The 72089-nt window shown below is 40.2% G+C and overlaps 1 protein-coding gene across 4 annotated transcripts; it reads left to right on the plus strand.

The window, feature by feature from the left end:
• The first annotated feature begins 6919 nt into the window (after positions 1-6919).
• trak1a (trafficking protein, kinesin binding 1a) lies at positions 6920-49034 on the plus strand. 4 transcript variants are annotated; one of them, XM_078253490.1, is made up of 16 exons: positions 6920-7142; positions 16919-17113; positions 29130-29206; positions 30759-30875; positions 31058-31158; positions 31560-31668; positions 32514-32592; positions 32738-32868; positions 33029-33103; positions 33684-33821; positions 33920-33996; positions 36446-36685; positions 37026-37354; positions 39767-40264; positions 42599-42701; positions 45261-49034. In XM_078253490.1, exons 3-16 carry the CDS (start codon positions 29156-29158, stop codon positions 46321-46323), a joined length of 3111 nt encoding a protein of 1036 aa, XP_078109616.1. In that variant the 5' UTR covers positions 6920-7142; positions 16919-17113; positions 29130-29155; the 3' UTR covers positions 46324-49034. The 4 variants fall into 4 exon arrangements, with proteins under 4 accessions (XP_078109616.1, XP_078109613.1, XP_078109614.1 ...); XM_078253487.1 differs by lacking the exon at positions 6920-7142 and adding an exon at positions 12000-12261; XM_078253488.1 differs by lacking the exons at positions 6920-7142; positions 16919-17113 and adding an exon at positions 19491-20411.
• Positions 49035-72089: the final 23055 nt, after the last annotated feature.

The raw sequence follows: 72089 nt of genomic DNA on the forward strand, positions 1-72089 counted from the left end.
TGTTCTTTCCTGGAGGCCAGGCCTGTATGTGATGATGAAATTAGGTGATGCATGAATTTATATGAATGACATCTTTTATTTAACTACTTCAGTCACAGTAGTATATTGAGCACTGACCAACCCTGGTGTAAACATTCATATGAAAGTCAGAAACAAATCACACAACTTAAAGTGCAGATTGCAGAAATATAAAAACAAAAATGTGGCTTTACCACACTTAGTAGTATTTACATTTAATTATCATTTACTGTAATAAACATATGTAAACATGCGGATTGCACTTTTTAAACACTGTCTTTGAACTTTACTAAACAGTTAAATAAGTAAAAATATAGTATATACAGTATATAAAATGGTGTATTTTTTTATTTATTTTTTTTCAGCGCACACAGAGGAGCTGCCTCCAGCCTCTCTCTCCCCTCATGAAGTTGCGTGCCGTGTGCATGACAGCGTCAACATTGCACTCACATTCAGAGACCGAGAGGCTATCGTTACGTTAGCAGTAGCATGCTGCTGGTGTTCTTGCCGTGGGATTAACTGTACTAATAAAACCGTCAGAGTCTGGTTGTTACCCCTCCCTGTGGCAGTCTCCTCCACTCCATATCTTTATAACGGAGCTAGCTAACTGGAGCTAACCGCTAATCAGAGCTAATCGTTGCTAACCGAGCCTTCAGTTCTGCATGCCTGTATCCATTAACTGCATGTATGGACTCGAGCCCGAATAAAACCCTTCATTTTATTAAAATGGCTGTAAAAGTTTTAAACTACAACTCAGAGTTGTTTGAATGACAGAAATCTGCTCAAGGTATGGTGTAGCGTTGGCGTGCTAAGTAGATGCTTTCTCTGCGGGTGCAGACTGATTTGCTCTTGCGAGTCATGCGACCAAATCGCAGCCTTTGCGATTAGGAAATCGCGTCTTAACATATTGCGATATTATCGCATATGCAATTAATCGTTCAGCCCTAATCGAGCCTAATGATTACCTTCCTTATGATTTGATCTACAATTGTTTTTATGAATATTTTGTTCTTGGGCTTGAACCCAGGTCCTGTGGTTTCAAGTGGCTTATCCTAGTCATGCATGACCTATCCCAGTTTAGAAATAAATTACATAGCCACACACATGTGCCTGTAAGGGCTGGACAAATGCCATTGCATGTAAAACACTGAAAACATGAACATTCACTGAACCAACACTGGGAAAACCGCAACTCTGAATTTCAAGAAGATAAATGGAAGGAGGAAAACCACACCTTGCCCCCAAGAGAGAAATTGAGGTTACTGTTGTTCTCAAGCGCCGGCTCCATCAGCCCATTGAAATCTTCCACTTCCTCTAAACTCAACCCAACCCTGTCTTTGTGAGTCCTGCTGCAGGACTGTACAGGTTGGGAATGCTGTGGCCATAACACATTAGATACTGGTACTGTTAATCATGTTACTGCTGAACTTTAACTTGGAAATACAGTATTGTTTGGTCAGCATTGTTGGAATTATAATGGTGTCATTCATTCAGGGCACTGGCTTTGAAGTGGTTCTGTTTTAACAAGCTGCAAAGACTTTTGTTCTGTTTTAGTTGCCTCCTGTGATTCTGAATAGGGTTTGGGGTGTTACATTTGCAGTCCGATTAGATTTTCAAATATATAAAGTATAAAAAAAATTATACTTGTTTCTAACTTTTCCAGCCCAGTACCCACTTTAGGACTTTTGTTTCAGTAATCAGACAGACTAATGCCCTATATGTTATTACAGCCTGTCATATATGTTCTGCAGTCAGTGACAGTATGGTTTGTTGTCATTAGCAACAGTGTTTGGATGTCCTTCACTCCTAAATAATGGAAACTGTGTGACCTAAATTCTACTTCCCACTAGCCACACAGATGTGACTCAATATGTCGAAGAGAAGGCTGGGTGGAAAAAAGAAAGATGGGTGTAGATAGGAACAGGAGAAAGAAAGATGGTACATAGAAAGTAGCAGAGAGAATACAGAAAAAACACAGCTGTGTTTTTTAATGATGATAGAGAGTTAGTACAGGTATATCAAGCAGCTTGTCTTGAGGGTTGTATGTGTGTGTTTTGAAGAGTTGACTATTAATAGAAACATATTCAAATTCCTCTTCAATGTTGGGCTGGCAGCCTGCTGAGTGATATGATCGTGTTGTACTCTTTCCTTTTATACTGTCGCTCACTGAATTTGCTTATTGTTTGTTCTTTTCATCGATAGCGAAGTCTCACTTATATATAGTGTTGTTAATATAGTGTCCTGCCATATAATCATCCAGCAAAACCATCTACTCTAAACTAGAGATGTTCCGATACCAGTATCGGTATCGGTTCCGATACTGCCTAAAACGCTGGTATCCGGAAGTACTGGAGTTTACGTACCGATCCGATACCACGTAATAAAGCCCTAAAGAAAAAATACGTTAAAGTAGTTTATTTATGTTCTTTTTCCGTTATAACTGTCAAACTGCATAATAAAAGAACGTTCTGTGGCATTCATGTTTCACAAAGAGTTTAACCTGAGCCAGATCGACAATAAAGATAGAAATAATATCACATCCATACAGGGATAGTAGTATACAGTTCTTAAAACATAATAAAATGTATGACACACTGGTATCGTATCGGTACTCGGTATCGGCCGATACGCAAGTTCAGGTATCGGAATCGGTATCGGGAAGCAAAAAATGGTATCGGACCATCTCTACCCTAAACACAACTCTCAATTACACCAGTATTCTACTGTAACATGATTCTCTTTACAGTCTACAATCTACTGCATCCATTTGATGCTCATGTGCTAGGTGACTATTCACTGGCTTCTTATTGCATCCTCTCTGTGCTATTCCCTCAGATTTAAAAATGCATTAAGTTAAGAGTTAATGAGGGGCACCTGTACAATATAATAAGTCATATTTGGGAAGCTTATATGTCTTTTGTTTGTCAATGTGTCAGAGTGGTGTTCTGTGGTAATTTGGAGTTAGTGGTGTTGCAGTTCTTTTGAGAGGTTTTGGAGCTGAAATGGTTGTAATAATCATTATTAATTGTTTCAATCATTTTTCCAGCAAAAATAGTGAAGAAATGCCAAACATTCTCTAGTTCCAGACTAGTTGCTGCCTTCTTTTGTCATACATCATTGTAAACTCAATCTTCAAATTTTAGTTGTTAAACAAATAAATTAAGACATTTTAAGATGTCACATTAGACTCCATTTTTGACATTTTATAGACTGATTAATCTAAGATGACGGTCGACTCGGTGTGTCTGTGCGCGTTGTTTTGTTTTGTGTTTTAACTTTGTTTTTTGCGATGGTACCCGGATCTCTTTCTCCAGAGAAGAGCTCTTGAACATCAGGGGAAGAACGCCAGAGGATTTATTTCCTACTTTTCTTCTCCCTACACTGGAAATTTTGGACATTCTAGTCAAAGGTGCGCTCACCTTTGCTCAGCAGGCGAAATGTCGGCGGAGAGGGAAACGGCCTGGTGCGTCTCCGCCAGCGAGGATTATGCACACCATTACCGGGCATATTTCTCTCCAACGTGCGTTCACTGCCCAACAAACTGGAAGAATTACAACTGCTGTTGGGGGGAAACGGGGACTTTTCTTCATCTACTGTTTTGTGCTTCACGGAGACGTGGATCTGTGGATTAATACCGGACTCTGCGCTGCAGCAGGCAGGCTTCCAACTCTACAGAGCGGACAGAGACACGGACCTCTCTGGCAAAACTAAAGGTGGAGGAATCTGTTTCACATCAACAGTGGTTGGTGCAATGATGTGACAGTGATCCAGCAGCATTGTTCTCCTGACCTGGAATCTTTCATCATAAACTGTAAGCCTTTTTATTCACCCCGTGAGTTCCATTCATTCATTCTGGTCGGTGTTTACATCCCGCCGCATGCTCGCCGACCAGATACTGTGTGTGGAGCAGACCAACCCGGACTCCCTAGTTATTGTCCTTGGAGACTTTAACAAAGGAAACCTCACTCATATACTACCTAAATATAGACAGCATATTAAATGCCCGACCAGAGAGAACATTCTGGATCACTGTTACACCACAGTCAGGGATGCTTATCACGCCGTCCCCCGTGCTGCATTGGGACTATCTGACCACGTCATGGTCCACCTGATCCCCGCCTACAGGCAGAAACTTAAGCTCTGCAAACCTGTAGTGAGGACATCAAGGAAGTGGACCAGTGTAGCTGTGGAGCATCTCCAGACGTGTTTGGACTCTACTGGCTGGGATGTGTTCAGGACTGCTACCAACCGTCTGGATGAGTACACAGAGGCTGTGATGTCATACATCTTCTGTGAGGACTGCTGTGTTCCATCATGCACCAGGGTGAGTTTCAACAATGACAAACCCTGGTTCACAGAAGGTTAAGGTTGGATAAGGCAGATGCGTTCAGGAGTGGGGACAAAGACAGACTTAAAGAAGCAAAGTACAAGTTTAGCAAGGCGGTGAAAGAGGCTAAACAACAGTACTCTGAGAAACTCCAAAACCAGTTCTCAGCGAACGACTCTGCTTCTGTCTGGAGAGGGCTCAAACCTGCTTCAAGCCCAAAGTCTCCCACTCCACCAATGGCCGACGCCTAGCCAACGACCTTAACGAGTTCTACTGTCGCTTTGATGGACAATGGGTCAGTCCTGTAACCATCCCCCTCAACACCTCCCAACAAAGGGTCTTCCCTGATACCATCCACCGTGACACCTCCTAACAGCTCCAGCTACAGTGTATCACCTCCACCTCCCCCACCTTAAAGGTCCCTGCTTCAAGTCCTCAACAATCACCCCTGTTCCCAAGAAACCAAGGACCACAGGACTTAATGACTTCAGACCCGTCGCCCTGACCTCTGTGGTTATGAAGTCCTTTTGAGCGCCTTGTGCTTTCTCACCTCAAAGCCAGCACTGACCCCCTCCTGGACCCCCTGCAGTTTGCCTACAGAGCCAATAGGTCTGTAGACGATGCAGTCAACCTGGCCCTACACTACATCCTCCGGCACCTGGACTCGGCAGGAACCTACGCCAGGATCCTGTTTGTGGACTTCAGCTCTGCCTTTAACACCATCATCCCGGCTCTGCTTCAGGAGAAACTCTCCCAGCTTGGTGTGCCTGACTCCACCTGCAGGTGGATCACTGACTTCCTATCTGACAGGAAGCAGCATGTGAAGCTGTGGAAAGACATCGCCGACTCACAGACCATCAGCACCGGATCCCCTCAGGGCTGTGTTCTTTCTCCTCTGCTCTTCTCCCTGTACACCAACAGCTGCACTTCCAGTCACCAGTCTGTCAAGTTTTCTGAAGTTTGCGGACGACACCTCCCTCATCGGACTCCTCTCTGATGGTGACGAGTCTGCCTACAGGTGGGAGGCTGACCACCTGGTGAAGTGGTGCAAGCAAAACAATCTAGAGCTCAATGCTCTAAAGACAGTGGAGATGGTTGTGGACTTCAGGAAGAATTCAGCCCCACCTGCCCCCATCACCCTCTGTGTCTTTCCGCTTCCTGGAAACTATCATCTCCCAGGACCTCAAGTGGGAGCTGAACATCAGCTCCCTCGTCAAGAAAGCACAACCGAGGATGTACTTCCTGCGGCAGCTGAAGAAATTTAACCTGCCAAAGACAATGATCTCCCAGGACCTCAAGTGGGAGCTGAACATCAGCTCCCTTGTCAAGAAAGCACAACCGAGGATGTACTTCCTGCGGCAGCTGAAGAAATTTAACCTGCCAAAGACAATGATGGTGCACTTCTACACAGCCATTATTGAGTCCATCCTCACATCCTCCATCACCATCTGGTACGCTGCTAGCACAGCCAAGGACAAGGGCAGACTGCAGGGTGTCATCCGGTCAGCTGAGAAGGTGATTGGCTGCAATCTGCCGCCGCTCCAGGACCTTTACGCCACCAGGACTCTGAAGCGTGCTGAAAAGATTGTGGCTGACCCCTCCAACCCCGGCAACAAACTCTTTGAGACACTCCCCTCTGGCAAGAGGCTGAGGTCCATCAGGACAAAAACCTTTTTTTTTTTTATTTATATATATATATATATATATATATATATATATATATATATATATATATATATATATATATTTTTATTATATTAATTAAAAAAATCGGCATATTAATCGATAATGAAAATAAATCGTTAGTTCCAGCCCTAATTGACAGAAACAGCGCTCAGTCTAATGCAAACTAATCCAATACCACAACTAACTACCATTAGGCCTTAATGCCCCAAAAAGTAAGTCAACTTCATATCCCTCTGACACATTGTCAACAAACAGAACATTATAGGTTACTCAAAGATATGATTTATTACAGGACTGTTGTACTGGATTGTATTAGATTATTCATCTAATAACCCGATAACATGAAGTCATGTCCATAATTATTGCTGTACTACTACTGCGAGTACTACTACTACTACTACTACTACTACTACTACTACTACTACTAGTAGTACTACTACTGTTTCTGTTCTGTTATTGGATAGGCTATACATAGGAACATGTTTGAACATGATAAACTAATGAAAGAGCATAAACCCAAGCTTATGATACACTGCTTATTTTTTATACTTTTATTAAGAATCCTGCTGTATTTTTTTTTTTTTTTTGTATCTTTAAGCATCTAACTTGACATAAAAAAAAGAATGCACATTAAGTCTTTTCCTGTCTTTTGCTGTCTCTCCCCTTTCTCTTTCAGGTATGCAGTGAATAACCTGTGTACATCAAAGTGTGTCGTTCTGGTTCTCAGACTCTTGACGCCGTCTGTCCTTTGCTCGAGACATCCTGACCAGTTTTGTCCGCTCCAGTCCAACAATTCACACAAGACAAATGTAATTTGGTTTTGTCCCATTCCTGTTTTGGCAAGTCCAAGTTTTGTCCATGGCTGGTCATGTTTTAAATCGGTAACCACTCAGCGCCAAGCTGGACCCGAAGACGTCACCTCCCCATACCTGTTCCTGCTCCTCTGCCCTGCCCCCTAAACAGTCTTTCCAACACAAAGCGCGGCTCCACGACTCAGGGCTCCGGTTGGCCAGCGAAGAGGAGGAAGAGGAGGAGTATGTCAGTGAAGCAAGTCTGCCGGCTGCCCTCCAGGAGTCCACGGCCAGCTACCGAGATGCAGAGACCATTACTGGTAATGTTGCATGCATACATTATAACCATAGGTAGACAAAACTTACTGGAATCCATTTGGCAGTGTTGAAGCGGCACTAGATGCATAAATATATAATTCAGCTGTCAAAAATAATCCCCTTTTAAACATCCACCTGGTTGCATTGTCTGAGTCAATAAAATAGGGTTATATATTAAAGAGGTTCTACATCACAATTTAACCCAATTAAGAGTATACAGCAATAACGGCTCACAAATCTCTAATGGTTTTGGAATGAGCTGGGAGGAACATTGTAGGCTGATGGTGTGATGGTGAGAGTGAGGCATGTGGAGCTGTGAGAAACTGTCCCTCTCTGTGACCCTTTTTTCTAATGTCACATCCTGTCAGTAAAGCAGCTCCAGGGGACCTCAGCTCTGGGTTTAAGCCAGCATTTGAGAGGAGCAGTGGACTGTCTCTGTCAACCCCTTCACTCATCGCCCCTTCTCTTTTTCTCTCACCACTGATCCTTCTCTCCAAGGGAGCAGAGGGACACTAATGTCTCCAGTGGTCACAGTTTAGCCGTGCTGTGGCCCATCTCCTTTCTCTCTGCAGCCTGAGTGAGCCTGTCTGGACCAAGTATCTGGCACATGGTTTAACAACTGAAGTGATAAAAGATTAATGGCTATTGGTTCGAATTTTTGTTTTTCTTGCAGCCCTAATCATGCAACAGTCTAGATTTCCCCAGGCTGTAGTACTACAATGTATGGCCATTGCACTACGTGATAAGTCCAGCACACAATGTTGTCTCTTAAGATGAAACTTCTAAAAACGACTGTCAAGTGCAGCAGTGCTAAGCCTCTATTTAATGGAGTTTAGGACCCGGAGAAACAGTAAGGAATGGGGCCCAGAGGAACGGAAAGGGAGATTGATACAACCTGGCCAAAAGTCAATTCAACAAGGCCATAAAGGTTGGCAAGCACTTGTACAGCACCAGACTAATGATTCAGTTGATTAGTGATGGAGACTTTGGCAGTTTCTTACACACAAACAACAGGAAAAGGCCCATACTGTAGTTTCCTGTAGCACACACCCTCCCACCCTTCACCATGACCTCAGTTCCTTATATCATTTCAACACCAAAGTCCCTTCATCCTCTACCCCGCAACAGCCACACAGCAAGGCATTAAGAAATCTGGAGCTTCTGATGGAGTTTCTCACATTGAAGACTCAGAAACTTGGCTCTACTGTTTATAAGTCCATCTATTCAGTTTCCAAACCAGCGTATCTTTTCAAATGGCCCTACAGGGCTGAAGCCTACCCTAGTATATATTGGGCAAGAGCCAGGATACACTCTGGATCTGGAAAGGTCATCAGTCTATCACAGGGCTAACACATACAGATAGATAACCAGTCACAAGTATAGGCAATTGTCAGTTCAACTATTTGAGGATAGCCAGAGCACCTGGATTTCCTGTCTCGTTTTCGTCAAGTTTAGCATAACCATAGTGATGCGTGTGGACAAGTACAGTGGTTGTGTCAAGTGTCAGAGAAATTTAGCAGGGAATGTATTAGCTTGTTTATTGTGTTGCATATAGGTGTAAGCTGTTATTTGTCAGTGTTGACGAATATTTAGCTACTGTATGTTTAAACCTGTGAGAAGAATATCTTTACATTACAGTCACTGCCTCCTTTTTCTATTTCTCTGGTGCTGAAACTTTAGGTTACACGTTACTTGAAGGTATCTACATAAGACTGACATGACACTGTCATGAACGTGTCATAAACATTATAAACAAGTCGTAAGTGTTTATGACATAACGCTTCTTTTAGTAAGTGTCATTCGGTTGTTGTCATGACAAGTTATGGTTAGGGTTAGAGTTAGGGTTCATGTGTCATGACAGTGTCATGTCACTCTTATGTAGATACCTTCAAGTAAAGTGTTAGCAAACTTTATTGAGATTCCAGGTTAACATTGTTTGTCTTTAATCTATGTTTTCAACGTAGTATTCTATGGAAATGTTCTGATCTGTAAAGATTTGGTAGTATCAAAGAAACCGAAAATTCACTTCTTGATTTCATCCTTGTGTTATCAGTAGGACGAACTAAACAGAAACAGATTGGTAACATGTTAGTGTAACAATCAACAGTGTAACACTTGTATTTTGCAAAATCAAATGACGAAATGGCATGCTGTAATATCAGCTGTAGTCATGTGTCCTTAACAGTAAGTCAGTCAAGGGCAGGACAGTCGTGCAGGTTGGGTCAGTGCTGCCATCTGCTGGTATCATAGGAGTATTTCCATTATAATCTGTTGAATTTTAAGTTCTTTCTTGTTCATTTCTTTCTTTCTGTCTCTTATCTTTTCTCTGTCTGTCACTTCTCCCTGCTGAACTCACTAGATGAATACTTCCTTGCTGAGAAAGGAAGTTGGTGGGAGTGTGTATGAGGGTATAATTTATAAGTCTAGAGGATGAATGAATACAAAGAGCTGAATAGAGCAGCTCATTGGCATGGGGCAGATCCTGGATGGGAAGTTAAATTCTCCATGGTAACCAGCCAGCAGTGATGTAAAGAGTTGAGTAACTGTGAAATTATGGGATGCTTGGCGAGGAGAGGGAAATCAGGAGCAACCAGGCAGACAGAGGACAGAGAACTTGAGTGAGACAGAGGCAAAGTTACGTAAGTGGTGAAATGGAGTAGAATCCAAATTGCTGACTCTGATCAAATCACAGCATGCGAAAAAAATCCATTGTGCTGTAATGTGTTGAGCAGGGCTTGGTTCTTGTACACTTTACGCACACACACACACACGCACGCACACAGTAGAGACAGAGCCAGGTAACATGAGATTGAAATGGTGTTAACCCAGTGGTGTGTAGAGAAATTAGCTTTTGTGAGCTTTTGCACACTTTTTGCTGTCTGTAAGTGTTGTTGACTTTATTGGAGAAGTGTAGTCATTTTTAATGAACTTGGGGCCTGTCAGATGTCACATACAGTGTTGTCATAGATACATTGTTTTTGTACATGAATGCAGAACTGACAGTAAGGAGACTGCTGGCTCCATACTTACAGAACAGGCTGAACTGCAATAGTTTGCATCTTGCACTTTCGCATCCTAATATGAAGTATTGAAAACATTGGCTTTTTGACAGGGTTTGTAATAAAATGCAGCCTGACGGATTTCACCTTAAAACAAAATGGACAAAGAAATGCACAATTGTTGCTTGTATTCTCACTTTGTGAAAGCGGTGTTGGCATGTGACGTTGCATGTTTACATATCTGATACGGCCACATGCGCTGTCATGTCCATGCCTCCTTACTTAGCGGTCTTATTTTACACAACAGGAGCTTGTTATTGCAACAAGAATAAAGCATGACTTTTACTACTTGTTAGCCAGTTTTACAAAAATATATTATAAGTTACTTTTACTTAATGGTAAGCTCAAATCATTGGATGACAGTGAATTAAAAATGTCTCGACTAAAACTGCACCTCTCTCTGATATTCCATTAGTTTGTAGTTATAATGATTTCTCCACACGTTATGTCCATCTTACATATTGTTTAACAACCCTGCAAAATGTCCAACAACCAGATCAAAGGTCAAATGGTTAGCGTTGCTCAAAAACCATGTCCCTCTTTACTCTTGATTGACAAAACCAACACATGACCATATCTTGTGCAAATTGTAATGGCTCGCTCGCAGCATGTGTCAATAGACTCTAGAGGCAGGCAGGCCAGACCACTGACCAAAGACACATTTCAATCTGCAACTGGACTTGTGCCACTGCACTTCCACTAGGATTATTAGTTAGGGTTATTACACTGAACGACTTGAAGACCCTTAATCATTGCACAAACAACCCATTATGCTGCTACCTGACCACCATTACCGTTTTTAAGGTAATCTTGCCTCACTTGTTCAATTTTGCATATATTTAGCTTTTATTTATGTTTATCATATTTGTTATGTTTGTCATATTATTCATATTTAGTTTTCATTAGTCTTTGTACTATTTATTCAGCTCTTCTATTAATTTAACTTTTATGAACACTACTGAAGAGAACAGATTTTCATTGTACTATTTTTATACAAGTTAACAAGTATTGAAGAACGACACACACACACACACGTACTGAACTCAGAGATTTACAGGGTTAGTGACATTTCAACACCTTGGTATAGCCTCCCACACAGATCTTGCAGACTGCCAGTGATATTTGACCATGTTGACGTACTCTCCTGTATTTCACGTGCTTACCCTCTGTGACCAGCAGCAGCTTTCAACTGTAGCCCAGTCTAATTCTGGACAGGGTCGTGCTGCAGCTCCATGAAAACAGCATTGAAGTATTTGGTTGAATGTCTCCAATGGGGAAAATTGTTCCACCGAATCGCGATCTCGATTCACCCCTGTTCACGATTTAATTTTTAAATGACTTTGATTTATTTTTTAATTAGTTTCTCCTTCAGTTAATTTATTGAAAGCATTTGACATTGACATGTTTAATTATGTAAAGACATGTTCAAGGAGTACAGATAGAGCCTGTATCAGGACCATATTTAGTTCAATGGGTTTCATATTCAGGCTGTGAAACAGGTTGTTGTTAAAATAATGTATAATAGTTTTTCTTGATTTGCTAAATTCTATAATGGCTAAGGAACTCTTTTGATGACTTTTGTAGGTCTGTGTCTCCATGTAAAAGTTTAATATAGAGCAACTTTCTGCTGGAGCAGCTAGATAGAAAAACAGTACAAACAACTCCAGGCCTGCTGTTACTTACGAGAGAGAGAGAGAGAGAGAGAGAGAGAGACCAGCTGGGTTTGTTTGCTGACAGAGTGAGGAAGAGAGAGGGGGAGAGGCGGTCCATGTGAATATCGTCATTGGCATGTCAGGCATGACGAACCCGTTTGGCTCGGGTCTCCTCTTCACTCCTCCCCCCCTCTTTTTCCCTGTCTTTCTCTGTGTCTTTTACACCCAGTGCCGTCCTCTAAAACTTTTAGCACCCTCTCTCTTCTTCTTCCTGTCTCTCAAACTCCCAACCCTCTCTCTCTCTCGCTCCTCTCCGTGGTATTTCTTGCGACCTTGCCTTCTCCTGGTCCATCGGAAAATGTGATTGGAGGGCAGCAGAGTTGGTGGTTGTCGGGCATCAGGCACCATGAGTGAGTACACTGTGCACAGCATGGACAGCAAGTCTGACCAATAACTGATAGATAGATAGATAGATAGAGCGAGCTTCTCTCGCAGTTCCTACTTCTCTATCTTCCCTTTTGTTTGTTTAGCTCTCTCCGTCTGTCTTCCTGTCCATCTGTGAATCAGCTGTTTGGACTTGTATAGTTCAGGGAGCTTCAGGGATTTGCCTTTAAAAGTTAACGGTCTGTTTAAAGGTATGAAGAAAATAACACTTTAAACCTTATATTGTAAGTTCAATGAATTGTTTTTAAAGGTTAAAAGTTTGAAATAAATGTATTGTAGAAAGGTCAACTTAGCCATCTCTTGGCCACAAGTAGCACTGCTGTACTGTAACAGTTTATAGGAGGCAGCCATGTTGGACATAAGAGGCGTTGCATTAGGATTTAACTTGTCCTGTACTAGCCCATGTACTTGTGTACCCTTCTTCTCTCTGGTGACCTTATTTTGGGTCTGAGTCCATGATACTACACTTGCTTATACGATATGTTCAGTGTTGGTCCATTTGTGGGCCAACGCTTAGTAGGCAATGAACAAGTTACAATTTAACACTGGTATTTCAGCTTGATCTTCATTTTTTACGTTATTGCTTTGTGGTAGTTTGATCGAATTCTGCATGTTTTTGAATGTTTTTTTTCCCTTCTTTTTTAAACCAATGATTACCTAAATATTTTCTGTTTTATGCGGTACCGCCGACGGCGACTACATCGTATCGGTTTCCAGCAAAAATCCATGTTATGTTCTTCTTTATAAATGAAATAAATGTCAGACTGAGTGACTGACATGTGATGTGCATACTTTTTAGAAAGTCAGTTTTTAGAAATGTCTCATGATATATTGTCTCTAGAAGTGTGTTATTTTGTAAAAGAAGGAAAAGAAAATCACAATACTCAATACTATTAAATCGCAATACTTCTCATACCGTTGCGACCCTACTTTCTACTGTATAGCCTACAGGATGACCTGATCTTGATTTTGACACTTGTTTGTGTCCTCTGCACATGTTAGTTTGTTTATTGCTCAGTTTGACAGTGGCCTATTCTTACACTTGAACTGTCTTGCTCTGGTAGCTTCTAGTTGCTGCTAATGTTGGCGTGACCCTGCAGGTTGTGTTCTTTATGCAAGCGGTCTATATTTACATGTGCATATTGGGATTAAACTTGAACTTCTCTTGGTCATGTATCAACTTTGTTCAATGATCCTAAATCTAAAATGAAAAGTTTAGAAAAGGTAAAATTTTAATTGCTTTCTACAATGAGTTCCTTTTTTAATATATTAATTCAGTATTAAGAATGAAAAATATGGCTCATTCCATGTGGTCTGTGAAAGATATTGTGTGATACAGTTAATTGTCTCAAAGGAGAACACAAGTCAGCAGCACTTACCACAGTCTGTTTACTTTGTACTTTGGACAGTTCTTGTTTACTTATTATTTAGCAACAGAGTTTTCATTCAATAACTGTGAAAATAATCTCCAACTAAATGAAAACTAGATAAGTGAAAAAATTCATACAAGGTGCCTCGATAGATTTGACAAAAAGAGAAACGCACACCTACACACACTTTTTGCTGTCTCCATTGACCTTTTGTCAGCACACACAGCACGGGTTTGTGCTATAATTATCCTCATCCACGTCCTATCAGTACTCATTTTAGGAGCTGAAGTGCATTGGTCATATTTCATATCTGTGCAAAAAAGAAATTTTAAGATTCTGACCAGCAACATCGTCATCAGGATCCGGTTTGGGCAAATAGTATTTGGGTCCATTTGGGTTGCGGTCAGTACATTTTAATATGTTTAAATCCAGAGAGTTTAAGTTTAATGTAAAGTGGCCATATTATGCTCATTTTCAGGTTCATAATTGTATTTTGAGGTTGTACCAGAATAGGTTTACATGGTTTAATTTTCAAAAAACACCATATTTGCACATTGCTGCAGCTCTTCTTTTCACCCTGTGTTCAGGTCTCTGTTTTAGCTACAGAGTGAGACCTCTCACTGCTGGAACATCTTTGTTGGCAGTCGCACATGCGCAGTAGCTAGGTAAGATCACATCATCTAGCTAGCCGTTTGTTTCTGCAACTTCAGTAGTACAAGGCAGGATTAGCCGGGAGACTTCTTCTAAACGAGGGCACACTTCCAACTTTGCGCGGAATACCTGCAGAATAGGGACATGTAAGTAGTTCTTTTGTAGATTATGGTGAACTAGTGTGTGTTGTAGCAGTGTTTTGCCATTCAGAACGAGCTAGCATGCTAGCGTTAGCCACCTCGTTTCGGCTAGTGACGTAAAAAGGCCTGCCGATTTTGAACAGCACACCCGGAGACTGAAGGCAGGTTACATTCAGAAAGTTTGTATGCGTGTGGAAACACCAGATATATAGACTCAAAATAACACCCCAAATCCAAGAAAAAGTGTTTTTTTTTTTTCATAATATGGGCACTTTAATGTGGCTCCTGGCTTCACAGTAGCCTGGTCCTACCAGACTCTCGTACATTTCATTTGTACAGAGTCTAGTCTCTCTCCATTGACAAGTGTTAACTTCCTTGAAGGAGGGTACTCTGTTGAAGTTTAAAACTATTGGATCTGCCATAACCAATCGCTAACGTTTGGTCGTGACGTATGTCATGCGCATGTGCAACAAGAGGGGAGACAGACAACAACTATTGGCTTATATTTAGCATTAGCATCGCTAGCGTTAGCCTTAGCCAACTCCTTCACCACTAACGGAGCGAGCTGGAAAATCAAACTTTTACCGAACCCCGTGGGGAGGAGGGCCACAACATCATGGCCACCAACACAACTCAGCAAAGATTGTTCTTGCTCGGGCTTTAACTTCTGGATATTCGGCAGCGTTGCTGCCACAACGGGCTCGCATCTTTCTAGTGCACGTCCTCAACTTCATCGTTCTCAGCCACTCCCTCTGTTCGCTGATTGGACCTACAAATATTTGACCGGAGAAAACCTAAGAATATACCGCAAACCCAGACGGAGTACTGACATGGATGTATTAAGAGAACTTGAGCGGAAGTAAGTAGGAGTGCGGGGCCAGGCTAGCTTCACAGGGGCACTTATTTGGAATAGAGATCTGGCTTATTATCTTCATAATGGTATTGATTTAGTTTCATGGGGTAAAGGTTTTGGATTTAACACTTTGGTAGTGATATCTAAAAGACACCACTGAATTCATGCATTGTTATACAGTTGATGAATAAAGATCAAATACATGACGATGAAACGCAAATAAAAGGTGGCTTTGTCGGCCTGCTGCGGTACTGTATATTTTCTAGTGAAAGAGTGATCATGTAAAAAGAAGATCTAAACCAAATGTACGATTAGCCAAAGACAATAAGAATGTTTTTCTAACAATCATCACACTATTCTGGAACAAATTTGCAAAAACTTTGATGTTTAAAATGTCCCTTTTTTAGTTGCATTGGTAGGAATTGCAATGCAATATTTCTGTGTTAAAACCTCATTGGCTGTGTTTGCTGAATGATTCCCCTGCTGGTGGGGGGGTGTGTGTGTGTGTCCCCTTTTTCAGCACAGTCAGTCATTCAGTCTGGATTAGCAAACTGTGAGATACAGCATTGTTAGAGAGATATAGACAGACAGACAGAGGGAGAGACAGACCACAGAGGAGAGCGACAGAAATGGAGGGAGACGGGGAAACAAAGGACATTACTTTTACTGTATGTTAATTCTCATTCAATGTCTATGCTAATTTCTATCTATCCAGGCACTTCTCAATTCCACATTTCTGCAAAAAACACAACCAAAACCTTCATTTTCTGTGTGAAAAGAGAGAATGTGTACTCTAATAGTCTTAAATGGATGTCCCTTTTAATAGCACACTAAACGGATGTGTGAACAGAGAGGCACATAGCTGAACGCTTAGGTAAGATTAGTTTTCCACAGCAGCACACAAATGTGGCTTTATGATTGACTCAGTGGTTTTCAGTAAAAGGCTGCTGTTGACTTTGTTAAGGAGAAGTAGAGTTTTTGTAGACCGGTTTAGCTGCCATGTCAAAGATGACTTTTTGTGAGGTATAAATGATTGCAAGTCTATTATTATATTACCCAATAGGGAGTAAAATAAAGTAACAAAAGCTGTTTATTTGATTACTGGAAATTGTACATTTACTTTGTAGTTTAGTACTTATCTGAGAATATTTGATTTTGAGTAATAATGGGTCTAAATAATATGCCTGAACACAGGATTCTATTTTGATTTGTTGCAATCTAACACAACCAAAGGGGATGAACTGTACAGCCCCAATCCAAGTAAGCATTTGATTAATTTAACTAAGGATGCAAATTGACACAAATGAACCTGACCTTCAGTTGGTCTCCATTTTTGAGTGCTGCACAGTAGAGGCAAGGAGTAGTGGGTTAGTTTCTCACTTTACCACTGGAGGGCATCCTATACTTTCAGCTCTAATGGACCGCTGAAATGTCTTGTTGGGATGGATTATAAATGAGGAGAGAAATTGTTACAAATACCCAGAGATGACATTTTGACATTCTGCTGAAGACAATATTACCTTTTTGTTTATCAAGATTTGAGGGTGTATTGTCAAAAACGTATTGTCAAAGAAAAGAGCAAATACAGTGTCTTTCTTTCTCTGTGCAGATGTGTGTAACAGTACGGATTTGCCGGAGCTTGAGATTATCAGTTTATTGGAGGAACAGCTGCCAGTCTACAAGCTGAGGGCCGACACCATCTTCGGCTACGACCAAGATGATTGGCTGCACACGCCACTGGTGGACCCCAACTCTTCCCTCGACCTGACTACTGAACAGATAGAGGAGACCCTCAAATACTTCTGTAAGTTTATCATACACTGTTGTTTTTACATGGCATAGTGTAAAAATACAATGTACAACTTCCTTCTAAATATTATTATTATTATTATTATTATTATTATTATTATTCTCTCTGTTAAAGCAAAACCTCTCTGTCTAGACCCTCAAGCTGTGTTTTGTGATTCCACATCAGACAAATCGACTCGTCATGTTTAGTATTAATGCCCTCTTTGCAAATTATCATCAACATACCAGTGTTAATATTTCCTGAGATGTTCCTGAAATTGCCAAATTAATACTCTTAACACCAAATGTCTGTCAAACACTAAGGACAGATAAGTCGATTTCTAGGTTTAACATTCAGGAATCTGTTATTGTAGAGAGTGACCGTGAGGATTTAAGATTGAGAGGTGAGATATTTAAGATTTATTCTGACATTGTGCGAGTAGGAATCAGAGCGAGAGAAAGAGAGGAATGGCCTTCTGCCCACCAGTGTTGGCGCGACAGCTGACCATGGTTGCCACAACAAACATACTTGACGCATCTCTCTCTCGCTCTCTGTTGGTTAATGTTTTGCTTGCTCTTGCACTCCGCCCTCTGTTGTGTGTTCATGGACATGTCTGCACTCGTCTTATCAAACTAAGAGCCATGTGGTTGACGGCTACGCCAGCTGTAAACCACATACACTTGCACACAATTGAAAGCAAATAAACACAGACACAAGCTCACAAAGAACACGTGCACACATCAAAACCAAGGGAACGTAAAGTGTGTGTGTGTTTTTTTTTTTTTTACCATCAATAATTCAGTTCTAATTCACATCTACTTGAAAAGTGACTCGGGTTAAAAAAAATGTGTCTATAAATAGATCAAGCGCCTTTATAAATGGGCTTAACTGAGAACTGTAACTTCACCTACTGACAGGGTCATTTTGGCCTTGACGTTGACATCATAGCCAGCCAGGCTAAGAGACAATGACATGGTCATGTTACATAAGAAACGGTGTGAGACATTCTGCAAGGGGTGTTTTGCTAAATATTCAACATTGCGTTTTTGCTTCAGTATCAACTGTATTCTGCACATACTTCTTTCCCAGTTCATTCTTTCTTCATCCTGGAGGCATGTTGCTTCTCATCATTGCCTCAAACAGATGGCTGTGTATCGACACCCTAAGGGCCATGAATGAGGAGGGACAGGTCATATTGGTTTCATCCTGGAGCTGTGTTTCACTGGCGCTGTGTAGAGGTCTCTTGAGATAAAATACTACATCGTAACCATCTTAAAACAACCATATACATAGTATGATAGTATTTATGCATATATGTATGTAACTACTTGTCCTGTCTAACATTATCTTTACCTGGAGCTCCTTTTTGGTTAAATTGTGTAACCACATAATTAATTAACAGCATAATGTGCACACTGTTAGATCACTAAAGAGACATGTGGGTGACGGGTTGTCTCATTATCCCCTTCCACACAGCTTGTTCAAGGCCAGAATGTTGTGCCGTTCTTCTTCTGTATAAAAGGTAGGGGAATGGAAGGACAGAGTTGTTAAGCCGACAGCGGGGCTAGTAACTGAGCCGAATTGATGTCTGTGTAAAAGGGACAGCAGGACAACACACATGCACACACAGATGCTGACGCTGTTGTGCGACGTGTACGTCACGCCTGTTTTGCTTCTGGAATGCCGGCATGCTATCTAAAATGCATGCATGGGGCATGTTCCCTCTGTCACATTAGCATTAAACAGTGTGTAAGTCACTTTAGTAGCAGGAGTTGCATGTTTTACACATAAGTCACATTATTAAAGCAACTTGCTCCCAGTAAGCATCAGTTTGTGAGTCTGCCTTTAGCCTGATGGCTATTGGTTTTGGCTTTTAGCCTGTTAGCTTCATTCTGCAAGTATTGTTGTGTATTGAGCTATACTTAATCTTTCCGTAATATGCATCGTGGCGGTCTCTGTTGTCTTTGAAGCTGGTTAATATTGAATTCTGCTCATTTTGTCATTGAAATGGTTTGCATTTTGCTTTTGCCCTGATGGCACATGGTTGTTCTGTCTCCCATGCTCTGTGCATGTGCTTATTTCATCTCCCCAGCTAAAATGACAAATCCTTGAATGCCCATTGTGTTTATTAATTTTGGGTTAGCCACGCCACCTCTGCCAACACTGCACTGCTTTCCTGCTAAATGCTTTTACATGCTATGCTGCTCAGCGTCGGGCCTTGGAGTCTGAGCCTGTTGCTATAGCAACCTCACAGAAGGACAAAGTAGAGGAGAGGAGGGGGCGATACTTTAATACGAATGGAGGGCGGGAGCAAGCTAGTGAAACTGCTCTCACTGATTGGCTGTAGGCATCCTCTAACCCCACCCACCCCACTGTGTCATGACTATCATCATTTCTGCTGCAAAACCCGTGACTGCTGCTGCCGCTTGCTCGCTCTCACTCTCTGTATCTCTGTGTTTGAGTCATTGTTAGAGATGCGGTGGTGCATGTGTAGAGTTACTGCTGTCACTGAGCAAGGAATGTTTCAAAACAGAAGACAACGGTTCAGTTATGACCTCAGAAAGACTCAGCCAGAGGACAGAATGACAGGAGCATGGGACGATGAATTGACAGGAAGCTATAAATGGATGGAGACATGAGCGGATAGAATCTGGCTGGCTGGTTTGCTGAAGCTTTTAAGTGGCTGAGGAAAACTAATGGACAGAATAGAAAGAAGACCGACACCAAAGGACACAGAGGCAGCACAGACTGACAATGTCAGATTCCATTTGTCACATTTGCTGAAACGGTAAAGAATTAACAATGGATAAAAGGACAATAAAGTGACAATGTTTTGTTTTTTCTGCTGACAACTGATGACGCAAGTAACGGTTTTGTGGGATGACATGCAGAAATGGCACCAGCACAACAACAAATATGGAGCATAATACGCTGACCGTTTGCTGTTAATGAGTGTGGGAAAGAAAGGACATATGGTGAGAGTGGGCAGACTGTCACCAATAATGACTGTGTGCCAGCTGGCAACTGCTAAGCATGCTGGTATAGCAGATCTGGACACTGACTGACCGACTGAGTAACAGACAACAGACACAATCAGTTACTAGTAAGACCCCAGTGACAACTGGTTGTCTCAAAGCATGCTGGGACATCGGGTTTGCCAGAGATGGTACACCTGAGTATGCTGGGACACTGGAACCAATACAGCTTTCTGTCAGAGCAGTGAGGATGAACAGACGAGGCCAGACCAGAGGTCAGAGGTTTGTCAAGGCAGACTACTTCGAACTGGACTGGTACTATGAGGAGTGTACTGATGGTAAGATGACAGACTGCTACAGTTTTATGCAGTGACATATGGTTCTTAAAGAGTTGACTCAAACTACTAACATCACTGATGTTACTGCGTACACAAATGGACCGACCGTATCAAATTAGGCATGATAATGCAATGTGCATGCGTTGTAACGTTGTTTGATAAGCACTGGCCAAGTTATATAACATGTCCTCTGCTGACACACAGACTGAGGTTAAAGTGAAGAGAGGTGGTGGCAGGATTAAGCTGGATTGGTTAATATGGTTTTGTGAATAGGGAGACATTTATCTTCCAACATAATAGGAAATGTGGATTATAAGGTACTTCAATAAAAAAAAAAAAAAAAAGATGAAATACCTTTTATTTTCCTTCAGCTAAACCCCAAGTGAAGTCAGCTTAAACTAATTTCTGTCTGCTAGTTTCCATCTAAGATAATAAATGTGACCTTTTGTGGACTGGCATTCACTACACAAGAAAATATCAAGGCAGAATTTACAGTAATGACACACAGCAGCATTACCGCTGTAGCTACAGCAGGCAGAGGCTGGTTACAGTAGGTGTTGTAACAGGTGCTCTGTGGTGGGCAGCGGAGTCAGTGTGGCTTCTAAAATAGGCCCACGGAGTAGCTTACAATATATGACTAGCTGTGGGTGGAAGTGTAGGAAGTGGGACTGGGCGTGGATGTGGTTCCTTTTTGCTGGATGGGAATCGCTATAAGAGGGTAGCTTGTGCTGATGTCAGCTACGTGTTTATCACAGCTGCTGAAAGAGAGGGAGATACCAGCTGACCTGGAGAGACTCATGGAAGTCACAGGTGGCAAACAGTTTATTGTGAGAAGAAATATGTAATGATGATATAGGCAGCTGGTAGACTATCTGAGTCAGAAAGTAGCTGAGAGAAAGGAACCTAAGTTTGTTGAGAGAAAGGAAAAACATTGACATAATCTCCACATCAAGTTTTTGGAAGCAACCTGTAAACATGTAAATGCCATTTTATTAGGATTATAATGAATAGATATAATGAATAAAAGATGGCTGCAAATCTGTAAAATTGCCCATTCATAACAGACTTTGGTGCAGTGATTGTCTATTGTCTTGCAGGAGCAGCAGTTTTTACCTTGTGTGGATAATTATTAATGTGTGTGCACGCGCGCACTTTATAACTATTTATAAAAAAAATATTGTGTGTTTGCAGGAGCCTATGTGTGAATGTGTGCGTGTACCTCAGATCGCAAAGACTTGTTTTCTTCCTCCAGATCTTTGAGTTTCTTCTGCAACGAGTCCAGGGGGAAAACAATTGGGGATGACCCATTGTTTTCACTGGGACGCACTCTGTAAAAAAACACACACACACACACTTGCTGGCGACATTGGTTTCCTGCTACACACTGAAAATCAATTTTACAACTGTAAAATGTGTTCAAATGATCAAATAAGGGAGGGGGGGGGGAATGTGCAGTTTCTCTGATAAATCTTCTTGTGGAGTGTAGAGGCAGAAATAGAAAGCAGCTGGTTTGGTGTTATTCTGAGAAATGTAAGGGAGGGATGTGAAAGTAGGTTGGCTTATATTTAGCCCAATGATTTGCATGCTACTCTAAGCCACCCTTGTCGATAGCAGTCTGCCAAATATTCTTTGGCACTTTTAGCAGCCTTCAAAACAAATGGCTGGATAGATGGAGGGCATCCAGGATAGCGCTGGGGCTGAGAAAGAGGATAAACTATTCTTCCAGAGGGGATGTGACCGGGTGGGGGGGATAAGTATAGGAAACAAGAATGAAGAGGAGACAAAACATGTTTGTGCCAGCCTTTAATTTGGTTTTAGAAACGCTGCAAATAAATCGTTTGTTTCCAAGTCTATATACTGTAGGTAATAGCGTTCAAATTGTAATTGTCTCCCCTATATCACTTTGCTTTGCCATTTACTTTTTAGAGTCCAAACCTAAGTCCAAACTTATCACTGTAAGAATTATTTGAGTTTGGAAGTTGTGTTAACTGAAGTAGGACAGATCGTAGTAGTCTCTATCTGTTGCTGCTCTTTTGGTAATATTGCTACGGTTTCTGTGCCCAAAAAAAAAAAAAAAAAAAAACAGTAGGAAATCTAAGAGGCTTAAAGGACACAAGTTAGAGAGCTTTGAGCCATATCAGACAGTCTTGTTTAAGCTATTTGTATTTCTTGATTTCAACAGGATTATACATGTAACTGTCTAAAATGTTGTTTATGTAAATTCCTTGTCCAGTTTAGTAATTTTTCTTCCAAACTACTGTACAAAGCAAGTCAACAGAGACTTGAAAAACAAATTAGGTTAAAAGCGGGAGAGTGTATGAATGGAAAAACAAGTGTAAAGATTGAATGTGACCAGAATAGCAATGGGAAAGAGAAAACACTGCTCCGAAGCACTGAGCGGTGTTTGTCCAGGGCTGCTTTGTTGTCGGCAGCATGGCATCCATAGGACCATTGAGTGGAGTTACTCAAGCATACAGGACGGCACTGAGCTGGCTCAGTTTTCTAGACCAATTACAGTAATTGTAACACTTGAGCAGTGACTAATGAGCAGAACATTTGGCTGCTTTGACGCGGCCTGTATTCATCTATGAAGGGCCGGGTCTTCTGGGTCGTATACTAGCTCAGCTCAGATGGACATGTGACATTGACATACAGTACAATATATACAGTTATTCTCTTATTTGTCACAACAAACACGAAGGATATTATGGTAATTCTTTCTCAAAAATTATAACTTTCGGGGGGGGCCTCAAGCTCACCCAGTAGGGCCTGCGCCCAAATAGGCTGAGTCTTTAGCAGTGGCTGACTCACAGCCCTTTGCTGCAGGTCATTCTTCAGTTGATGTTTAACCACTCAGCCTCAACTGGTGAGTTTAGGTCATCATGCCACAAGGAAGTCTATCAAATTGAATGGTTAACTAAACATGTTGGTATTTGTGAAACTTTTTAAAAAAAAATGGTGCCATACCTTTAAAGTTTGCCAATAGGTAGACATGCTTCTAGAGTTTTGAAGTTTGGTATTGGACACCTTTGTGTCCATTTTCCATTAACCCCTATTGAAGGTGCTACTGTACATAGTCTGGTCAATTTGACCCAGTTCTGTCTTTTCTTGCATTTACTGTGGTGAGTAACAGTCTTTTTGGGCCAGTTTTCAGGGCAATAGTTTCAAATGCTTTTTAAATTGTGATATATTCCTTGTCTCCCGAGATGTTGATGATAATAAATCACTGACTGGACTTCATTTTAGTAATTTTTCAATTCACGGTTCAGCCAAATGGTTAGCTCATTAGTTAACACAGTTTAGCAACAAGCAAGCAAGCTCTGGGATTCTATTCCAAACTCTGGGACCGTCTGCCTGGACTATTCACTATGGCTCTTGCTGTTTGCATCTGGGTGCTGCTGATTGTATAAAACTTAAAAATCAATCCCAACATCTACTTGCGTTTCCACTTTATTATTCCACTAATAAAGTGAATGTAATAGGTGAAATCAGCGCTGTATCATAGCTCTCACCATGTCTGTGCAGTCCTTAGAGAACACAGGGCGCACAGTGAGTTTATGGCTGTAGTTGCATAAATATGTGAGCGTGTACTCTATATTTCTCTAATTAAAAAGAAAACTTAACATTGTTTCTTTTCTGTTTCACATGATTATATCCTTATTAAGAGTGATGGGGGTGGGAAAATGCTTAAACTGTCCATTTAATAGATGTGTGTCCGCTGTTATGACTTCACAGTATGCATGTGCATATTAAAACTTCCTTTACTTCCTTCATTCATTTGATTGTTTGCCACCCTTCCAGCTCAAGTTAAGCTTGTGATCCCATGTATCTCACCTGATGATACAGGTCAGAGGTTAAATATGCGTAAAAACATTGACACACACCGGACACACCCTGGAAACCGAAGCAGGTTTTTTATTGTTGCTCTGCCCTTTTGTCACCATAGAGGCTGAACTGGACTGTACCAACTTAGTTTCACACGAGGGTGAGTTGTTAAAAGACTTGCTTTGAATTGGATTCGATGTCTACCTGAGAAACGGGTGTCTCTCAGCTCTGATTTGCTCCTGTTGGTGCCAGCCTGAACCATTTCAACCTTTTAAGTGGAAAATGTTAAAATAGTTTGACAGAATGAGGATTACAGGGATTAAGATACAGATTACTTTAAATGCTCTCATCTGATGTGTTAAATCTGTTTTAACCTAGTTTAATAACTTAAAGCTAAAGCTGATGGTCAGCCTCGTCTATATACAGTATGTGTCTTTGTCCACCCCCCTGTCTGTGGTAAAGTAGAGTAGTCCATTCACTGACCAGTCACAGAGGAGACGGGGAGGAGTCAGGTTATCTGGTTGTCTCGTAGAACCTCAGGGGACAAACGATACACACACTTTTGGAAACTCACTCAGCAGACATTACTTGGTACTTGACAGATATACACAGACAGACTTACACAGACAAACGTTGCCAGTAATGTACAATGGAGTGTTTAGAGAGACATACTGTATACACTATACACATCTGTTGTCCTCTTCGGAATAAACACTTTGTTAGATGTGTACTTTCACATCTAGGCACACACAGATTAGGTATTGATTCATAGATTAAAAAACACCCGCACCCACAAATGCACACAGCCTAGGTAGGAGCCATGGCGTGGCACCTGCAGGCTTTGTGGTTTAGTGGATAGCCTTCGTGCCAGAGTGGAGGATGGCACTGCTCACAGCTGCTGGCACTGAGGACGAGCTGGAGTACTCGTACCAGCCAGAGGAGGACCAGGAATATGTCTGTCATGAAAGCTCGCAGCAGGAGGAAAAAGAAGAAGAAGAGGAAGAGGAGTATGTCTGTCTCCCCGATCATGGAAGCACAGAGCAGGAGGAGGAAGAGATGGATGAAGAGCAACAGGTTCTGTGTGAAGGTAGACTTCTTTGTAATCAAGAGCATCATCTGTTGTGCTCTTCTCCTTGGTTCTCGCTAGTCTCTGTGCTAGCTTGTTTAGTGTATCGGAGCTTTTGTAGCGAGATCCTTCAGTCTTAATTAATTTGTTCTGAAGCTATGTGGATTCTAAAGGGGCTTATTTGATACCTGTGTAACCCTAAAGATGGTATTTTGTCTCCTGTGGGCTGTGGCTTTATCCTGCAGGTGCAGTCCCTAATGTTAATGTTGATCTCAGCGCTGCATGGTCCAGTTGCCTGCTAATGTGACATGTTCAAACATGGGCTTGGCTCTTTATTTCAGCTGTCACTTCAGTGCCAAGTGCCAGCTTGCTACAGTTTAATACTTGTTAAAAAAAAAAAGGTTAGGTTTTTAGCTTGTGTTTAATCGCTTTGAGATTTGTTTTAGGGTTGAGTAGTTCTGAATAGTTTTTTTTTTAAACAACCATGATTGGTCACTTTGCAGTATTTGGGTCAGTGCATGAGACAGTGATGTTACTGTGGCATAAACATGTTTTTTTATTGTGGCAATTAAGATGAGTTTCAACTCTAGTCCAATAAGGAAATGGTACTCAATGATTTATACTTACATTATATTACATTTTAACAGTTCCACACAGGCTTTGGGTTATTGAATAGAATAATAAGGGCTCCTTTCTGTCTGTTGTCTTGGTGTTTGTTTGTTGTCCTTGAACCTGTGTGTTGTCTGTTGCCCAGTGGCAACAGGGGGGCTGATGGAGCCAGAACTCCAGACGTCTGGCTCCATCCCCCCAGCGGCAATGCAGACAGACAGAAAAACCAGGAGTCTGCTAATAGGTCCTTATTGAGCTTTAATTACATTTCAACTCAGAACTCGGAGTCACCAAACTTATCTATTAATAAGGTTGAACCAATATAGCTGTTTTAACATTATACTGTACCTGTTGTGGTCTAGATGGGTACTGATGAATACGACTAAACATTTGATTTCTCCTCTCCTTTGTCATCCTCCTGGCACAAGAAAGAAAGTAAGGGGGGGAGAGAGAGCGAGAGAGAGAGCATCAGTCTTAAGTTACCTGCTCTCCATATAAAACCAAGAAAACATCCAGATCACATTACAATATTAAGTTACATCTACTTTTACTGAATGTAATGTACGTAACTGTTGCCTTCTCTAACCTCTGTCTTCACCTTTTCTATTACTGCCCATTTATGACCCAAGTGAATTAATATAGTAAATTAGTACTAACTACGTTTACCGGTTCCTGCTTTCTTCTTAGCCTGCATACTATCTTTACACAGCAATAAGTAGAAGTGAAATATCTACTGTAATTATCAAGGCTCTCTATTGGCATACAAGCATCCATTAGTTATTTTCAGTTGTACCCCCTTATTAATCTAACTTAAGTGTTACCATGGAAATAAACCAGCTGCACCCTGTGCTATCAAGTATATAATCTCATTATAGGCCAGATAGCGTACGTGCGTGCGTGCGTGTGTTTCCTGGTTGTCGTCATGCCAGTTTGTTCCCTCGGTAACACTGTGCCTTAACAACTCACCCAGGAGAGAAGGTTATGTGTGTGGATGTGTTTTTTTTATTTTTTATTTTTTATAAATGATCAGGTCTGTGTGTTTGTATCATGACCAAATGCTTGCAAAACTAAGGAGTTTTGGTGCTATTTAGCAAAGGTCTGCATGGTAACATGCTAAACTAAAATGGTGAGCATGCTAAACATTATACTTGCTAAAAAGCAATTTAGCTCACAGTATTGTTATGCCTAAGCACAGCCTCAGAGTATGGCAGCAGACGATTAGTGTAGACTCTTGTTCAAGTAGAATCTCTCTAGCACCTGATGAATATGTTTGACGTGTGATGGGTTTATAGAGGGACACGGTTGGAAACCCTTCGGGGGGGAAAAAATGAGAAATATGTTGAGGTGCCCTTATTTAATCTAACAAAATGCCTCTGTGAAGCTCCTCAGTGTGGTGCTTGCTCATTCGACCTTGTCTGGCTGGAATAGAACAACGTATTTAATAATGGATGATAATGATGGGAAATATCCTTAACTAAAGCATAGCCAACTGTGTCCAGCAGCCATGAGGTACACTGCCTGTGATGAATGAGGATATGAAAATATGTTGTTTGCATTAGACAACTGTTTTGCATTCTGGAAGGCCACTTGAGTTATCTCTATTGTGTACAAACCTGATATGACGTTTGTCCTTAACGAGGGTAAAATGTTATTCCTGTGGAAACTGAGATAGTTATATTGTTCTTTGTTGTAATAGTGTGTACATCATATAATGTTGCTGTGCTTCCTGGTACTGTATGCAACTTGCAATGTTGGACATCACACATCTCCTCTCTCCAAGGTAGTGTTAAAAGTGACTAACAACACTGTTCAAAAGTAAACCTCCTCATACTCTGATATAACCCCGAAATTCCCCACCCAGTCATACCATCTACATTGAAGTGGGAATGTAACTTTAGTACAACTCAAACCAATTGGGCAACACATTTTCTAATGAACCAACAAAACCAGTCGCTCATGAGGAGCAGAGAAAATAGTTTTGTTGTTAGTCAGAATGTCCCTTATGGGTGTTTTTGCCCTGTTTTAATTAGGACCTCTGAGGTGAATAATTCCTCCAGTCTGGATTGTTAAGTGATTTAAAGTCAGAGCTTTGAATGAGGACAGAAGGAGTTGATAATGAACGTGTGCTCAAGTAGCTAACTAGCAGGTGTGGCTTCTCACATAGACCGCTGTGTCTACATTCTGTTGCTTATCTTTTCTGAATCTCTTGGTATGAAGGTTGATGAATAGTGAGCTGTATATGAGTATAGTAGAGGGAGTGTACTCCTTACAAGGCATGAAAACAACGCATATATGGAAGGAAGGTTCTTGTTCTCAGTCCATGAATCATTTTAATGATTCATGGACTGAGAAGAAGAAAATAGATAGCAGGGATAACAGGCACCCGTTATCACTGCTTATATCATTTTTAGTTAGATATTCAGATTTTTAGTTAGATATTCTGGACTTAATACTCTGACTACAACTAATGCCCTCCTCATGCATCATCATATATTGACGGTAAATACTGGCAACACCCCTCTTCATAATGCAATACAATTTAACAGCGCCATTAAGTTTATCAACATCTCTATATCAGTTTAAACAAAAAAACATTACGAACTTAATGTAGTTAGATTTTGTGTAGGGCTGCTGTATTAGACTGCATTAGTTTTAGGTAGGTGTACCTCATAAAGTTGCAAACTGGAAATCTACTTTTAAGGCAAGTTAATATGCAAAGAGGTTCATTATTAAAAAGATACAGCATTTTAAAGAATAGGCATCAAGTCACACGTCAGTTATTGTGTATCCTACATCATATTCAACCACAAGGTGTTATATACCGTTGATGTGGATAGAAAGTAGATTTTTAAGTTATTCATGCTTTATAAAACCTAGTTCAACGGAGGTATATCTCCTGAATTGTGTTGGCTATAGACATTACAAATTGCACACATTTTATCCTGAAATGCACTGTAAGCTCATTTAACATATTTTGTCACCAAAAGTTTTGAGTGCAGAACATCGACTGTTTCAACAAGGGTTGTGCTATCATACAGTTATAACTACTGTAAACAAGAGCTGAAGATGTTGTTTTGCAATCATGATACCTTGGATAAATGTTATATCGTCACAAATTTAATACAAGGTTTACTATTGTGATTTATTATTGACTGCATCGACAAATCTTATTTCGGGTATTTTGTATTGATCCTTTTTCTTTCTTTGTGTCTGTGCAGTACTGTGTGCTGACAGAGTGGGCCAGATGACGAAGACCTATAGTGACATTGATGCTGTCACTCGACTGCTGGAAGAGGTAAGATCATGTCGAGTAAGATCAGTTAAAGTAGAAAAAACACAAAGGACTACAGTATATGCAGACTGTGAAGTACTTTGGTCAAAAGTTAATATGTAGTCTGATAGTCTAAACACATGTTCCTTTATGAGGTTCGTGGCAAAGGAGGTTTGATGGAACCACATCATAAAACTGTCGGCAGCTGATATTCAAATCTTACTGATTGACATAAGCCGCTGGTGAGGAACTCAGCCGGCTTTCTCTGCATGAATAAAAATTGTGAAAATAGAATTGTGTCATTGTTAAACAGACCATGACATTTAACAGCCAGCCAACAATTGACTAAACATGGTAATCAAAGATGGCACACCATCAACAAACAGACTGGAAAACCGTTTTTACACTGTGAGAGATCGTTGCACTGACCTCCATTGCTTTGGTTGACAATGCATTCATATTCAACATTCAGAGTTTTGTAACACTAAACTAAACCTCCTAATCTAAATAGGTATGGACTTGTCAGTTGCTTTTGTGTTGTGCAGTATCACTTTAAGACCAGTAATAATTCCAGAAATGCTTGAAAACAGGAGTGCCTGGCAGTCATTTGTACAGATTCATAATAAGCTTTTAATTATGCAGTTGTTTAGTGTTGGGTGGTGGGAGTGTTCTGGTGCATCAATGGCTTTTCATTTAGAAGACATTTGTGCTGTTGCAGTCAATAAGAGGTTGAGGTATTAAAGCTTTAGTGCGTAACTTTTTTTATATTAATTAACGTCCGTTACATTCAAGCCATTGCCAAATGAGGTGATACAAAGCTAATTAAGACTATCAGCTCCACACAACTCTCTCTGTATTTCTCAGTATGGCTGTGTTCAGAAGATTGTGGCATCCGGTGACTTTCCTGCGCAGAAACTCGAGTGAAGAGTCCATGTTTTTTTTATCCTCCATGTCCTCCTTGGCTACTAGCAACTGCGTGGAGGAGGGGTGGGGGTGGTTCGTGATCACAGAAGGCTGCATCATTCATCAATGTTGTTGTCATTACTTAGAATTCCTCATGGGGGCGACATAAACTATACAAAGACACTGCAGTTGTCCTTGTAGAGTAATGTGTGTGGACATTATGTTGTGATTCTGTCCACCCTCTGTTGTTTATTTCTTCATTCCACCTTCTCCTTGCTGAGGTATTATTATATACGTTTTAAACTCGCTTCTGCTGCATGTCCTTTACATACATTATTCCTAGAGGACCCATTTACACTGCCATCATTTTAAAGGAATAATTTGACATTTTTGGAACCACTCATAGTTAGGTGAAAAGATCAATACCACTCACTTATCTGTCCATTAAATATGCAGCAGGAGCCAGCAGCCAGTTAGCTTAGCATAAATACTGGAAACGGGTAAAAACTGCTAGCCTGGCTCCAAAGGTAAGAGTGGTATCAATCTTCTCATCTAACTCGCGACAAGAAAGCAAATTAACATATTTTCCCATAATGTCAACTCATTTGTTTGTCTGTAATGTTTTCAACTCTTTGCTGTGAGAACACTAAACAAAGTCTTTATCTCGGTGCAGAAAGAGCGCGACTTGGAGTTAGCGGCTCGCATTGGCCAGTCACTGCTGAAGAAAAACAAAGCCCTCAGTGAGAGGAACGAACTGCTGGAGGAGCAAGTAGAGCACATACGAGAGGAGGTACACATTTGTCACTTTGTCATTTTAGTAAGAGTCGCTCCGAGGTGGTTGGGCATGTCTTAGAACATGCAAAATCTGTGTAATGGTCTGTTGCAGTCTGACATGTGAGTTGTAGCCATGCCTTTTTTTTTTTACTTAAACTGTCCTCTGTCTACATGTCTTCATATTATATTCCACGTAAGGTATCTCAGTTGCGTCACGACTTGTCCATGAAAGATGAGCTGTTACAGTTCTATACCAGCGCTGCCGAGGAAAGTGAGGGGGAGTCTACCACATCCACACCGTGAGTCTCCTTTCATTCACCTCTCCTCTTCTTGGTAAAATAGTATGCAGTGCAGTTTTGCATTGGAATTCAAGTGTGATGCAAAAAAACACTCCCCTCTTAAGCTTTTATAAGCTGCATGAAAGCAGTTATCAATAATTTTAGACCGCTGTTAAATATTGACTTTTTTGTTAGAAACTACATTTTTCATTTACCCTCTAATGAATCTCTTCAGAATAATGCATTCATTATATTAAGTGTTATGAGTTTCTTTGTGGGGAAAAAATAACAATATGTAAATGTGATGGGGGGCATCACCACTACTGCTATAATGAGCATTTCACAAAGTAATGGCTGACTGATTGACCTGCTGATTCACATGTTTCTCTCTCGTGTGTGTGTGTGTGTGTGTGTGTTTACAGTGTGCGTCCCAGTGAAAACAATGTGTCATCTCCAATTGTTTTCCCCCTGGACTCGTTGCAGAAGAAACTCAAAGATCTGGAGGAAGAAAACAAGTCTTTGCGATCTGAGGTACACGCACACATTCACACACAGGCTCCTGCAAACACACAATATTTTTTTTAATAAATAGTTAAAAGCATAATAAGTAAAGAGTTATTATTAGCTGTTTGTTATCACACAGAGTTTAACTTTGGCCCCTCCTCTCTGGCTCAATGGCCAGAGAGAGAGTGCAGCGTGCACAACCTGCATGCTGTTATTGGCTGGGGGTTACACACCTACGTGGGGCCCAAAGGCTCTTTGTTACCACCCATGAACGTCACAACTGACCAAAAAAATTTATGAAAATAAGACACAATCCAGGCAGATGGCAGGGTCTTTGCAGATCCAGACACACCACCACACACACTTCTAGTGGGTCATAAGTGATGATTGAGAGGGATTACTTTTGTATTAGTCTATACATTGTTTTTAGGAAAATCTGTTACATAGTATACCTTTAATACATTTCAGCACACGTTTTCTGCTTTGTTTTTAGAGTAAATCTATATTATTGCATTACTTATCAAAGTACAATTGCATGAAAATATTGTTTCCAAAAATGTTAAAACCCCATGTAATAGTGAGCGTTGCCAAAGTTCAAGCGAAGAATAATAATCATCAAAATCTAATTTGTTACTTTTGTTTATTTGTATAGGAAAGTACACATTATCAACATTGATGTCAACAAAACACAAAAATCCTGAAGTCTTGTTTAATTTATTTTGTTGGCAGCATTACTGTTTGTGTTCCTTAGAATGACTTACAGTCTATTAGTGCCTTTCTGGATATCTTTCAGGAGAAGTTATTTATTGGGGTGATTAATAATGTCTGCAGTGCGTAGTATTGATTAGTTATGTCTGTTTTGTGTTTTTCAGGCCAGTCATTTGGAGACAGAAACTATCTGCTATGAGGAGAAAGAGCTGCAACTTGTCAATGACTGCGTCAAAGAACTACGTGAGTATTGGACTTACTGAAGTCATATTATGCTCAATGTTATATTTGTCAGCAACTTTCTCACTGTCTACAGGCAGTGAGGCAGTAGAGAGCCCGTTTTCTTTGTAGATTCTCACTTTTGATGAACACCTGTTGATGTTTCCAGGTGATGCCAACGTGCAGATTTCCTCTCTGGCTGAAGAGCTGGCTAGGAGGACTGAAGACGCCTCCAGACAGCAGGAGGAGATCACACACCTCCTCTCCCAGATTGTAGATCTCCAGAAGAAGGCCAAGATGGTATAAACCTTAAACTGATCATGTTAAATATAATTTTAGTATTCAAAGAATGTCACATTGGTTATTTATATTTTGTCTTATTAATGTCTGTGTAAAATGCAATGAGACTGAATACATTGGATGTTTTTATATACCCTCTTTTTGTCTGTGGTGTTTGTAGTATGCCGTGGAGAACGAGGAGCTGACTCAGCACTTAGGTGCAGCCAAAGACGCCCAGCGACAACTCACTGCGGAAGTAAGGCAAACCACAAAACCTGCCGACTACCTACATTAACAATTTAACACGATAGTCTGAGTACTTATAGCACCTCATGTGATATGTCAGATACAACACAATCATTAAAAGCACATTTCAGACCTTCATATAACAATTGCAGTACTGTTGTATGGTCCAATGTGTGAATTAGAACTTCTTCAAGACAAAGCTTAATTTAACCTACACGTCAGTTTCAATTGATTTCTTCACCATGAAAAACGTTGGATTTGTAATAAAAGACCTAAAAGTCATTAGATGTACATAGTTATGGATAAAAATCAATAACATCTGGATCACCACCAGTACCTAATTAAACTCAAAGCCTGCCTGAGAACCAAATGTTATGAGAATCTATTTATGTATTGATTTATTTATGTGTTCCACTAACAGAAAGATAAACCATTGAAAAATAACCTCCACACCAGGTGCTATTAATTAAATCCCTAATGAAAACAGAAGTACACATGCATGTTGTAGCACAGTTGTTTGCGTAACAGTTTCTTATTTCTAAATTCCTTCCAATCTCGTCTCTCTTGATCTTTCTTTTACTGTCCTCCAGTTGCGAGAGTTGCAAGATAAGTATGCAGAGTGCATGGAGATGCTGCACGAGGCTCAGGAGGAGCTGAAGAACCTGAGAAATAAAACTCTACCACTCAGCACAACGAGGCGTTTCCATTCTCTGGGTCTGTTCCCAATGGTGAGCTTCTATTCTTTTACATGTCTGTCGGAATCACAGCATCTCCATGGTTTCAGTTGCTACAAAATCATTTTACCTTTTTTTGCCTTCTTCTCCAGGACTCTCTGGCAGCAGAAATAGAGGGGACCATGAGGAAGGAACTTCAGATGGATGATCCAGATGTAGAAGAGCAGAGGTAAGGCTCACCTTAAAATGAAAACATAAAGGGTTGTTAATGACTAACTTCAGTGAAATGTTCAGGGTTGATGTACTAAAACTCTTAGGCACTGTTTACACGACAATGCTCGCGGGTGAAAACGGCTAAATATTTTATCAGATCTGCCTTTCGTTTAGACAGCGACGGCGTTTTTGGGGCTTAAAAAGGCAAAAAAGTGAAACCACCCTCCAGAGTGGAAATCTTAAAAACGCTCCACCGTCTTCGTTCCCGTCTAAAGGGTAAAAACGTCCTGCTCCCATACTTCTTTACGCCCATGGCCACTCAGCCGTTGGGTATCCGCAGCCTGCCTATACTTGGTTCGGATGGCTTTCAGCTTTGATGATATCTGACTTTTACAGAGTGCCTTTCTCGTGTGGATATGACGTCCCTCCAGGTACAGGATACTGCTGAAGAAATTCAGTCCATATGTCTGTATATTTTGACTGGCAGGACTCCCAGTCCATGCCCTGTTGTGCCTTTGTGGCTTTGTAAATAACTCCACCTCCTCGTCTGTCCGGACAAAATTGTCAGCTTTTGTTGTTCGATTCGACATGTTTTGGTTTCGCGCTACTAGGGAGAGAAGTAGAAGGAAGGTTCTACGCAGGCGCGCGGACTTGGTGGTGTTGTGTGGCAGTGCTTCACACTACCTCCTAGCCGCCTGGTGTGCATACTACATCGAATTTCACACACTTTTGCGTCACCATATGCATGCAGATCCCCCCCCAAAAAAAAATGCTTGTCTAAACGCTTAATAAAAAGTGATAACGCAACGCTACTTTTGCGGTTTCTCTTCAGATCGTTTCCGTCTAAACATAGCCTTAATTGAATATATACAGATGTGTTCAGAATAATAGCAGTGTGTTTAAAAAAAAGTGAATAATGCTCAAAATCCTTAGAATAGCTTTTAATTCCATAATATATATGCATTGGGAACACTGCACATTCAATTCCAAATCAAAACATGACCAAAATTGATCAAGTTTGTGTTATACCTTTACAGAAAGTTGAAGAAAAAGGAATATTAGGCTGTTAAAAAAAAAGCAGTATTTGCATTTTTCTTTACAAACTCAAAACATTTACTGTATGAACTGAAAGATGTCTCAAGGGTTTGCTTTACTTTGAATCACTGCACTAATATTTAGTTGCATAACCATTATTTCTGAGAACTGCTTCACATCTGTGTTGCATGGAGTCGACCAACTTCTGGCACCTGTGAACAGGTATTCCAGCCCAGGACGATAGAACTACATTCCACAATTCCTCTGCATTACTGGGTTTTGCCTCAGAAACAGCATTTTTGATGTCACCCCACAAGTTTTCTATGGGATTGAGGTCTGGGGATTGGGCTGGCCACTCCATAACATTAATCTTGTTCATCTGGAACCAAGACTTTGCTCGCTTACTGGTGTGTTTTGGGTCATTGTCTTGTTGAAAGACCCATTTCAAAGGCATTTCCTCTTCAGCATCACCTCTTCAAGTATTTTGATGTATTGAAACTGATCCTTGATCCCTGGTATGCGATAAATAGAACACCACAGTATGAGAAACATCCCCATAACATGATTTTTGCACCACCATGCTTTACTGTCTTCACAGTGTACTGTGGCTTGAATTCAGTGCATGGACAATTAAAAAAAGAACAATTTTGCTCTCATCAGTCCACAGAATGTTGCCCCATTTCTCCTTTGGCCAGTCAATGTGTCCTTTTGTTAATGTCTTTTTTTCAGCATTGGGACTTTGCGGGGGCTTCTAGCTGATAGCTTTGCTTCACATAGCCTTCTCCCGTTCGTAACAGTACTCACATGTAACTTTAAGTCTTCTTTGATTTTCCTTGAGCTGATCATTGGTTGAGCCTTTGCCATTTTGGCTATTCTTTGATCCATTCGAATAGTATTTGACCGTTTTTTCCCACGTCGTTCAGGCTTTGGATGCCATTTCAAGGCATTTGAAATCATTTTGGCTGAGCAGCCTATAATTTTCTGCACTTCTTTATATGTTTTCCCCTCTCCAATCAACTTTTCCTCAGTCCGCTGTTCCTCAGAGTAATGTCTGGAACTACCCATTTTGCTGAGTGTTTCAGTGTGAAATGCATTATAAACAGCATGCACAACATTTGCTTTCTTCCTCCCTTAAATATGGCCCATATTTGACACCTGTTTCTTCACAGAATCAATCACCTCACTAATTGAACACAACACTGCTATTATTTTGAACATGCCCCTTTCAATTACAGATTCAATTACACAGAATGAGCAGCATGCATGTCATGACTGTTGGGTCTGTTGGTTTTCTATGACTCTACAACACTTACCAGTAAATTATTTGCCATTTAGAAATATCACTTCTACCAAAAAAATTGATTTATGAGGTTAGTGATGTTGGACTGCTATTATTTTGAACACAACTGTATGTGATTATGTTTCTCCAGACTACACCCAAAGCGAGTGTTCCAGACAGTGAAAAACCTGAACCTGATGCGTCAGCAGCGTTCATCGCTAGCCCCCTCCCCCCTCAACATCCCAGGGTCCAATCAGACATCATGCATCACCTCAGGGCTCTCCAGCAGGGTGGGCACGCCACGCTCCAACTCCATATATGGCAGCGAGATGGGAAGTGGGATCATCCTGGACAATAGGACTAGCAGTATCCTGGAGGGTCCAGATGATGGGTACGGACATATCGACTCTGTAACATACATTTTGGATTGTTATACGTTAGTGTTGGTTTCTTCCTCTTTGTCTCCAGTAACTAAGGACATGCCACTCAACTCTATCAATTTTTGTTGTTGTTGGCTTTTTCTATTTATTAGGATTTCTGTTAGGTTTATCTGTTTGGTGCCTAGTAACTCTAGCCTAAGTTTTAGGTTTCAGTCATTTGTTCCTGCCTTTTTTATTAATATGACACAACCGAGCAACTGAGCTTTACAAAATAACAAAACAGAGATACATAAGTGCTTTTAAAAAATCGTCAATGAAACCAAACAGTGTCAACAATGTCCCCCTGTCCAGGTCAGAGGACTCTAACAAGCGGACCCCTGGAACCCCAGGGACCCCGGGCAGCAGGGACCTGGAGGCAGCCCTGCGACGTCTGTCTCTCCGCCGAGACAACTACCTCTCAGAAAAACGCTTCTTCGAGGATGAGAGGGCGAGAAAGCAGGCTTACTTGGCCAAAGAGGAAGAAAAGGGAGGCGAAGGAAGTAGTGGAGGCCTGGCGACACCGACGGAGAGCCTGTTGTCGCTGTGCTCACATCCCTCCTTAGGAAGCGCCTGGTCGGGGTACTCATTCACAGCCAGATCCTACCTGCCGGATAAGCTGCAAATTGTAAAGCCACTAGAAGGTGATTATTCCTCTCAGAGGCACAAGTCCTCTAATTCTCCACATAATGAAAAAGAGAGTCAAAATCAGAATGCCTTACACAATGACAACAAAAGTTTTCAGAACTGTCAACAGAATCCAAACCAGAGCCTGGCACACAATTCAAATAGATTTCTACACACTCCCCAAAGTTACACTCAGATGAGTCAGACCCAATCCCAGAACCAACAGCAGAATCATTATCTGATTTTGCATCACCGCAGTCAGTCCAAAATCTTTCTGAGTGCCTCACAGGATCCTAAGATCCTGCAGAGGAGCTCCAGTCTGTCGGAGCTGAGCAGCGGGCCGAGCTCCCAGTCTCCCCTCAGAGCTCCGCTGGCTTTAGTCACAGGCCTGCTGGAGGTGGTGGAACAACAGGAAGGCAGTTTAAATCTCCAGCACTCGTTTTACTTCAGACATACACAGCCACGCTGCTGGTTTGAAATATAGAATATTAGACAGCCTGCTGTGTGCTGATGGTTTAAAACATTCAGTCTGTCAAAAAAAATCAATTAACACCTCTTAATATTTTACATAGAGAAATGTGCTGTATATCTTTTTAAAAGCAGATTTGAGTGTTTGTTTTATCATACAGGTGTATATATATATATATATATATATATATATATATATATATATATATATATATATATATATATATATATATATATATATATATATATATATATATATAGCATTTGCATTGAGTGAGTCAGTATGTTGTACTGTAAACAGTACTTAATGTATTTATTCAACAAATTTTTCTTATGCCTTGTTTTTTTTTTAATAGGCTATTTATTATCCTATGATTATTTTTTGCCATAGTGTAGTTGAGTTAATGTGGAGTGTGTGGAGTTAAATTGCTGATATATATTTGCTAGCACATTATATTGTCGGGCTGGCCAAAAAAGCAAAAACAGCCTTAAACCTGAAGATATTTTTGTTAAAATTGTACATGTGCAATTTGTAGCCTTTAACGCATTTATCACTTTGAAAATTATGTCCACTAAAGGGAGACAAAAAGTGGGAAAAAAACTGCTGGCACAAAGATATTTTCGGTTTTGTGGCACCACCTAGTGCTCAAACTCGGTAACACTACTTGGTGCATGGTAGGAGTGAAAGACAAAAAATATGTTTAATTCCAAGTCTAATGATGGTTTGTCGAGATTGTCATGAATAATCTAGAATCTCTCAGATTTTAGTTTTTCTAATTTCTTTGTGACCTCAGACTATTTGCATGGCAGTGTTCTGCCTTCATAATCATATCATACATAATAAACCAGGTAGTCAACAGTCCAGAAGTAGAAGAATTTTGACGTATACTTACTGTGTGAGCCTTTAATGTAGAGAAACCAATCCACAGATTGCTCTGCTACATTAATGCTACACTACTGTGTCTACCGTCCATCCCTTTCACTCCTCTTTTGTTCGCCTTTTCTTCATTTTTGTTTTGTCTTGTCACCTTCCCATTTCTCTTTCTTTTGTGTTCGTCTTGTGAGCGTGTGTACTGACATCTCTCAAAGGACCTTCATGTATCATGAGAAAAACAACCATTCATTGGACTTGAAATGAGACCAATTTACTAGGTTCAGGATGCTTAATAAATACAAAGACATCGCCTACTGTGGTATCAATGTTGCTGCAGTATGTGTATACAATATGCCTTTGCATGTCTGTGTGACTACATGTAAATGTGACATGGATTGTGTGACTGTTTATATGCATAACTGTGTCCCCTCTGGTGTGTATGTGTGTGTGTGCATCTGTCTCTATCTTCTTGCAAGTGTTTATATACAGCATATCTGCCTGTAAACAGCTGAAATATATTTTTGATCTGTTTTTACACATTTAAACATAGAAATTACATTTACTGAACAGATGTTAATATGCCTACAGCAAAGTGCTGAGACATTATCCTGTGAAGCTAATGTGATTTGGGTTGGATAGCAGTATTAAGTTCAGTGAAGCAGGCCTGTCAGTGTTGCAATGTGCCTCCCTTCCTTCCTTTTTGTGAGAGCCCCCTTAAGCAAGGCAACCCCCTTCACAACCACTTATAGTTACTTAATAACCAGAAGTTGAACATTGCAGAAGGCAGTCACTTAATTTGTGCACTGGCCAACTGTATACCAATACCAATTTTTAGATATCATTTAACCTAAGATAACAATGTAGAAGTATGAACGCTAATAGCTAGTAATTTGTAGAGTTATAAACCGGTTTTTCAGGGTTGAAACATGAAACATCCTTTGGGTCAACATTTGAAACCGCTTCCTTGATTATCACCAACACTGCTGCCGTTCTGAGAGCAATATATCATTTCGATGAGCTGCATTTGTGGCAGAGAGCATCTTAAGACCGATTTAGATAACATGAGTTTTTCTGACTTTTTTTCCAGGCTCTGCTACTCTCCACGCATGGCAGCAGCTGGCTCAACCCCACATGGGAGCTCTGCTTGATCATCGGCCTGGTGTGGTCACAAAGGGCTTCTGCACTTTAGCACACGAGCAGGAACAGGAAGACGGCTGGCACCTGGACCAACCAGAGGAGGACGAAGTTTCATGTGACTCATTCACTGGTTTATCAGGAGAGAGCTCTGTTCCCATGGACCGGCCTTGCTCTACCTCTTCTCCCTTTGTCTGCTGCATCAACAATGGAGACGTTGATGACCGAAGCCAATCGTATACATTGCAAGGAGACGTATGCAGGGCAAGAGAAGCGATTCAAGTCAAAGATGGACATGTTGCAAACATGCCTCTTTCCTTCTCCTGCCCCTCCCCTTCTTCTTCTCCTCCTCCTCCTCCTCCTCCTCTCCCCTCTTCTTCCGAGATGAACGGGCATGTGGACCTCAAGGAGCTCCAGGCCTTACAGCCCGCCACAGTGGACCGTTTGTCTGGTGAGGGAGCACTTAGCTGAGGTCACTGCACTGCATCCACCCACCCTTGTAACCCTGGAGCATGGGGATAAAGGGGAGGGGGGGTGAAGAGGAAGGGTGGGAGGGTGAGGGAATTGGGAAAAGCATTCACTGGACATCTCACAACCCCAATGTGACGTCCCTTCCTGCACGCTCACGTGCACACACCTGCACACTCATCCCACCGGCAGTCCTTGTGTGTGCAGCCATCGAACCCCATCAAAACAGAGTACATGGTTTTTTTTTTTTTTCATCAATTTACTTCAGTTTCCATCTTCGTAGTCCTCCTCAGTTCACATTTTCTTTCACTGCCACACTTTGCTGTATTTTAATCAATCATATTTATGTTTCTATTTTCCACCATACCTATCCTCTTCAAGAAGACTATGATTTTAGGGTGTCTTTTACAATTTTAATAATCTTTCTCGATGGGGACCTGCAGCACCTGTCCTGCACACAGTTTTTGTGTAATTAATAGAAATTTGATTAGATTAATATTTAGGCACTCATGGTATTTATTTAATTTCTTCTAGCAGTCAACACTAAAACACAATGTACCACACAAACACATGCATGCAGAAATATCAAGGCTTGAGTCCAGTACGTGGGCACGTACATGTATATCAGGTGTTAGTGCAGCTGTCCAAGTCACATGAATACAACACCCACGGCTGGTTAATATTAGTTGACTTTTAGCTGTGGTGTACGGTCACCTTCGTATACACATGATATGATTTATTTATGAATTTTGTTTTAAAGAAATCCAAGGTTAAAGTGATGGTCCCAACATGTTAAAAGACAAGACATAACATGAAATTAAACAACAAAATCAATCACCGCAAATTAAATAAGAAACACCCACATCAAAATACCTAAGTACAACAATTTTGATGGTTGGAAGTAAAAATGTAAAAAATGTGTGACTCTATTCCAGTCCTGACCTGACTTCTATAAGCCCCGCTGTTTTTCAGCAGCTGGATGTGTAACGAGCCCTGGCATTAGCCATACTAAGTATGTACCATTGTTATCTGTGACCACAAATATTGAGACATGATGCTGCTTCGGAGTCCAAGGGGATGCATTTAATACCGAATAATTATTTTGCTTCACCTGCAGTTTGTTTAAAAAAAAAAAAGAGTTGTCAAGCCACTATACCAATCTGAACAGGCTTTATCAAAATGAAACTGTTTCAACGATGACACAAATAGTAGCCTTAAGAGACAAGTTAACAAAAAGTTTGTCAACACTCTTAATTGGTGCAGGGACTACACACATTTTCTTCCAAACAAACAAAACATTTGAATGCTAAATTTACTACCAGAGCACACATTTCAGTGTTTTGGCTGCTAATTATTACTCCGTTTCATCTTACTGTGGTGGGCTTTTACTTTAATGCTAGTCTGTTTCCAGTATTTTCTTGCTTATGAATCATCATTCAGTCTATTCACTACAGTACAATACACAGTGTATAGGACATCATGCCAGATGCATCTGGGTGTAATAGTCCATACAATGTGTATTATACCTCCTTTTCTTCTCTAGTGAATAGATTTCATAAATTCATTAACTTTTTTCTTTTGCTATCTAAAAGATGTGCTCAACGTTTTTAGACAAAAGAAGTATGCAAATTTGCCTACAGCAAGACTATGTATAAACATCACAAAGGGAAGTAATATAATACAAACCACAAGGCTACGTGTATAGTTTACTGAAAGCACGGGTTCACAATTTTTTTTTTTTTTTTTTAAAGTCTTAAAACAATAGTCAAACGTCCATATGTACACGGACACAGTTTTTACTTGCTGTGATCATTCCTGAGTCCTGTTCACACTGGCCATTACAAGATCCTTTCCTCATGTGCTATTAATGTAAGTGATCCCCTTGTTCCATGAAAACGTACATTGCGAAGTTCATCTGACATTAATATAAAGCTTCAGCCGTCTGAGTTTGTCAAGTGGTTATCTCCCAAGGTTATAGTCCTTTTAGTATGAAATGTCCACTTGTAATGGCCAGTATGAACAGGAGGAATGATTACAGCTGTCATTGGGAGCAACATAATATCAAAAGAATGCTCTTGGCAAACTTGCCTAACTCTGGGTGCCCACAGTGCACACCCCATCACCAGTTCAATGTCTTAGGAATTCAGGAGCTAATGTATGCTAGTGCTTTCGCTTGGGGCTCATACTATAATCATGGTCTATTTTTTCTCTACTTAGTCTACAGTGTTTTTGCAGTGTTGCTTGGTACCCTTTGTCTCAGTCCTAACAGCCTTTTTCTGTGTTTTATTCTCCTTCCCTCCCTTTTCCTCTCCTCTAGTTAATTACCCAGGGAAGTGTATGTCCCATACTAGCTCTACATACACCTTCACCACCTGCAGGATTCTCCACCCCTCTGATCAGCTGACCTCTGTGTCACCAAGGTAAACCTCTTCAAAACCAGACTACTTTTTATTACTGTTGAACTGTATTCAGTTTTACAATGTCTGCAATATTGTTTAGTCCTTAGTACAATAGAGTGTAGTGTACACTTATAAACGCATGATGGCAGATTGAGTCATTGCTCTACCTGGATTTCATTTTTACATTTAAGTTTTAACCAAATGGCACATTAAGGAGAGAGCGCTGCTGCTACTGTAAACAGGAAGCCTTACGATGAAAATTAATGACGACCTACTTAACAGTTAATGTCTGATGAAATCTTTATTTTGTACTGTAAATCAAATAGCAGCTTCTCGGCCAAGGAGCAAATCCCCCTCTTGTTCCCCTCCAATAGATTTTGAGGCAGGGCTACTTTGATGCCTCAGCACCTGGCTGACTTCTCTGTGTGTCCCTGCTGTCTGATTGGCCTTGGCAGGTCATGTGATGAGGAAGATGAAGTGGAATTGTATCATATGGTTGTCATGGCCGGAGTAGAGCAGACCCATTGAGTGCACCCACTGGGGTGCACATGGGTGAGGCAATGCATGGGAGTGCATTCCTAAAGACTGTGGGTGTGTCTGTAAAGCAGAATAACAAAAGCTATTTGCCCTAACTCCCCAGATAGTCACATTGTGGGCCTACATGTAGGCTAGTTTGACTCTAATGTTCCCGGGCAACATGTTGCTAACTAACAATCCAGCTTCTGACACAATGCTATGACTCCAATCACTGATCAAATTAACTTTGTGAGGATTTGAGCATGGATGCTCATTCTTGCCCTTTGAGAACAGTATATGGTAGACATAATCTAATCAACGATCCAAGTCCTACCTTTCAGAGCTTTTAACCACATCTAGCAACTTCATTCAGCAAAAGGAACTGACTCAGGTGTCATCACGTGACTTTAATCTGGTCCTTCCGTCAATTGATAAGAATTTGGCGCATACATGGAGATTCTAATCCCTGTCTGAATTTGAGGCCAGTGCCTCTGGCATCAGATGTCAAGGATTCAGCATCTCCAACAAGCCATTCAACACTTTAGGTTCTATATATACAACATTCAGAACCATTTGATTTTTTGCTCTGTTCGTGGCTCTATGCTTGTCTGTGCTCACAACGGAGTGCTACACAACACACGCCACTATATCGACGACGACTGGCGGTTTAAATCGGCTGTCCTACACACAGAGTATGCCAGGCAGACGCTCACAGGTGGATGCAGTGACAGGCTCAGACATACACTGTGGATATTTACCGGTCACGTGGTGTGCAAGCGGCTCTAGGAAAGTGGCTGCATGTTTCCATGAAAATGCATGGAACATCGTAGCTGTGTGACTGGTCTTCAGCTGTCGGGACATGTAATAGTTGTTTGCTGCTATATTAATGTTCATAATCTCATATAACCTTTAAGACCTTGCTGGTATACCCAAAAGAGGGAAAAGTGTAGGGAAAAAGGCAAGGACCCAAGACTAGAGACCTAACCATCCACTGAAACAGGATGTCTTAACACTAGACCCAAAACCATTCAAAGCACTGGCTGGGAGAAGATCATTTGCTGCTTTGAATCAGGAGATGATATAATCAGTGTTGGGGAAGTTACTTTTAAAAAGTAGTTTTTTGCTCGTTACTCGTTACTTCTTAAAGTAATCCGTTACTTTACTTAGTTACCCCCTATGGAAAGTAACTTTTTACTTTACTCGTTACTTTTACGTTACTTTTAAAAGCAGGCGTCTCTGTCACAGAGTGACGGCTGATTCATTATGAACGAGTCCAGCGGACTTAAAAAACGCTCTCAAAAGTTAGCATTTGCTGCTTCTCGCTTGCCATGATTACTCTGCTACCAGCCTCTGTCACGTCCCGTGTGGAGATTGTTTGCGCGCAGCTGAGAAGACAGCGTCGCTGTCAAATCTGTCCCTGGGAAAAGTAACGTTGCGCCAAATTGAATAGGAACTACGTTTTGTTACCAAATTTTCAGTAGTAGCGCGTTACACTACTTTTTACCCAAAACAAAGCAGTAGTTACGTTACTGTAATGTGTTACACCCAACACTGGATATAATCCTAGTACATGACCACTTTGCAGGTCATGTGATGGCACCTTAGTCAGAGCATTTTGTGCTTAGTTTCTTTTAACTGTGTAGTTTCACTAATAATTGACTTACTGTGTGGTAAATAGTCGGCGTATAAAATGTCTGTAAGCCTTAATGTTCCTGACTGTGATTATCATTTCAAATGTTATTTGTCACTGACGATGGGGCTGCCTGTGACAAATAACTCAGTGGTTTTATGCAGATTTAGATGAGGCCTAAACTGATCTCCACATCCCAGTCTCCCAAACAGGAGAACAATTTAATTCCTGCATGGTTATGTTTTAGTTCATTCCATAACATGTGCAATGAGTGTTAATTGTCACTAAAAGCCAAGTACTAAGACTTGATAACTAATGTCCACTCATTTGTCTCATTTCCCATACTGTTTCTCATGCTCCATGCACATCCATGGCCTCTGTTCCACTGCTCTTTCCTCCCTCTCTCCACCCCCTTCTCACTCTTCCATCTCCAGCTCAGCTCTTGCTTCTTGTCAGAGCAGTGCTTGCATCGGCACCCCTACCACCACCTCCTCTCCTATACCTTTCTCTGCCCCACATACACCTTCCTACACCCCCTGCTGCACCCCACGTCGCCTCTCCCTCTCCCTTTCACTAGCTGAGTCCTCCACCAACCTTAGGGACTCCACCAAGACCACCAGCACCTCCCTTGGCCTGGTGCGCCTCCTGCTGGAGCGTGGGATTTCTGCCTCAGTGTATGACCCCCGCAGCTGGGACCGAGGGTTCGACGCCAGCGGAGCTTCAACGCCCGTGGGAGGAACGCAAGCGCGAAGGAGCACCGACACACCAGAGGAAACTGAACACAGACGAGTGGTGAAACGCCCAGACAGCCTCCTCTTCCAGCCCTCCACCCCACCCAACTCCCCTCTTTCTAAATCTGCCTTTTCTACCACTACCCGTCCAGCTTTTCAGTTCAGCCCTTCCACTGATGACCCACCATTTTATGACACCTTCCTCGCCTCGAAGCCGGCTCGTACCATTCTGAGGGAAGTGCTTGGGGAGGCGGAGAGGGATCGAGGGGGGCAAACAGATGACGACAGCCAAACGGAGAAGCTGAACCTGCGACTTGTGGACAAACTAAAACGTTTCCGCACCCTCTCCCATCATGCTGGTTCTGTTCCATCTGGGAGTACTCTATTAGCCCCCTTTGGCTCCACTGGACTGGGGAACAGTGCACTGGGTGGGGGGCTTCCAGGTTTAAATGCAGGGCTGAGGAGGAATCGAAGCTATCCTGCCATGGTAGGGGCCAGCATGGCTATGAAAGACCCAGGAGGGCCCCCCAGCGCAGAGATAGTTATACCACATATGATGCAAACCCCACATACCCAGCACACAGTGCACACACAGGAAATGGACAAAATGCAAAGAAATCGCACACTGGCCGTACCACAGACACTACATGAACTAGAAATGGTCACATCACAGACGATAAAACCGAGACGCACCAGGCCAAGTGACGGATTGTGGTATTTAACATGCAATGACCAACACAGTGACGATGAAACTGGGACACAATAGGAGATATTCAAAACCAAATAACCTACGTGACTATATAGACATCCTTCAGCTATAGAGTATGCCCAGACCAAACAGCTAGAGTGATGAGCAATGCAGTCCACCTACAGACTGAACTAAACAATCTCTCCTAACCAGTCCAGACTCTGTATTTCCACAATCATCAGTGAACTGAATTAAATGGTGGTGAATAAGTAGTGTCTGACACTGTTACACTGTGTTTTTATCCATATACTGTCAGACCAGACTAATGATGGAGTATGTTGCCTTCCTCTGTGTCCATTGTAATTGTATATTGTATATGCAATATACTGTATCATATAATGTTAAAGGCCCAATCTGGTGGAAGTACTGCAGAGCCTCTTTTTAGTCTCATGTCCCTTCTCAACCTGTATGAGTGCACTTTTGGAAAAAATAAATAAATAAAAAAAGACTATATGAATTTCAAAAGTACAGTACTGGCCCTTATATAATTGTTTTTTCTTCAGATTATTTATGAAGAAATAGTAGGGTGTATATTCCAGGACTACACCGTTATGCGTACACTCCGATGTTACTGTTACTGCACTTTAAAATAGGACTGTGTCATGGGTCGTCTGTAGCTTTAATGTCGCTAGGCTAGCAAATTTCTACAGTGGTACTGCAACACAAATCTCCAGAAAGCATTACCGACCATCATAAACGACACATCTGTAGTCTTTGTCTTTTGAATTAAATATTTGTAAAAAAGTGCACAAGGGGAATATTTTGTAAGTCATGTTATCCCGGTGTTTAGTCTATGGTACGAGTAAAACTACAGCTGTAGTAAAGCTGGCTGCTAGTCCTGAATGGGGCTAGCCTATTACCAAACCCTTTAAATGAATTGAACAATGTAAGAAAATTAACCAAAGTGAAAAACATTGTCAGCTTATATTCAGGCCACTATGGTATTTTTAAACCATTGATTACACTGGAGTTATATTGTCACATGCATTGGCACTAGAGATTATTTTCTACCAGCAACTCTTTTTTTCCCCCCCTCTCTGTATGTATTGTATGTAATCTGTAATTTCAAAAATACTCCAGATTGGGCCTTTAATGTGTGATCTTGATGTGACTCATTGTTCTTATGTGCCTAAAAACAGCTAACACACTGTATCTCATTGGAGTATACAGTAGGTTTGTATTATTTGATTACTTTATTATTTGAATGCAGTAGAGAGAGCGTAAATGAGAATAACTGTGCAGAATAATGCACCTGAACCTACTGAGGGGCCCCACACATGCTTGTGTCTATTTTTGGCTCATTGTTTTTGTAGTTTGGGCTCATTTATAATCCACAGGGACATGTAGCACATTAACGGTAATGCAGAACAGGTCCAGCTATACGGACACCTGTTAACACTGACTACAGAAAACAAGAGGCAGACTGGCAGAAAAACACACAACTTGCTTAGTCAGATTCACTTTCTTTCCATATTGCCTGTGTAAACCTGGATCACATACTGTATACATACACACAACCATTTATTTTGTCAAAATCAAACAAGCGTGTGGATGAAAAAATGGCAATATTAAGCATTATAAAACATTTATGTTTCTGAATGTAACTGTAAAAGGAGTGACTTGAAATATCCAAATGTTGGTTCTAAAGAGCAAGAGACTGAACTTGTATCACAGTTTGTTGCTAAAGGGAAGTTTTTGGTATCACTGACTCGGTTCCAGTGTCCACCCTCGGGAACGGCCAGACATCTTCTACACTTTCCATAAATCTTACTAAGCTATATTTGTGAAGAGAGCAACACTAAGTTTTACTAACCCAGATTTGAAATCTGACCCATTAAGATCGATCCCTGATCTCTCTGATGCTGATCACGTAGGCGTCACGTAGGTGTTGGTTAAAGTCTGAAGTTGGACATTGGGACTGGGCCACTGACTGTTTGTCTGACCGGAAGTGAACGAAAGGACAAAATGGCTGGCTATGATGCTGGCAGTGATCTGTTGAAATCCTTAATGATTAAGGGATTAAACTAGCAATGTTATTGAGTGTCAGATTAATAATCATTAAATATATTTATTAAATCCTTGGATTATTAGAAGCACGCATACCTGAAGGTCCATTGTAGATGTTTAGCTGAAGAACAGATTGTATTTATATTTTTAACGGTCGCACTGACATTTTAAATCATTTTTCATTGGACAGTTTGTGTTGGCTAGTAAAATGGGTTCATAGAACTATTTCCATTTAAAACAATGGGTACAGTTAGCTGTCTACAAGCTTACAACACATTGATGCTGTCCATTGCTTTACAACAGTTGCACATTTTGGGGGGCGGCAGAAGATTTACAGTATTTAAGAATGATACCAAGTGCTAAGACTGAAGCAACAAGAAGTTGGGGGGGGTGTGTGTGCACGCTTGCTGTTCTGTGTGTCAACTGAATGTAAGTTATTACAAACAGTAATCCTGCTGTAGGGCCATATACTTGTGTACAGTATGTTGATTTATCTTCAGTTTGTGTTGACCTCAGAAGGGAAACTATTATTACATTGTAAATGTATGCAACACATATAATCAGGCTAACTTTTTTTTTTTTTTTAAAAGATAAACCGTAACAGTAGAACACAAATACAGGGAATTAAATTGTTTATTTTCAGTATAAACCTTTCTGTTCAGGGACTGAAGTGTTCTATTCTACAGAACAGACTGTACCGTCAATAAAAATGAATACATGAAGACTGACTTGTTTGCCTCATTTAGCATAGAATAATGCAGTCCTGCAGTTACCACCTGGTTTTAAAATCCGTCCTAAGTGATCTACAGTGCACAGAGTCCGATTTAACTTTGAAAGATAAGCTGATTTTATATTTCTGGTTCAAGAATGCTGATCATATGCTCTTTGCTGTAGAAGTCTAGGACCAAGATGTCAACTCTGAAGGGCCATTACAGTAAATACCTATAAATCACTCCACATAATGCAGCTCGGTGATATGGTTGAAATCAGTGTCACCCAGTAAGAGCGTGCGCCCTATGTACGCTGAGTCCTGCGGCCCTTTGCTGTGTGTCATCCCCCATCTCTCTCTCCCACCTTTCCTGTCTATCCACTGTAACTTTCAAATAAAGGGAAAAGCCCCAAAAAATAATCTTAAAAAAAAAAGATTTTCTGATATATGCCACAATATGACAAATGCATGAAATCAATACAAGGTGAAAATACTGAATTACTTACTCCCGTCTAGACGACTAAAACTCTCTGCGTCTGCCACCACACCTCAGCAGCTTATCGAGACTTCTCTCATGTTTAACTTCGCCACTCTACTTCTCCCTTCACAACACTGGCTCCATGGTAGAGATTGCATTTGAGTATGCAGTGCAGTAAAGGGAACGGCTCCTTCATACCTCCAAGCCAGTATCAAACCCGACACTTCCTTCAAAACGACCATTGCACTCTTTTTTGTTTGTTTACTCTTGCAGTTATGGTTAATGAAATGTCCCAATTCATAAACATAATACTGTATATTGATGGAGTTACTGGTTGTGAATAGCTCAAAAGACTACAGAGCAATTGAGTAACTTGTGTAGCTCCTTTGCAGTTACAGCTGTATTCCACAGGGAGGCAGTGTGTCTCAGAGAACAGGACTGACAGTTGGTGTAAACACAAACCACAGCCAACTCTAAGCATGGAAAAGAAAACAAACAGCACTCGGAGATTGTGAAATACACCCAATGTTGATGTAGCAAATCCATGCTCCCCCTGTCTCATAATGAAGCTCAGCAGATCTTTCCTACAGGCTTCTCCATCCTGTCTACAGGGTATCTCAGTGAAGATGATCAGACACCACACTGAGTGCACTACTGCCACTATTCTCTTCAATGATGAACTAATATTACAGATGCAAAGGCAACTTATTGATTTGTAAGTTGAAAACCATTGGAAACATGGTTATAATTTGTTGTTATTTACTTGTGTATCGAATTGTTTTGGCAAACCAGATGGAGAACAAACATTTAAATGATGTATTGGAAGAATAGTGTTTATGTCCTCCATTTTTATAAACTGATTCCCAAACCATAAGTTTTAGGCAGCACTGGATGGTTATGAAATGAGTTCTGATGCTTAGTGGAGGACTAGCAGGTGCGTGCGTGGTCCCCAGGGAAATGAAAACATTCTGCAGAGTTGAGTCAGTCAGGACAGAAAAGTAAAGACAAGCAGGATGTCTTGGTCACCTTACATGCAACTCCCCAACACTGGTCTTTAGATCATTGTTACTGGAAACGTATCAACAAAACAAAGCTTATGTAAGACAAGGTTAATTGCCTCATTCAAGTTAGAAGAGCTCTGTACCTTAACATACATATGCTCAATGAACTGCACTTAAAACAGATCATAGTATTGTCCTCTTACAGACATGGTGTGTTCTGAAGTAAAGTTAGTCTGGATCTCCATTGTGCTCTTCTGCTTTAGCTGCTGTGCATGCTTCAAAGCCATAATTACCCAAGACTCTTAGGCACGGAGTCAATAACAGCACTTCGGAAAGAAGGTCCACTTTAGTGACAGGACGTTTGATCGTGTCCTCAACATGGGCTGCAGAGCAATGATCCTTCACACTAGGCCTGCACGATAAATTGTTATAAAATCGCGATCTCGATTCACCCCTGTTCGCAATTGAATTTTTTTTTTTTCATTTTTCTCCTTCAGTTAATTTATTGAAAGCATTTGACATTGACATGTTTTAATTACGTAAAGACATGTTCAAGGAGTTCAGATAGAGCCTGTATCAGGGCCATATTTAGTTCAATGTGTTATATGTCACTATTTTTGGTAGCCTACAGTACTTGAATGGCCAGTATGTACTTTATTTTCTTTATTCATTATAGCCTCTATGTTTACAGGCTTGTGGTGATGCACAATGTGCTATAGGTGCCACAAAAAAATCTCTGTTTGGTACTGCCAATTTGTTTTGTTTTGTCATGGTTCATGTGTGCAATAAACATTACACTTCATGTGAAATAAATCGTGGCAGAGAATCGTGATATCAATTCTAAGCTAAAAAATCGTGATTCATATTTTTCCCCGAATCGTGCAGGCCTACTTCACACAGTGACCAAAAGGAGGGCTTAACCCACATGCTGCCAGCATTTGTATGACCACCAGCCTGCTGGGACCCCACTGGCGTTTGCGCTGGCTGAATTTGAGTTACTACAGCCGCTAAATGAAGGTCCGTCTCTGGAGCCGTGCTGCACACTCTCGTGGTGAAGTAGTCTCCCAGTGGCGGGGTTTGAGGCAGAGGGACCGCAGAGTGCGCCAGCTAGCTAATTCCCGTCTCATTTGTAGTCTGATAAACAGTACATCATAAAATTCAGTGGCCCACATCACTATTTTTTAAGCTTTGTAGCTGTCATATTTTGCGGGCCATACGTGAGCGCACGTCCATGGGAACGCAGCCGTTGAGGCTTTCGTCCTCTCTGCCTGAGGAGAAAAGGCTGTAGGCTACTTGTTGTTGATTATTTCATTTTCATGTCTTCGTGAGTGATTGACACCCTGTCACTGTTCCAGTTGCTTATCCTCAAAGTGGAGAGAGGACGACCGTTCGTTGGAGATCAGTGGAGCAGACAGCTACGCAGAGCGATGTAATTGCAACTTCCTGACATTTCATAAAATTCTGAAGCAGTGGTGGCAATAATGTGATGGAAAAACTGTTGCATCATTTCTGTGAATAAAGTTAATTTGTTTAGGTTTTGTAGACTCATGTTCTCATGTACAGTATGACATGTTCATTAAGCTGTGTGGACGCTGTGTGCACTGGGTTAATTTTTTATTCCTCTCTACAGTCACTTAACAAGCTTTACATTTGCAAATGTATTCCACACTGAAATGTGTTTTATTCATTTTTTTTTCTTACTCACACACACACACGGACGGACACTCAGACCTGCTGTAGGGTTTTATGTGCAGCCATTAGAGGTTTTCTAGTCCAGTGTAAACATATAAAACATATGTTCTCCGGACAAACGGAAGTAATAAATCTGAAACGCACAATGTTCCTTTGAGTGATACTAATGCTTGAGTTCAAATGCATTGTTTATTTATACTGTACACAGTATGAATAACAGTTAAGATATTACATAAAATGTTACTTGACACCATAATTTGTCACTGAGTTTTATGCATGTATCAAAATATGATAAAACGATTATTTTATAACTATTTTAGAAAACATATGTGAGCCAACATATGGTTAAACAGGTCACTCTGTGTATTAGATATTTAGGTTTAATTAAGAAACGTTTTATATTATGTTTAAGAAATTGCAGAATGATAACATTTTCAGCTTTGACTATTGACTCTTTTTTATAGATTAGGTCTATGTCAGTCAAATTCGATTATACAATGCACAATTTCAACATTTTGAAGATGGCACAAAATACCTAGCTACTCTTCTATGGAGCTCATAAACTGAATGGTTGAGTATTATGTCATTACGCAGTTTTCTCTCCCTGCTAAAACACATCAGTGACTTTGGGTACTTTCAGCCTGACTCACTAAATGCAGCAGCTAACTCTGTGATTTGAAAGCAGATGTCAAAAAGTCTGAGATAGTTTAGGAGTTTTACAATTACGCATTTTTCAATCAACAAATTTAAGCATAACATGCATTCACTTTAACGGTACTTTTACTATGCTGGGTTACAGGGACAATAATGCTTTTTTTTTGCAACCTCTAACCTAGGGATGTCACGAGAACCGATACTTGCGATACCTTCCGGTTCTAAAATGACAAAACATCGAGGATGCCCATTTTTTTTAAGCACCATAGGCACCGTTAGTGACGGTGGCAGTGTTAGCAGCATCAGTGTTGCGCCTCCTCCGGAACTGATGGGGGCAGTATACGCTTCAGAGCGTTCCATTCAGTGTTGCCAATTTAGCGACTTTGTCGCTAGATTTAGCGACTTTTCAGACCCCCTTAGCGACTTTTTTTCAAAAAAGCAACTAGCGACAAATCTGTCCAATTGTCCAGTGAGCACGTGAGGTATTTCTCTCCTGTAGCCGCCAAAACAGTCTTCTGTTCTGTGACTAAGGAGCAGCCTCTCCCCTCTCTCCTCATGTGCAGTAGCAATGCGCACAGTGCACAGGCAGGTAGAAGGGGGACAGGGTGTGCGGGTGCCGGTGTAGGTAGGAGAGACAGCAGGACGCGACGGGAGAAAGACGCCACTGAGCTGGCCTGGACCTGGGCAAGCCAGCCTTCTTTGAGAATTCTTTATCGATCTTTTTCCCTCCCTTTGTATAATTTCTTTTTTTACTTCAAAGATAGGCTACCCAAGTAATAATTATCAGGTAAAATAAATTCCTGTATGGAATTTGTGATTGTTTGGCTAAAGAGTTCTATTTCTTTCTTTCTATCTACCTTGCTGACACAACCACTAAGCTTTATACAAATGATTGCGTAATGACGTCAACAATATGCAAATGAGCGTATGACGTCATCTAGTGACTTTTAGCGACTTTTGGAGCTGGTGCTAGCAACTTTCATTGGAAAAGAGTTGGCAACACTGGTTCCATTCGATATATTCAGAAGTAGGAGGTCACGAACAAGTGGCCGAAGGGACGCCCTTCTACTTCCAGTACATATCTTTCGAAAAAATATGAACGAGAGTCAACGGAGATAGATTCTACCCGACCTAAAAAACGGCATGTTCACTGCAAACTCACGGTCCTCTCTTTCCGATTTACAGCCCCCTCTCTTGACTTCAAATAATTCACCGTTGTCGGCTACAGCCACTGAACAGGCTACACCCAGTCTTGGGGAGTAACGGAATACATGTACCGGCGTTACGTATTCAGAATACAAATTATGAGTAACTGTATTCCGTTTTTTTAAAATAAATAGTTGGTATTTAGAATACAGTTACATTGTTGAAATCAATGGATTACATGACGATACTTCTCTGTTTCACGGGTTTATTCACTCTCGCAACTCCATGCATTTCCCAGAAGCCCCAATATGAAAACGAATTTGCGTGATCACTGATAGAGGTAGAGATGGAGCCGGAACCAGCACAACAGAGCCAGGGCAGGAATGCGTTTCTATCTTGGAAATTCAAACAGCATTTCATATTAAAGAAAGAAGGGAGAACGAAATATAACTGTGCAGTGCAACCTCTGCTTGCCAGCAACCAATCTCCTTTCAGCGTCCAAATTACTGAAGAAGCATCTTAAAGTAATTTTTTTTAAAATTAGCCAAGGGTAGTCGTCTGCTGTAGTTTTACTGGTCACCTTGCTATTTTATAGTTGACGTGCGGCTTTACATTATCCTACGTGCTGATTTAGCATTACCTATTTATAGCTAATGTACTTGCACTTACTACTTGTTGTCTGGAGTTTGCACCTTCAAGGTTGAACGCACTTAATTGTAAGTCGCTTTGGATAAAAGTGTCAGCTAAATGTAATGTAATGTAACTATCCTGAGAGCCACTGAAAGACTGACTAGCCCCGTTTGACATGTTAGCTAACATTAGCTAAAATTAGCTCGTGGTAGCTTAGACTGCAGTTAGATTTTTGTAGTATGCGGTTCAGGACTACAAATACAAAAATCTATCTGCTTGTTTAGGTACACATTCAGCCAGTTGGAATAGAAGAACACACCAGAATAGGCCTGTTTAGTAAGCTGTATGTGATGGCCGCATTCCTACACTTATAAAATGCAATTCAATGTGGAAGTAATCCAAGTATTCAGAATACGTTACTCAGATTGAGTAACGTAACACGTTACAAATTACATTTTTGGGCATGTATTCTGTATTCTGTAATGGAATACGTTTTGAAAGTATCCTTCCCAACACTGGTGACACCCCTACTCTAACCACTACAGTAGTAATATCTCATGTTATATACAAATCAGCCAGAGCCTCTATCTGATTCATATTTATAGGTATAGTGTGGACATAAATAATAAACAAAACGTTCTAATGAGTAGTTGATTTCCCCTTTGGCAGCCATTTATTATGAATATCCTGCAGCGCATTTCCAATTATTTAGTTTGGTTATAACAGCATGAAGCATCTTTAATACACAGTAGACCATGGATAATCTAAACAAGTGGTATTATTTCTTAATTGTTTCTTCTTAATTCTTCTTAATTTACTGTAGCTGCCAAATAACAACCAACAGAAAGAAATAACTGAAAACCAGAGCAGAGACTGAGGAGGATGGTATGGATCACACACACACACACACACACACACACACACACACACACACACACACACACACACACACACACACACACACACACACACACACACACACACACACACACACACACACACACACACTGCAAAGATCAATATATTACAGCCCTAAAGGTGGGTGCAGTTGCACTTTGAAGCAGTGCATTGTTATTGCTAATATTGTAAATCTATTCTCCATAATATTTCTCCATACAATTCACTCCTCATATTTTTGAAAAGAAAAAATGAATTTACGGCAATCTCTTTCAACTCAAAATGGCCTAAAACCTGTTTGAAAGATGAGGACCCTCCAGGCAAGTCATGAGCTGTCTCCTGCTGCTTCACTGTCCTGTTTTTAAACACACACTAGGCTGCTGCCAGTCATCTCTATTTCTGTTACCTATCATTATGGAGGTAACACAGAAATACAGCAAAAGTTAGTCTTACTTTAATGCATTTAGGAGAGCTAAAACACTGACATTTTAGCCCCTTTCAGGGCTTTGTAACAATTCAAATTCAGCATTTAGTTTATAATACAAACAATATTACAGAGCTGCATTCTGTCATTAGGAGTATCCTCAATTATATTCCAAATTATTACTACACCACTGTATATGTCTATTTATTTAAACTTAATATGGTACACATTTAAAAATATACCAGATATTCGATATGCTGTTTAAAATAAAATACAGTATGTTCAATGGAGAGTTTTTTTGTTTTTTTTTACCCAGACATTTCAAAATAATACATTTTTGAGCTGTAATTGCAATACCACAAAATCGTGATATTTATGCTGAAGCTTATCATACCGATGCCTAATGTCTATGAGCTAAGCTACTGCCTGTATGGATGTGTTTTGGGGGTTTTCTGAGTAAAAAAGCTCCAAATAGGGTCAGCACCTTTTTGGCATTGCTGTGCAGCATCACTTAGCGTTCCCCCTTTGATCTTATTTAGCTTTCCAATTAATCTGGATTTAGGTGGGTTACTGTATACCACCGTATACCATCGTTGTGTATAAGGTCAGTCAGTCTGCATATATTCCCCTCAGAGCATTTTAAGCCATGATCTGGCCTTCTTATTTATTTACACATATCAATTGAAATACATAAGTAAGATACCTTGACTCCACCAGTTAACTCATGTTTTACACGGACAATTGTGACTTCAATATGACAATGTGTATCAGTGTACTATTGTGAGAAGCAAAACATAAGCTATTATCCAAAATGCCGTTGCATCTTTAGAGAGCATTTCTCACACTTTTATGTACAGTAATCACTGTAATATTGTGATTGTCTGAGACAATATGAGCAAGATAACTATTTCCAATGTGTTTACTTCAGCAGCAACATCCTTCATGTGATTAGCAACTGGTCCTGAAGGAACAACTAAATGACAGTTAATGTCTTCCACTGCTGTGGCCTCTGAATGGGAGATGTGTGAGGCGCGTGTCTTCCTCCTCATCCCCTGCCCAACTCATTGCAGTTTTCATTGTGACATTTTTAACTTTAACAATATTTACATTAGATTATTAGAATTTGCCAGACAGCAAATTGAATCAAGTCAAATGAAGCAGAATGACATTTCTCTCGGTCTGCCGGGGAAAAAAACATTAGCTGACATCAGACGCTGTCAGCCATCTAAGGGGAAAACCACTTGGTTTTCCTTGTGACACTTTGACAGCTTGGGTGAAAAAAAATCTGAATGACAACCAAGCAGTCTTGTATAAAGTACTTGAAAGCAATACTTGAGTAAAAGTATCTTACCAGAAAATGACTTTGGTAGAAGTCAAAGTCTCCTTTTAGAATATTACTTGAGTAAAAGCTCATATTATGCTACTTTTCAGTTTCATAATTGTATTTAGAGGTTGTACCAGAATAGGTTTATGTGATTTAATAAAAAAAAAACACCATACAGTATATTTGTTGTACTGCACACTGCTGCAGCTCCTCTTTTCACCCTGTGTGTTGAGCTCTCTGTTTTAGCTACAGAGTGAGGCATCTCACTTCTGTTCCATCTTTGTTGGGAGTCGCACATGCGCAGTAGTTAGGTAATGACTACTAGACAGTCAGAAGCAGAGTATGAGGGCATGCCATGCCAGCAGCTAGGCGAGCATTATAACGTGTGTTACAAAGTGACGCACGTTTGTCTCTGAAGTAAAGGCTGGACTACAATAGAGCTGTTTGGAGCAGTTTGTGAACAGTGTTTTCTGTTGGAGATGGTAAGTCCCTTTGGGGTGGACTTTGGGCTTTTTACTTTGTAAACCTATAACGTGCACAAAAAAGATATATAACACAATAAAGGAAAGGGAAAAAGACAAAAAGCATAATATGAGCACTTTAAAGTATCTGATATTTAAAAATAAAAAAAACTTTGATTATGAAATTCATGGCCAAAGGTGTGTAACGTCATTTTCATCACCACTGTCGTCGGGTGGTCATCGTCTGTTACCATGGCGGCAGAGCCTGCACCAGGTGCTTCCATGACACTATCAGTCATTATGCTTCCTCCTCTTCTTCTTCTTTAATTTTGGCCTATGTTTTTTTTTTTTTGCCGCTTGGCAACAAACAGGCATTAGGTCACCAACTGGAATGGAGCCTGCATTATCTTGGCAATTTAGGAGCAATGATTTGCCAAACCTGCTTTTTTCCAGTTTAACAAATTTCTTCTGAATTTATTTTGTAGTAACGAGTAACTAAGAGGGGAAATGTAGTGGAGTAAAAGTATACATTTTATTTAGGAAATGTAGTGGAGTAAAAGTATACATTTTATTTAGGAAATGTAGTGGAGTAAAGGTAAACATTTCTTGAAATATAAATAACGAAGTAAAGTACAGATACGTGAAAATTATACAGTAGCAAAGTATTTGTACTTTGTTATATTACAACACTGCAACCAAGCAACTATGTAAAACCAAAAAACTAAATCCCACCGTTTGTGCCTTGTTGCAGCTTTTGTCCTCCACTACAGATTGGAATAATTAAATTAGATTAAACTCGGCTGAAAGGAACTAGAATCATTTACAGACACTTTTTAAATTCTGGTAAATTGACCTGAATGTGAACAAGATAGAGAGGACACCTCCTGATACGGAATGCTAATCTCCCTGCTGCAGTAAGATCTATCGGTTTTCTATGTGCTGGAAAAGAAAGATGGATTCTTTACTGACTGCCAAAACAATGTCAGTCCCGTCATTGTGCACAGAGTCAACACAAGCTTTGCATAGCGGAGACCTATCTATAAAATCCCAAAAAGCTGTTACTTATCAGGTAATGGAACCCAGCAATGTTGGTATTTTCTTTGTCACAGAGAGGTTAAATTAATTGCCTGACCGAGGATGTTTTTGCCCCACAGTCGTCATTATCACAGTGTGCGTCTTTTTCTGATCCAGGTTCACGTTACAACTGCCGACCCTGACCAGACTGTGGATATAATAACTTACATTAAGGTAAACCTTGGACATTAAGGACAACTATGCTGATAATCTGTTAATCATTCAAGTTATTTTTCTTAAGGTTTTCAATTGTAATGATTTCCATTTTTATTTTTATTTAGACTTTTTCTTTTCTTTTTCTTTAGACTGCTGGTTGGACAAAACGTCACTAGGGCTCCAACTAACGCTTATTTTTATTGTCGATTCATTTGTTGATTATATTCTCGATTAATCGATTAGTTGTTTGGTCTATAAAATGTCAGAAAATGGTGCAAAATGTCAATCAGTGGTTTCCAAAGCCAAATATGACATCCTCAAATGTCTTGTTTTGTCAACAACTCAACACAAGATATTCAGTTTACTGTCAGGGGACTGTAGTCAAGAAACTAGAAAATATTCACATTAAAGAAGCTGGAATCAAAGAAGTTTTACTTCTTTTTTTTCATAAAAAAAACTAAAATTGATAAATTATTATATCAAAATCAAATCAAAATAGTTGACGACTAACTTAATACTTGACAACTAATCAATCTTTGCAACTCTAAATGTCAACTTAGACTTGGTCACTAGGAAGTTGTGATGAGCATTTGTCACTACTTTCAGACAATTTGTAGGACTAATGATGACAGCAGATCAATCGATAATATCCCTAGTGTGCTTGGGCTCTTTGACTGGTTTTAGTCTAAACAGAGGAAGTTGAGGCCACCAAGCCCCGATACACGATGTAATTTACTATGACTGTAACTCAGATAGAGCTAAATAGTCAAATGGTGGAGAAATGGCAGCTGGGAATGCAGCTACAGCAAACAACGCTGAACGTAAAAAACAGTTGCACCTTAAAGCAGAAACGAGTGTTACGTCACATTAACACACCCATGTCATACAATACGATGAGTGCTCGGTCAAAAAGAGATTAACACTGGGAATCACTCACATGACAACGGCACGTTGAACCAACGCAATCTCAAAACGTCTTGCAGATGGAATGAGACAAAAGAAACCATAAGTGTGGTATTCAACACTAAAGGCCCATATGACTTATTCTGACAGTTACAAGAGATTACTACTGAATATGTTAAATAAATCATAATCTAATTTTCTGTTAATTGTTAAAAAAGTCCAGGACAGAAAATCGTGCGCCTGATGATCACTTATTTAGGAATCAGTGCCCAGACGCTAAACACCTCTCTACACTTTGTTGTTTCCTGTTGTTCTGCTTCCCTTGAGTTCTAAGTATTTACGGTTTGGTTAGCATCTGTTGACATACATAGTCTTATGCATAATTAGTATTTCTCAATGTTGACTGAAAGACAGATGATAATGGTGATAATGATGGAGCACATATTGGATTCAAGTCAGCAGCATGTAACCAGTTTATGGGAAGCTGTGGTAAGGATTTTTTTTTTTTTTTAAGGAATGTGAAAGTGATGACATTTTGAGTGCAAGGTTATATTTAGCAGTCTCTGCTCGTAGCACCTTCGTCATCAGAGGGATGTAGAACAAGCTGACATGACATGAAGATGGAGATGTGTGTGTGTGTGTGTGTGTGTGTGTGTGTGTGTGTGTGTGTGTGTGTGTGTGTGTGTGTGGGATTAAGTTTGTCAAGTACTACGAATTTGATTACCTACAGTTATGTACTGATTACATGATTTAAAATATGATCAAGTTAAAGTACAAAGTGAGGGAACTGTTTCAACGACACTGCAGGTAACATTTGATATTGTTCCATTAACTTTTGTTTTTGTTTATTATCAAACAAAAAGCCATATTAGACTCGCATGTCAATTTTATATTTTCATAACCTCTGTAAAACACTGAGAGCAAATGGACTTGGACATTTGGCAGTTGTGAAACAGCATGTAGCTTATATCTTACAATGGAAGATTTGTTGACTGTGGCTACAGAGATTTGTCTCTGTTCAACTCCAGTTTTTGCATTTGTTAATGTAGGGCTACAGATTGGTTAACATCAAGAAACACATTCAGTTTTAATATCAGAGTTTAAAAGTAAAAGACCCTTTAGAGATATTTAATTTCCTGTATTAAGTAATAATCTCCGCTCTATCTAAATGTGTCTCCATGTCTGTGCTATGACAACTGCTGGTATGACGGCAGGGCTGCCAGGTCGCATTGATGTCATTATAATAGCAGGTAAACAAGTCGGATATGACAACTGGAGACCTTGCTAAATGAACCCTCAGGGCAGCTGCAAGTTGTGATATAGTTTAACATCTTAAAGGTCTTGTCTTTATCTGAAACAGACTAACCATCCATCTCCTAAGTGGCCAGTGCCACTAGCTGGCTGGGCTTAAAGAGGCTGCGATTGTCCACAGGGCATAATGTTTCACAATACTGTAAACTGCATTAGGTCACCTTTCAGCTGCTAAGACCGCTAACACCATTAGATGCAAATGGACTTAAAAACCACAAAAGCTTCATATTACATTCATTATCACCACCCTGTCAACTAGAGGTGTGAATCTTCACTGATCTCCCGATTCGATTACGATTATCATGTCAGCGATTCGATATCTCGATGCATCACGATGCGTCAAACACATTTTTCTATTAAAGCCATATAGGATATTTAATTCATAGCTTTTCAAGCTTCAAAAACAAAACATTCTGCAGTGCTCTAAAACTAAATACATTGGATACATAAAACTACAGCACTGAGCACATGGCACTTCCTGAATGTGCAAAACATAACAGAATATGTAAACAGAAAGGTTGTTAGGCATACATTAAATTGTAAACAGAAATAATCGATTATGGCCCGGTCGATTATCGATGCAGCATCGTCCATGTCCACGATTCGATGCATCGATAATTTGATTAATTTCAACACCTCTACTGTCAACCATTGGCTTAGTGTTTGAGATAAACCTCAATATCAATGATCTAAGTTAAAGCTAACCTAAATACACACAATAAACAATAGGGTGTTACATGAGTAATGTTCAGGATGAAAACATGGATGCATGGATTTATGGAGATGCAGAAGATGCAGGGTGGATGCCACTTGGGAAAAAAGCAGTATAGTGTTGATGGATCAGCTTTTAAAGCCTCGAGAACCATCGAGGAGGGACATCCCAACAATTATCCCTACAAATTAACCTTTACTCCTCAAATATAACATTTTTTAAAAAAATGACATGCTTTTAATGAGGAAAAAAGGCATCAGAAACTCTCTGGATGTCTTCCTTTAGATAATACTCACTATAAAATAGGGGTGTGAATCTTCACTGGTGTCACCATTCAATTACGATTATCCTGTCAACGATTTGAATCGATTCAATATCCCAATGCGCCATGTCCTCAATAATATCATTTACTGCTACACATGGTTTTTATCAACAAATTTAAGCAGTCAGATATATATGAACTCCCCTTCTTAATGTATCTGCTCTTAAAAAAAGACACTTCCTGAATGTAGCGGAGTTTGAACACAGCAGACAACAGACAAAAGGCAAGAACAAAAAAAAGCAGCGACCGGAAAATCAATCAAGCAATAATCGATTATGGTCTGTCACTGCATCGATGCAGAATCGTCCAGGTCCGCATCGCGATGCATCGATGCAATGATTAATTTCAACACCCCTACCATAAAAGGAGTTCCTTTTTTTTTTTTAGGTAATCTGTCAAAAGCATATTTTTCGTCATCAAAAAGAAAAGAAAAAAAACTGAGATCCGCTTTCCAAAGTTTACAATGCACAATACAATCTGAATATTGTATGCTGTATTTATTACAGTACAAACAACACTTGTCATAATTGAAGTTGAAAAGTTAATTAAAAATCAATTGTTGTCCTGTTTACCAAGTCAATACAATCAAACTACAACTGTTAATGACTACAGATGTTAGGGTAAGTATTCTGTGACAAATGAATTGCATATAATAAATCCTACTTAACCAATTAATGAAGATAATGTGATACTTTTATTGTATGTTAAACTACCAACAGATTTTCATGTCTACCATCCACACTTTATATGGTAATAAATAAAGCTTGTTGGCTTTCTTATCTGCCCTTCTCTCCGGCCATTTGGATATCAGATGGATCCTGCTGATCCATGTACCTACCTAATAAAAGGTAGGGTCACTTTTTACACTGTATGTGGGTGGTGTTTTATGGCTCCTATGTCCTGTGGTTACATCCTAATGTCTTTATGGATGTTTGTAATGGTCAACACAAAAAAAGGGAAGGGAAGGATAGAAGGATGGATGGGATAAGAAAGCAAAGAGAAAGACAAGAAGAAAGAGTGCCCTATGTGTGTGTGTGTGTGTGTTAACACTGTATCTCTGCTGTCTGTAGTGTGTCTTTTTATGGAACATTTTTGGGGTTATGACTAACCTATTGTGTACAGTAACCAATCAGAGCATCTCGCGTTGATGGGCAACTACTGACAACTTTGCTCTGACTGCAGGATAAGCAGCACACGTTTCTTCTTTAGCAGGAAATGCAAGCAGAAGTAACAACCTGAAGTAAATCATGTTAGAAACCGCTCAACGAACAACAACGAACAGTTTTTTTGTGTCTTTTGCAGTTGTACTACCATGACCACGAAACTCCTCAGAAATGCAAACTATCTTCCATGTTTTTGTAGAGCCGCATTATCGTTCATTTGGAGCGGTGTGACCACAGGATGAATGCAAGTCCAATATATTCACTCTCTGCTTTGGTCTCCACTAGAGGTTCAACAAGCCCATGGCTCGGTTTGTAGAGCTGTAACAATTCAAAATTTTGCTGTACGATTAATTTTCTCAGAAATGATTGCGATTAACAATATAATTGTCTCTTTCAGTCAAATTTTAAAAGATTTATTAATGTATTGCTTTTTTAAACAAATTAAAGTTTTGAATGAAACCCAGGATAAATCTTTTGGTTATAGCACTGTCATGTGAACCAGATTATTTATTAACACAAATACACACACAATTCCTTTATTTTCTCTAACTGTATCCCCCTCATCATTTTTGTTGCTATGAATAGGGCTGCACAATATATTGTTTTTTATCGTCATCGCAACTTGCGCAATATACACATTGCGAAAGGCTGCAATATATCAGGAAAGACACTCAAGAGATTTTATGTTAGTAGAAAGAAAATATCAGTAAAAAACTGCACTTTAAAATGAAACTGTTTTTTTTGGTGGTGCCTTTTATATTTAATTCAATGTACAATTTGTTCATAAAACAATGTTAGAAATGATTTCCTATGGTTTGTGTTAAATTTAACAAGCTATTTGTTGTAAGAATACTGAAAGCAACAGAAATACAGAACTGAGTACACTTTAATATCTGTTCATTTATCGCAAGTACTATCGTTATCGCAATATCACATATTTTCCTCATATTTGTCAGCCCTAGCTATGAACGTGTAAAAAAATATACTGTATAGTCCAACCAATAATCACTCATATAATTACAACTTGGCATAATTAAACAAAAATCAACAATTTTTACCAGTCATACGCCTTAGGAACTTAGCTAATGTTAGCAATTAATTGCGGTTAAACAAAGAAACCACGATTATGTAAAAAAGGCGACAATTATGTAAAAATTGTTACAGGCCTATCGGTTTGTATTGTGGTTTTCGGTTCATGGTTTTGGTTTGTTTTGCACAAGAGCGAGAAGAAAAACACAACCTTATCCAATGTTCTCTCTTTATTTTGACATTTGCAAGATTAACTTTTGTAATGTATAAAAATCAACAAATATTCTTTTAAAAGCAAAAGTGTTACTCAGCCTATGAAAACCGGACTTACAAGAGGATGGTGCATCCTCAAACGTTACATTTTTGCCTCCACATTAGGCCTGGCAAACTCGATTCCTTTTAAGGATTCAGGTTATTCTGAGTCACTCACTAAACTGATCCGGGTTGTGCAAGTCACTTGAGTCACCTGAGTCAGTATTGCTAGCTTGCAATGTTTCGGACTGTCTACTCGACCTAATTTAACACACTACATTTATACACCAAACCCTACAGTAGGCCTAGCTAGGCTACGTGCAGAACATTGTATGTTATTTCAGAAGTGAAAGAATGGCTTTTGTTGTGGATTTGCTTTACCCTGAGCTCGAGGAGAGACTTCTGAATCAGATCCACTCATGACAACGTAGCCAGCTGATTCGCGCGATTGACTGACTCATGCGGGAACTCATGAGTCATTGACCTTGGCAGCTAAGATGGCTAGGACTAGTAGTAGCTAATGTTGCAAGAGGTTTGTGTGTGGCGCTGTTATCATTTTAGATTGAATTGTAATAGGACTCAACTGCTCCGAGTTAATGATACTAGAGACTCGCGATTCATGAGTCAATTTAAAGACTTGGGTGAAATATCCGAGTGAATCACGACTCAAACAGGTTTACTCCACACGCTAGCCAGCTGCTGTCCACTCAGCTCCCCAGGAGCTACTGCTGACTGAACAGCGCAGACGTGTTAAAGAAGATGAACAGGCGCTGCCAACGTCTCACTCACGTCTCGCTTCCAGTGGGGATTCCCAGTTACGGAACCAAAAAAAAATGCGGCTAACGTGCAAACCGGGCTGTGGTTGAGTAATGAACCATTCGGTTTTGCATCCTTCGTCTCCACCAAATTCTATTTAGGAAACAGCTGCCTGTTAAGCAGCTAAATGCTCCACCATGTTCAGGTGGCTGACTTGTCTGTCCGCTGTTTGGTGCTGGGCAGGCTTTTTCGCTTAATACAACGCTCTGCTGCAAACGTTGCCACGAGTGCTATTAAACAGTAAAGTTGTTGGCTGTACAACAAAAACAATGCTCCGCAGAGCTGATGGTAACTACAGTGATAATTCTCTGTGGGTTCAACACTATGAGTGATCCCTCTCACAGCCATTGTTAACATGAAAATATTGATTAGTGCAGATTTAAACGTTACATTGCCTTTACTGGGCTGCTAATAATAATAATAATAATAATAATAATAATAATAATAATAATAATAATAATAATAATAATAACAACAACAACAACAACAACAACAACAACAACTTGAAACATAGGAAAGAACAAAGACTTGTAATTAGAACTGTGTATTAAACATTTTCAATACCGTTACCGATAACGTGACTTTGATACTGATTCCTGAATAATACTTTTTTTCGATACGAATTTATAAAATCCATTTTAAGAAAAAGAAATTACGGCACAAATCTTAAAAAAAAATGTCAGCTCCTACTACGTTAGCCCCGTCTCTGTGCGTAATATGGAGTTTCTCCTGCCTGTCTCTGTGATGTGTAACGTTAGACAGCCAATCAACAGCATTATTAAATATTGGTAGAAGCATGCTGATGAGATTTACTCCTTAGATATTGAAATTTGGTATTAAATGAATGGGAATTGTTCTCCCATGGGGAATACTCGATACTAAGAAGGCAATTCGGTCAGTGCCTAAAATAGAATTCAGTACCCAGCCCTATTTGTCATATTGATGCATCATCTGCTGTGTGGTTAAAACTAAAGATATTAATCATAAATATAATGACGACATGCTGTCTTCTTTTATCCAAAAAGTCATACACACAGACACTGATCTATTATCCTCCGTTTTATAATCCAAGTTTGAGATGTTGGGGTGTGTGTGTGTGTGTGTGTGTGTGTGTGTGTGTGTGTGTGTGTGTGTGTATCAGACAATAGCTCCAAGGTCTTATACAGTGATTCTAATTGTTGAGAGATGGAGCCGTTATTGGACTGCATGATGAGTTTTGGCACCATGATTACCATGCGCAGGATGTTCGACTCTAATCTGAAGTGGCATTTTAATAAGAAACGTCCCCTGTGTAACTATTGAGCAGCGTCACGCCAATTTCCCACCATCAATTTAAAGCCTCCCATTGACAGAAATACTACTTTCTCTGAGAAAGGTTGTTAAAACAATATGGGCTGCACTTTTAAAGATATCCAACCACTAAGAAAAATAATTTTGCTGCAATATTTGGACATGACTTTTTCCCTCTCCCATCTATTTATATTCTGTATGGCAAAATGCCACAAAAGTAATAGAAGAAAACATATGCACTCCTTTGAATCTGCATGTATCTAACCCCCAGTGTGAGTGTGCACGTACCGAAAACCATGACATCATCTGCTACGCAAGTTTCTAAGCACTGACGCCAACACACCTACCCACTGGCCTTACATACACTCAACACATTTGTATACAACCAACAGCACTGCAGCCCACACACACTTGAACTCATACCATTTTTATGCATATCTATTAATCGGACTCATACACACTCATACTGCTGCTAGTTTCATTGTTTCGTTTGATCACTTGACTTTGAGTTAATGACAGTTGTTAGCATGCACAGGCACGCCACTTTGCTACTCAGGATGGCTCACATCATGAGTGGACTCTCTTTCTCATCATCTGTCATTGTAAGAACAGGGTCGGTCACAACCACAGTCTGCATCAGTCTCTCTTATAATGTTTCTTTTGTTTTTACGTTTTTGGTTTAACAGCAAACGCACAAGTTTTTCTAGAAGATTTTTAACACAGTTTACTGAGGAGCTAAAAGTCCAATCTACAATATTCTCCAAAAAAAACCCCACTGTGGTCCAGCTGTAAATGTGACAAATCTTCATGATTTTCTAGTTGGGAATCAAACAGGGTCCTCAGTGTAAGGCTCAGAGGATCTGCACTTTCATGGCTGTTGCTATTAAATCAGAAGTGGCTTCCACTTTAACTGCCCTTAAATACATCCTATATAAAAATAATTTGAATTTGGTTGGCTCAAACTGTCCTGTGTTAGACAAAATAACAGGTTAGAAGTAGGGGTGTAAAGATTCACCGAAAGGACTCGGTATCCAGTTGTATTATCACAGATAAGACTACATTAGGCATGGGCCGGTATGAGATTCTGACGGTAACTGTGCCAAAGCGCTAGCTTCACAGTGGAGTGTTTAGAGCCAGTCAAAACAATGCAGCTTAACTGGTTTATCAGCGCCAGCCGCACAGTGGCTGTGGATGAGAGGGAGGCTGGCTGCTAAAAATCAGACGTTTTGGCACTTGTGATTTTCCTTTGGCGCAGGCTATAATCCTCTTTGGGTGGGGGTGCCAAAACTTTTTCTTTGCGTGCGCTCTACCAGGTGAGCTAGAGGCCGCCCCAAGGTACACACACACACACACACACACACACACACACACACACACACACACACACACACACACACACACACACACACACACACACACACACACACACACACACACACACACAATTTGGTGTCAATAACAAAACATCCAACACTTCTGTACATTGCATAGGAGTCAAAAGTGGGAAATCAAAAAGGATACTAATGAGTGAAGCACTGTATGGCTGCAACTAACAATAATTTTCATCAGTGATTAATCTATTGCTTTTTTATTATTATTAAGACTAATCAGCAAGTCTATACAATTGTTTGTATGGTCTGGCCAACAGCAGATATAATGTCAAGAAAACAGTGGAGAGGCTAGAAACAGCAAATGCTTGACATTTATTTTCTATTTATTAATTCATTTTCCTAAAGTACAAAGTTTAGGAAGTGAATATTACAGTACCTGAGTGTACTATCTAAAATTCTAATATTGCTTGGCTCTGCATGTGACATTATCAAATTAGAATTTACATTTACACATTAACATGGATTAAGAGCAATGAAAAAGAATCATTAATAATGTATAAATAATGATAAATACATTTGTTCTTGAATACATCTGTGCTTGTTCTGATGCTGTATGCTATAGTGGAGACATCTGATAGATGTACAACATTTTTTATAATTCTCCAGCAGGTAGAGACAGTGGTGTATTGATTGTACAGAGTCTGTGCGATTAATCTTTCAGCTGTGTCGCGTTCTCATGTTTTGTTCTTCCTTCCTTTAACATGGGATATTATCTGGATCGTACATGAGCATGTTCAGTGCAAGTCCCACAAGAGTTTGTTATGCACTTCTTTCGATTTGTCGCACTTCTTTCGATTTGTTCGATTTTGCCTTGCAGATATTTATCTGCAAGGCAAAGATTTAGCCGTTATCTTTGTTAGATTTCCAGCATGTTCCACAAGTGGACACATGCAGTCTCATAATGATTTTTTTGTGTGGTTAGCATTAATGAAAAGTTCAACAATGTTAAACATGATTTATGATCCCACCTGTGCCAATAATGACCCTTACCCATCATGCTGCTCAGCATTCTTACAGGAAACCATTATGGTAATAATCATAGGAAACAGCAGGTAGTGTGTGTAAGCTGGTGTGTGCTAGACACAAGTGTGTGTTCCCATTGATGTGCAAGTCGGTTCTTGTCAGCAGGGATTATAGATGGAGCTCATTATTTAGGTGTATGTACTGAAAAGGGCAAAGATACAATTATTTTCTAGTTTTGTAAATAATAGTGATTAATAGTGATTAATTAGTTCCTATCTGTGTATAGGTGCTTTCCGACTGGATAGTACTTGTACTTTTTAGAGGAAAAGTACACTTCTAAGCAGTTCTAAGAACTACTCTCCCCCAAAATCTTTTTTTCCGTTTGCATTCCCACTGGCCAAGTGGCCATAGGGACTGGTAGGAGGGGTAAGGGAGTGACGCAAGAACTGCAACGGTCTTAGTTTAACTCCGAAAAGACAGTTAACCACAGGTTCCCGTTAATCTTATGGACATGTGTTGTGATATTTAAACAAACGAACCGTCAACGGCGAAATAAAAGCCTCTTATTTACGAGAGCGATCTGAGAGACCTCCAGCTTACCGCGGGGTGTCTGAGCGTGACTGGCCGAGCGACGAGCTAGAGGCCTGGGGCAGGCGCTTGCTGGCTGTCGCCTGCTGGCTGTCGCCTCACTCGATGGAGCTTCTCAACTCTGAAAACTTTGAAGCAAATTGTCAATTCAGCATCAATTTTCGCAAGACTGCCTAAATTTGAAATCTAAACAGTTAATTTCTCGCCTAAAATGTTGTCAGAAGTGAATTTAATGATGAATAAGATGGTGAAAATTGTTAAAAATGTCCCGTTGTTGCTCTGTCTGCAAGTTTCCGAGTTGGCAGTGGCCGTGACTTATAAGTTTGACCAATCAAGTACACCTAAGAAAAGGGAAAAGACCCTGCTCTGAAGTAGGAGCTAAAAAAGTACGCTACTGAGGCCAGAGGAACTTAAAAATCCCCAAATCTTTCCTGTCAGAACACAACGAAAAAAGTGTTCTAGGAACGTTTAGTTCTAAGAACCGCAAAAATCCCTCCGGTCGGAAAGCCCCTTATGTGTGTGCATGTTTGTGCCCGTGTACTGTATGCTCTCTGTTAATAAAAGGCTCCTGGCTGTATTTACTGACCAACAGAGGAGATATTATTACTTGATGAAGTCTGGGCTTTCGCTGCCCTAATACTTCACTCATAGTTCTTTAGCATTTGGGGGCTTTCACACCTGAAAGTCCAGACCAAGATTCATGTTTTTGCATTTGATCCAGTAAGTTTTGGTTTCACACTGCAGTTATGCAAGCGCACTAAAGATCTGTACGTGACAAAACTACGTCCTGCCGTCATCACATACATGAGCTGCGTCTCCAGATACTTAGAATTGATTAGTATGTAGACGGACTTCCCTGTCCTCTCGTATCCTCTCTCTGTGTCAGAGTTTTTTCATCTGCCTGCTGCTCTCCCCTACTCCCGCGCCTCTTTTTGTTTTGTTGCGATGTTGAGAAGCAAGACACGGGAACTTTCTTTCTGGAGCATTTATTCAGAGACAAACGGAAACCTGCACTGTACATTTTGCTTCCACCTAACAAGTAAACTGCTGATGTTTTCAAGTTTGTGAAAAAGCAACATATGGTTAAAAAGAGACATTTTGTCTGCTACATGGAGATTGTTGCTCAGTCAAATAAAGCTTGGATACTTAAATTGTCGTGAATGGTAAATGACATTGAACAAAAAATGCTCTACTGTCCCACTATCTAGCTATACGTTTCTCTTATTTTGGTGACTTACTTCTCGGTTTCCCCATCCAGATCCTGACACATCCCCTCGTCATTAATTTAAGGCTGTTAAGGCCTTAAGAACAGCCATCGATAATTATATACACCAGGTGAGCTACCAGGGTGCCCCAGTATTGACTTTTTACCATTTGAATTATATTTGACTCCTAGAATTTGCTCCAACAGTCATAGTTCACTGAGTTGGCACACTGGACCAAGGAAAGATTACCTCTCTATTGCCAAACACAGTGCTCCTTCATTTTGAAAATAAACTAGCCTATTTCAAAAGAATGTAAAATATATTTACTGAAGGTTTCTCCAATAGTTTTAATAGCAGTCAGTTTCAATTCCAGCAGATTGGTTGCCATAGTGAGCCTACACATTGATTTGTTATGTAAAGCCTCTCTTTTCTATGTTTTTTGTCTTTAGTTTTTTGGTATGGATTTAAGAGAATATATCCAGCACAATTAAGGCCATTTTCAATGACATGGATTATGGTACTTCCTGATTAAAAAACTTAGGATAAATGGCTAATCCCCACAGAGAGTTTACAGAGAGGAACTGTACGGCTAATCAGCCTTTGTGTGTGTCTACACCTGCCTGCAGAGACCAGGAATTATGAATTTTTTATGGCGCCCTGGTGATAAATGGAATGGTTCTCATTAGTTTTCCGCTCTAAAGTCAAAGGTGCTTGAGCTGTAAGTGAAATAAGATGTTTTGGGCTGAATATCTGAACTGATAGCACTCAGTAAAATTAACTAAATGTATCATTAAGCACTAAACATCATAGTTTTAAATGTTGCTTAGATCTCAGGGCATTTCTTCTTGTCATTTGTTTAAAACGTATGCAATAAATCCATTTTGACCATAAACTCATTATGCTGTCATTTCTTCTGTCAGTGAGGTTTTGCACACTAAAATGTTTAAGCCACAAATGTTAAGGCCTTAGTCAGGGTGAACTCAATTTAACTTGTCTTCAGTATCATGTAATGGATTTCAAAAAACAGGCTGGTCTTGGACTAAATCAGTAAGATGATTTAAGTGGACGTGTCCACTGAGGGGAAGTCAACACCATTTTTTGGCTGCTTTCACTAAAAAAACAAAACAAATGTGACATCAAGCACTTAAATGTGATCCTATCATGACAATCTAAGTACCAAACTAGC

Source organism: Sander vitreus, chromosome 6, assembly GCF_031162955.1.
Source record: "Sander vitreus isolate 19-12246 chromosome 6, sanVit1, whole genome shotgun sequence".
Classification (NCBI taxonomy): domain Eukaryota; kingdom Metazoa; phylum Chordata; class Actinopteri; order Perciformes; family Percidae; genus Sander; species Sander vitreus.

Coding starts and splice junctions, on each gene's coding strand:
- trak1a (XM_078253486.1), top strand. CDS start 25,116: ATGGCACTGCTCACAGCTGCTGGCACTGAGGACGAGCTGGAGTACTCG. Junction 30,876..31,057: donor TAGAGCACATACGAGAGGAG/GTACACATTTGT, acceptor ATTCCACGTAAG/GTATCTCAGTTGCGTCACGA. Junction 31,159..31,559: donor GAGTCTACCACATCCACACC/GTGAGTCTCCTT, acceptor GTGTGTTTACAG/TGTGCGTCCCAGTGAAAACA.